Raw genomic sequence first — 72089 nt, forward strand, 5'->3', positions numbered from 1 at the left:
TTTTTCTAATTATTAAAATTTCTAGAATCTAACATCCCAACAACAATTTTCATCCCTAAAAATAAAGGTATCTTCTTTCTTATGTTTTTCTATGATAAGATTTATGAGAAATACTTAAAATTATAGTTAAATAAACACAACAACATATTCATACTTTAACAGACAATGCACAACAATTATTATAAATATTAAAACACACCAAACTTGCTCATAAAACAAATATTAAAAATAATAAACACATATTATACATAGAGCAAGAATCAAACACATGACCACCAAGAGGTATTGTCCACACCCAATTTCGTCCGGGTAATTAAATCAATAAAAATAAAAAATAAGAGAATAATAATTAATGGTGGGTAAAAGGGATAAAATAATAACTTTAATACCAAACACAATATTTTTGAAATGTTAGATTAATATGGTAATAATTTGAATTAATATTATGCTAATAATTATAAACAATAATTAAAATAGTATATTAATATAATTTGTTGCATCAGTTGCTTTTAAAGAGGAAAATATGATTTTCTGACAATAATGATAATCAATGTTTTGAATATTATTTTTTTTTCTGACAACCATGACCATTTATTTCCCTATTTTGTTTTATTGTCAATTAATTCACAATTAAGACAAGATTTCAATAATATTATAACGTGTGTATATAAATACGCACTCTGTCATAGAAAAAGCAGGACGAAAAAAATAGAGAGAAGCATGCAGAAATAATAGAAAGAAAGTATAGAAAAAAAAAATAGGTTCTCACCCATAAGGGTTCTGTCAACGACAATCATCAAAGAAGAAATAGGAGAGTACTAAAAGCTAAAAAGGTATGTCACCTCTACACCATTCTTTTTCTCTTTTTACTGTACTCTGAAGTTTTTTTTTTAAAGGTATGTTTTTTTCCTACGCACAAATAATGTTTTTTTTAAATCATAATTTTTTTATAAGTATGTGTCGGCCTATGGCCGGTTTCATTCTTTTTCCCACCATTCTTAAATAAATAAAAATACAAAATCTTCAAAACCAAAAAAAGATGTCAATCTTGTGAAACCAAATCTTTTTTCGGATTTACTTTTCAAAAATCTAAATCAATAATTTTTTAAACAAACTCACAAACCTTTTTCTAGATAAAGAACTATGTGATCCCTGATTGTCCATAGATGGATGTACGTAGGACCAAGATCAATTCTTGTCGGGTTCATAAAACAAAAAATATTTTTTTGTCTCTTAATAGTTTCTTTATATTATTTTTGTTTAGGGAAAATTAAACATTTAAAAAAAACCATGTCAACCTTTTTACATTTAATTAAAGGTACTGCCTTTGGGCAGGCGCGATAGGGTGCTAACACCTTCCTTACGCGTAACCGATTCTCGAACCTAAAAATCTACTTTTCGCAAACCATGTCTTATTTTATGGTTTTCCATAGTTTTTCCATAATAAATTATGGTGGCGACTGATGAGTCAATATTTTCTTCACTTCATTTAGTTTATTGTGCTAGAATTAATCGGAGAATTGTGCTAGAATGTCCGGTATTATCCCGTTTTGCTAATTGTGCTTAATTTGGCCAGAAATTCTAATTTTGATTAATTTGAGTCATCTGAACTAATTAGTTGCATTAGTGATTGCAGGAAAAATATTGGAAATACAATTTGGGACATTTGAAAATTTATTCATTTACATAGAGTGTTATTTACTTGGAAGATTTATTTTTTGTGGTGATCCGTGAAAACTTGAGATGAAATATTTTGTTTGGATTGGCTAAAAATTAGAAGTGCACGCTCCAAAGGTTTTGTGGCAACATACAAAATTACAATTGCTTTCACGTGAACTTCTTCATTTCTTGGATTTATTGAAGCAAATTTGGCTTGGAATCCATATACATCACACTGCCATTGCAAAAATTGGCTTGGTTTAAGAAGTTAAAGCACATGGAAAAAGGGGGCCACCATTTGTAAACACCTCACGGTTTTGCTTGTTGTAAGAAGCATGGTAGCAAGTTTAAAGCTCATGTCCAAGGGACAACACCATACGGCACTTACCAATAATGAATCAATGTAAATTTTATAATGGAGGCCACCACTTGAAAGAGCTCACGGCAACAATACAAAATGGGAAGTCTTCTTTCTCTTTAGTGGGAGACAATATAATAGAAGTAGGGGACCACTTGCTTTTACACCTTGCACATCCAACCATTAACAATCACATGTGGAATAAAAGAGGAGAAGGGGCCACGTTTTATTTATTTTCTGGGTGCAGCTACGTAAAGAAAGAAGAGGGAAATGTTGGTGGCATAGCAAAATGATGAATTTTATTTTAGTAAGTGGTGTCACGGAAAAGTTTTGGCTTGCATATTTTCTTTTGACTCTCGGTACTCTTCCACTTCAAGCTTACACGGCTTATGCATCCACCACTTAGAAAAGAGAAGCTCACGGCAATCAGGTTCCTGCGAGATCCACAAGCAAGCTCATCCATATCCATCCAGCTATCTCCACCAGTTCAACACATTAAAGCTGCTGCTGCCACAACTGCAGCAACTTCCATGGTAGGAGTCCTTGGTCTTTCAATTATCCAACACAGCAGCTGTTTGGTTCAGAGAGAAACGGCCCAGCAAGAAAACACACACGGAGATGGATGTCCTTTACGGAGGCACATTTGTACTGGAATGGTGTATGTTTGAATGGAGTCAAGGGAGCACACATCACAGTCTTGAGCTGAAAGATGCACTGTCACGGGAGTTGAGCTAGAACAATGGAGATGCTCCACGGACCAGCAAGAGAGTTACGTTTCAGCACTGCCATGAAGCTGACAGAAGTGTTCTTACGATTGGTGGGAAGCCAGCAGTTGGTCCAGTAGTTTGGAGGTGCAAGTCCAGCTTACACACACCAGCAACGCATGTCCATCTTCACGCCGTCCAGATGAGTGAAGCACGCAAGCACCACCTGAGAAGAGAAGCGTCCAACAGCAAACCTCCATTCACATTCCAGCAAGCTTGGTCTCTCCTGGTTTGCATTCCATCAGCGTGCAGACTTCACGCACACAGCAGCCACGACCAAGAACATCATGGATCCAACAGAGAGAGAGGAGCCCACGGCAGTAAACTATTTCCGTGAAGAGATGAAGAAGTTGTGTGGCAACAAGAATAAGACAAGTGAAGGGCCCACCTTTTTGCTCATTTTGGAAAAGTCAGGAAGCTAGACAAAAACAAAACTGGAAGAAACAAAACTGAAAGATCACGGGCTGACAAAACCCAAATTGCTGATTTGAAGGAGGATTTCCATAGAGTGGCTATAAATGGCAGCAGCATCAGAGAAACAAACCATCAGATTTTAGAGTAGATTTTAGGATTGCTAGTTTAGGAAACCCACGTCTGGGAGGAGGCTTCTGCCTCTTCCTTTCCTTTTCTTTTCCAGTAGCAAGCTCTTTCATTTCCATTTCAAACAAGTGCAATGTAATTTTATTTCTGAATGCATGTTACATTATATCGCTTATTTTAATTTCAGTTTTTACGTGTAGTATTCAAGAACTTTATTTTTAATGTTAAAGTTTTTTTTTTATGAATTTCATTTTCAGTGCATTTAATTTTACCGTTTCTGTATATTTACTGTTCCGTTTTTACCATTCCATTTGGTTTTACAATCTTTAAAATTTATTTCAAACGTTTTAAAATTCGGTTTTATTTAATTTCCAGTCCACTTTAATTTTATTTTACTTCTGTCTTATTTAAATTCCAGTTTTAATTAAATTTTACCGCACAAAATCATTTCACAAAACCCCCCCCACTTCGTGTAAAAAAATCTGAAACCTAACCACAAATATTGGTCCCTGAGAGACGACCTAGGAGTCACATCCTAGACTATACTGCATTCCTTTAATGCACATCAAATTTGTATGACCGCGACAGTCGTATCAAATTTTGGCGCCGTTGCCGGGGACCAATGACGGTTTGGTTTTAGATTCTTGTTGTGTAAAGTTTTGTTCTGTTAATATGTTTGTTTTGTGTGTTTTGTCTTGTATATTTTTGTAGGCGACAACGACACCTTCAGCGAATTTTGGCGGCGTTGTCACTTCAGTCCAGGTTCTTGTTTTAGATTTTTACTGTTTTTGTTTTATTACATGGTTGTAATCTATGTTTTGTCTTTTATATTTTTATTGTGCTATGTTGTGTATTTAGTTGTTAGATAAAAAAAATAATAAAAATTGTTATGTCTTGTTTGTGCCTGTAGCATGTTAATTGTGTTGTATTTTATTTTATTTTATTTTATTTTATTTTTTTTTTTGTTTTTTTTGTTGTGATGTGATATTCTATTTTTCTGTATGCATGTCATATGTATTTTATCTGTTAATTAAATTTTTTTTTCTTTCCTGTGTTTTATTTTGAATTTTTCTTTTTAGATGTCTACCTATTTTAATTTTGTGAACAGTGTTTATTCTGCCAATACCTCTAATTATGAATCTCCTTCTGCATGGTACTTTAATTATTCTGCTGATTTTTGTAATGAGAACAATATTGCGCATCCTCTGGTGAGGGGCGTGCATGATGATGTTGCCAAGTCTATATCAGATTTTGAAAGCAAGTTGGACGATAAGATTGACTCTCTTGAGAAGTTGGTGGCACAATTGACTACCAACAGGAGATCTGCATCTCCATCTGCGTCTGTTGCACGACTATGTGCTATTTGTCTTTCCAATAACCACTATACAGATGCATGTCCTTCTTTGCAGCACCCTGTTGCCTCTGATGCGCCTCAAGCTTATTCTACGAACATCTACAACAGGCTACAAAAACAGCAACAACAGCAGATGCAATTTTATGATGCTCCCTTTCAAATAACTCCTCAACCTTCAACTTCTGAACCTACATTGAAGGAGTTATTAGAGCAGATGACCATGCAGAATCTCAAGTTCAAGCAAGAGAGCATGAAGATCCAGCAGGAAACTCAAGCTGCCATGCAGAATCTGAGTAATCAGATCAGGCAGATGGTCACTCTTGCACCTGAGGAGAATGCTGAAGTTTTTGAGGACCAAGCAAGAATAAGCAGTACTATGGAGCCAGGTAGACCATTTTTATCTTCCACCGTGGAGGTAAATGTACCTCAACTTGAATGTGCAGTTGATGAATTGGAAATTCATGAGAAAATTTCTACTGAGCAAAAACATGTTTATTCTGAAACTGATATAGATTTGATTGACAATTCTGAAGTTTTTGATTCAGTATTAGTTTCTGAAACCATTGATATAAATGTTGTGTTGAATGAACATGATTACAGTGATGAAATTTCCATTGATAATAGCTTTGAACTGAATGTGGATTTTGTTAATAATGCATATGTCAATATTGATTTTGAGACAGGAATTTTGCAATCGCATAACATGATAGAGTTAGAACAAAATTTCGATCTGACTCAGTTTTCTGAGAATTGTGAATGTGATTGTGAATCTGGTTCTTGCCCGATTTGTATTGAAATTGATTATGTGTTACAAACAGATTCTGAATTCATAACAGATGTTATTGATTATGAGTTTGATGACCAGGTTACAAAAGTAAATGAGAATACAGGTATTACTCCGGTGTCTCAGACTCAACAACTGCTGGTGGACAGAAGGCTCCTCATTTTATTGATACAACAACTTGCTCGGAGAAGAAGCAAGAAAACTCTTGATTTGAGTAAGAGGGCAGTACTGGGCGAGCTGCTCCTGAAGACATCTTCGCCGGATCCTGAGGTGGAAGATATATCACTGATGGCCCAGAATTGGCAACTGCCACCATGACCAGGGAGCACTCTTTCTCCTTATTATGTACATATTATTTAGCTTTTCTAGTGTGTTTTCATGGTTGCATTTATTTCATTTTAAATTATTATTTTTTTTTTTTAAATTGTGCGCATGAATTAAATTTAAAAAAAAAAAAAAAAGAGTTTTTGTGTTTTGTTTCAAGTTTGTTATTTTGTTAATGTATGTTTTGTAAATATGTTCTTTGTTTGCTGTTTTTGACATATGTGTTTTATCCGCTTTTATATTTTAATTCTGTATTAGGTCTTTTGTTTCGTTAATATGTGTTATGTTTTTATTTATTTAGTTTTTGATAAAAAAAAAATAAAATAAAAAAAAAATAAAATAAAAAATCAACAAAGAGCATAATTAACATGTTAGGGCAGAGAGGTGTAACTTGAGCTGAAACTATCTGAGTACTTTTATTGAAAACCAAATTCACCGAAAACATTCTGTCTTACTTTGTTAATTATTATAATAATAATAAAAAAAAAAACATAATAAAACTTGGGCAGTGATCGATCAGTAATGATCGTTAAGGATTACAGTTCAACAAAAAAAAAATAATAATAAAAATAAAATACATAAAAAGCATAATAAAGATGTTCGGGGGTCGATCTTTAGTGATCGTTAACATTACAGACCAAATAAAATAAAACACATAAAAAAAAAGCATAAAAAACATAAAAACAAACAAGCATAAAAATTTAAAACTGGAAGAATTCACGAGCTGGTTGTGGTGGTCTAAGGGAGAGCACCGTTGAAGGAGCTCTGGTTCGGAATGCAGGGGGCGTAGGTGGCAGGATTTGCCGTTCATCTTTGTTGTCGTCGATTATGATGGGAATGGGGAAGAGGTCCAACAGCCTCGGTGCCCTCATTACCACCCAGCCATTTTCTTTCAACAAAAAAAAAAAAAATCTTGTTAATAATAAAAAAAAAATAAAAAAAAAAGAAAATTCAATAAAAGTGAGATCTGATGAGAGCTCTTACCGTACATATACAGCGGCAGTTGTGAAAACTGAGTGCCAGTGGGGTCTATCTCTGCTTGCCAGCGCCTGACCCGATTGCCGTGGTTGTTGAACCAGCAGTGCACGTTGTATTCACTGGCATCTCCGAAGGTCCTTAGTCGAGACGTGATCTCGACGACTTGCGCTCGGCTTGGATGAGTGACCCCATAGTTGAAGATGTTGGTCATCATCTTGACCTGATCATCTGTTGGACGCCACCGCTGACTGGTGTATCTCTCGATTTCCATCTCGCTCATCATATTCTAGAACATGGTAAAAAAAAAAAAACAATAAAAAAAAAAAAAACAGAAAAATATGAAGCATAAAAAAAATATTAGATTAGTCTGTGTTTTCTTTATTTGTTGTTGTTTCCTTTTAGATTTATTTTGTCCAGTCTGTATTTGATGTTTCAGTGTCTGGTCTTTGATCTGTTTCACGGTCCTTGCAAAGGGGTCCTAAACGGATCTACGTCCAGTTGTCCTTGTCCATATTGTTCTTGTATATTATGTTTCTGTGTTTATTTTGTTTTAAGTGGGGTACGTGGCGTTGTTCTACCCGATTGTCTCTGCCATACCTTCAATCGAAGGGAGATTAACGTCTGGTTTCCAGCCGATATACCCCTTAAGTATTTTTTGACAGTTGTGTTTTATGTGTTTTTCTTTTTTCTTTTTTTTTTTAAAAAAAATAAAGCAGAAAAAAAAAAGAAGAAAGGGAGAGCAGGCAAGGGGAAAGCTGAGAAAGCACAAGAAAATAACAATGAAAAGAAAGCAGGAAATGAAAGATCTAAAAGCTTAAAGAGAATTAGAGCAAGCAAGCAGAGAGAAAAGGAGATCCTTAGTGAAGAAAGACTTACCTGGAGAAGTAGGCTGGCAGAGAAGCTCCTCGCCGATCTCGGACTCTTCAGAAGGCACGGTGGCAGAGGCTCCGCGCAGACTCCAGATGCTCAGAAGAGAGAGGAGGAGAGAGGATTAGAGAGAAGAGAGGAGTAGAGAGAGAGCAGGGAAGTCAGAAATGTTGCTCGACGCTGAGGAGGTACCCTTTTATAGCCAAATGTTCTGCCACTGTAGCAACAGTTCCGGTTGTTGCCACCGAAACTGTTGTCACAGTACCGGTCATCTCCTTTTTCAAAAAAAAAAAAAAAAAAAAAAATCTTTTTAGCATCTACTGATGGGTGCTAGGTGTTTTAGACATCTGCTGATGGATGTCACTGATAACATCTACTGATGGATGTTACTGAAAAATTTCTTCCCATTTTTCCTACTTTTTATTACACTTGTCTATATTATTTGACTGCTCTGAAATTGATAATCTGATGATTGTTACACACTGAGGACATTGTGTGATTTAAGTGTGGTCTACTGGGAAGAAATTCTGATTATTCTGTTATTTCTGTTAGTTTCTGTTAGTATGTATTTTGTGTGTTAAATTTTTTGTTTTTGTGTGCTAAATTTTTTTTCTGTTTTAAGTTGTTTTCAGTGTTCTTGAGTGCAATAAATTTTACATTTTTCTCTTGATTTCTAGAGTTTGTTTAAGTTGTAGATTTATCCTTCACTTCACTTGGTTAATACTTACAGTCTGAAATCCTTGCTTTTCTCTGCTTGGAAAGATGATTATGTGTTTAAGAGGTTGAATTGATTATAACACAGATACCCTGTGTGAGATTTGAGCCACTTAATTTTCTTTCTTGTGTGATATGTATCTTGATTGCTTGCACATATGCCTTGGCTTGATTCTTTTTGATATACTTGATTTATATGCATATTTGGAAGTGATAAAGGCAATTTTATTCTTGAGCCTCTTTAGCCAAATAAGTCTACCCTGCTATTATCCTTTGAAACCCCTTTGAGCCTATACTGTATTTATTTCCTTGTGATTGAAGCTCATACACTGATCCTAAGTAAAAACAATGATTACCTTAACCTTAGGAAAGTCTGGAGCTATAGAAGTATTTCGAGAATAAGTGTGGTCTCCTTGGGAATTCTGATGAATTGGCTAGTTGGTTCCTCATCATGTTTTGAAATGATAATTTATATCCTGTTGTGTGATAAAAAAAAAAAAAAAAAAAGACAGGATGAAAAAAATTGATGAGAAAAAGAGAAAATTGAAAAATAATTTTGTGAATAATGGAGTCGAGAAGAGGATTGAATTAGAGGTTTGGGTGAAATTTCACTGTGTTTACATTTTTTTTCCTAGTGCACCTCTAATTCTTCTGAGATCTAGCTACTTTTCCAAATTTATCCCTCCTTGTCCTTGGCCTCATTACAACCCATAAAAGACCTTTTGATCTGAGCATGCATATATGTTTTTAAGTATTGATAATTAGAAGCTTGCCAAGTCTACTTGTGTTTGCTTTCTTGAGTGCATTGAGTGACATTGATTTACCTTAAACACTTGAGAGAAACACTGTAGTGCATCTGTGAGGTTTCGTTATTTTTGAATCACCTCTTGAACTAATTAATCATTTTGCTATGTATTGAATTGCTCGGATGATTTCTGTAAGTATGTGCTTTTCCATGATTTTGTGTTGGATATTGTCTACATCTTTTCATCGGTCCAGACTTCTTGAGAATTCTGTAAATTTTGTTTATTTTTCTCGTGAGTCTTTATTTTTCTGTCTGCTGAGTTTATGTCACCTTCCTAAAAGTCCTTTGACCCATTCCCTGATTTGAGTCTTAATTTTGCCCAGGAGTGCAAAAGACTAAGTGTGGTCTATTTTGATGAGTCAATATTTTCTTCACTTCATTTAGTTTATTGTGCTAGAATTAATCGGAGAATTGTGCTAGAATGTCCGGTATTATCCCGTTTTGCTAATTGTGCTTAATTTGGCCAGAAATTCTAATTTTGATTAATTTGAGTCATCTGAACTAATTAGTTGCATTAGTGATTGCAGGAAAAATATTGGAAATACAATTTGGGACATTTGAAAATTTATTCATTTACATAGAGTGTTATTTACTTGGAAGATTTATTTTTTGTGGTGATCCGTGAAAACTTGAGATGAAATATTTTGTTTGGATTGGCTAAAAATTAGAAGTGCACGCTCCAAAGGTTTTGTGGCAACATACAAAATTACAATTGCTTTCACGTGAACTTCTTCATTTCTTGGATTTATTGAAGCAAATTTGGCTTGGAATCCATATACATCACACTGCCATTGCAAAAATTGGCTTGGTTTAAGAAGTTAAAGCACATGGAAAAAGGGGGCCACCATTTGTAAACACCTCACGGTTTTGCTTGTTGTAAGAAGCATGGTAGCAAGTTTAAAGCTCATGTCCAAGGGACAACACCATACGGCACTTACCAATAATGAATCAATGTAAATTTTATAATGGAGGCCACCACTTGAAAGAGCTCACGGCAACAATACAAAATGGGAAGTCTTCTTTCTCTTTAGTGGGAGACAATATAATAGAAGTAGGGGACCACTTGCTTTTACACCTTGCACATCCAACCATTAACAATCACATGTGGAATAAAAGAGGAGAAGGGGCCACGTTTTATTTATTTTCTGGGTGCAGCTACGTAAAGAAAGAAGAGGGAAATGTTGGTGGCATAGCAAAATGATGAATTTTATTTTAGTAAGTGGTGTCACGGAAAAGTTTTGGCTTGCATATTTTCTTTTGACTCTCGGTACTCTTCCACTTCAAGCTTACACGGCTTATGCATCCACCACTTAGAAAAGAGAAGCTCACGGCAATCAGGTTCCTGCGAGATCCACAAGCAAGCTCATCCATATCCATCCAGCTATCTCCACCAGTTCAACACATTAAAGCTGCTGCTGCCACAACTGCAGCAACTTCCATGGTAGGAGTCCTTGGTCTTTCAATTATCCAACACAGCAGCTGTTTGGTTCAGAGAGAAACGGCCCAGCAAGAAAACACACACGGAGATGGATGTCCTTTACGGAGGCACATTTGTACTGGAATGGTGTATGTTTGAATGGAGTCAAGGGAGCACACATCACAGTCTTGAGCTGAAAGATGCACTGTCACGGGAGTTGAGCTAGAACAATGGAGATGCTCCACGGACCAGCAAGAGAGTTACGTTTCAGCACTGCCATGAAGCTGACAGAAGTGTTCTTACGATTGGTGGGAAGCCAGCAGTTGGTCCAGTAGTTTGGAGGTGCAAGTCCAGCTTACACACACCAGCAACGCATGTCCATCTTCACGCCGTCCAGATGAGTGAAGCACGCAAGCACCACCTGAGAAGAGAAGCGTCCAACAGCAAACCTCCATTCACATTCCAGCAAGCTTGGTCTCTCCTGGTTTGCATTCCATCAGCGTGCAGACTTCACGCACACAGCAGCCACGACCAAGAACATCATGGATCCAACAGAGAGAGAGGAGCCCACGGCAGTAAACTATTTCCGTGAAGAGATGAAGAAGTTGTGTGGCAACAAGAATAAGACAAGTGAAGGGCCCACCTTTTTGCTCATTTTGGAAAAGTCAGGAAGCTAGACAAAAACAAAACTGGAAGAAACAAAACTGAAAGATCACGGGCTGACAAAACCCAAATTGCTGATTTGAAGGAGGATTTCCATAGAGTGGCTATAAATGGCAGCAGCATCAGAGAAACAAACCATCAGATTTTAGAGTAGATTTTAGGATTGCTAGTTTAGGAAACCCACGTCTGGGAGGAGGCTTCTGCCTCTTCCTTTCCTTTTCTTTTCCAGTAGCAAGCTCTTTCATTTCCATTTCAAACAAGTGCAATGTAATTTTATTTCTGAATGCATGTTACATTATATCGCTTATTTTAATTTCAGTTTTTACGTGTAGTATTCAAGAACTTTATTTTTAATGTTAAAGTTTTTTTTTTTATGAATTTCATTTTCAGTGCATTTAATTTTACCGTTTCTGTATATTTACTGTTCCGTTTTTACCATTCCATTTGGTTTTACAATCTTTAAAATTTATTTCAAACGTTTTAAAATTCGGTTTTATTTAATTTCCAGTCCACTTTAATTTTATTTTACTTCTGTCTTATTTAAATTCCAGTTTTAATTAAATTTTACCGCACAAAATCATTTCACAAAACCCCCCCCACTTCGTGTAAAAAAATCTGAAACCTAACCACAAATATTGGTCCCTGAGAGACGACCTAGGAGTCACATCCTAGACTATACTGCATTCCTTTAATGCACATCAAATTTGTATGACCGCGACAGTCGTATCAGCGACTCCCAAAACCTTTTTCTCAAACCGGTTTGTTTTTTCGGCTCGTCGTCTCGTCGCGATCTCGGTTGCGACAGATGGCGACTCCACTGGGGACATTAGATGTGCAAAATTGATGTGGTTTTTCTTTATTTTATTTTATTTCATTTTTTTCCCTTTATTTATATATGTTTGTCTTTATTTATTTTTGTAATTTATTTATGTTCTTTTCTATTATTATTATTATTATTGTGCAGATCATGAGTGGGACCCTATACCCGGGTCTGAGTGCAACATAGAATTATAGGGGTTCCGTAGCGGTGTCACGTCTGTACTACTTCCAGTTTGGCTATCATGAGAATCTCAGCCAGTGTCTGTTCTCTTCACATGTAATTTCACACCTAGTTGCATCTCAACTGTTGTGGAAAATGCTGTGAAAAGGACCATAGCTCTGGTGGCCTTGATTTTAGGTTTAGGAAGCTTTTCTTGTGAGATTGCATACACAATGCTTAGACCTTAAGACATTGGACCTATATTAAAAGCATAAAAAAAATATGTTGTCTTTTAATTATTTTTTGGCATAGACACCTTTATACATCATATGCGTTAGCAGCATTCTCATCTTTTTTCCTTCATTTTCTTTATACATAATAATAAATGTGTCATGTTTTTATTTAAATAAAAAAACAAGAACAAAAATATCATGCTTTAATGAATAAATTAATAAGGCAAAATAAACACTTTTTAATCAATTGAATTAATTAATTTTTTTTTTGAAGCATGTATGACATGAAATCGCGAAAATAGTTTTCTTCTTCATCATTTTCCATCATTCATTTTATCCATAAAAAAACCAGTTTATAAGGGGCACTATCTCAAAGTGATCGCAAATAATCTTTTTAGCAAAAAATAAAAAAATAAAAAAATTGAAAATGAATAAAAACAAATCAGGGGCAACTTATCTAAGTTAAGATTTTCGAAAATAAAGCGATCATAATTTAATATGTGTAGACATGTTTCTTCATAAAAAAAATAAGTATCATTCTTTGTAACCTATTTTGAGTCTTAAAAATTAAAAAAAAACGTTTTTGAACAAGTCAGGTTGACATCATGTTATTTAAGAAATAGTTCATCAATAATATTTAGAAAGAATTGTTTTTGAAAAAAAAAAAAGAATCAAAATTTCAAAACACAAAGAAAAAAATGAAAATGGCAAACTTAATTTTCATTCACTGTAACAAGAACCTTTTTTTAAGCTCATTGGGCCCAGTTGATAGTTTTCTTCAAATTCAATTTCTTGAAAAAAACAAACGAATGCGATAAAGAGGAAAATATAAAAAAAATATTTCTTAAAAAGTTTTATCATTTTTATTTCGCCAAAAAAACATAGAAAGGGAAATCATTACATTTTGAGTAATTTATTATCATACGTTTTTGCGACCAACTATTTTAAGTAACTGATAGTATTTTCTGTTGTGATAGAAAAAAAAATAGGTTCTCACCCATAAGGGTTTTGTCAACGACAATCATCAAAGAAGAAAGAGGAGAGTACTAAAAGCTAAAAAGGTATGTCACCTCTACACCATTCTTTTTCTCTTTTTATTGTACTCTGATGTTTTTTTTAAAGGTATGTTTTTTTCCTACGCACAAATAATGTTTTTTTTTAAATCATAATTTTTTTATAAGTATGTGTCGGCCTATGGCCGGTTTCTTTCTTTTTCCCACCATTCTTAAATAAATAAAAATACAAAATCTTCAAAACCAAAAAAAGATGTCAATCTTGTGAAACCAAATCTTTTTTCGTATTTACTTTTCAAAAATCTAAATCAATCAATAATAATTTTTTAAACAAACTCACAAACCTTTTTCTAGATAAAGAACTACGTGATCCTTGATTGTCCATTATAAATGGATGTACGTAGGACCAAGATCAATTCTTGTCGGGTTCATAAAACAAAAAATATTTTTTTGTCTCTTAATAGTTTCTTTATATTATTTTTTTTAGGGAAAATTAAACATTTAATAAAAACCATGTCAACCTTTTTACATTTAATTAAAGGTACTGCCTTTGGGCAGGCGCGATAGGGTGCTAACACCTTCCTTACGCGTAACCGATTCCCGAACCTAAAAATCTACTTTTCGCAGACCATGTCTTATTTTATGGTTTTCCATAGCTTTTTCATAATAAATTATGGTGGCGACTCCCAAAACCTTTTTCTCAAACCCGTTTGTTTTTTCGGCTCGTCGTCCCGTCGCGATCCCGGTTGCGACAGGTATAAGCAACTGTGTTACCCTTCACTTCTATAATAATTATTTTTTCTTATTTTAAGTAACAACTTCCTTTACTACCATGTTTTCTAGATATCTAATTTTCATGGGTGTCACAAACAACAATAAAAGGAAAGATTTTATACTGGTTCACTCAACTTTAGCTATGTTCAGTTTTCTCTTAAGAACTCTTAAACACAAGTTTTACCTTTCTAGGTTTACAACGAGTGTTCTCACCACACCTGGTTCACCTAGTCAACACGACTAGTCCGAGTTTATCCATTCTTGGTATACTAGTATTCTAACCACTTTTGGTTTAGAGTATTCTAACCACTGGTTCAAAGTATTCTAACCACTTATTGTTTCAACTCTAGACAACATGTGTAGGCTGTTTAACTCAATAGAGCTAAAAGCCAAGAGCTTTAATTCTCTTCAGAATGTATAACACAATCAGTGTTATGAACAATTACAGATTGATAACTCTCAAATAGAGGATAGAAACAATATAAAGAAATATGAGATATTGCTAAGATTTTTTCTCTCTTAGAAATTATTTGCTTCAGACAATGTATGAGCACAATAAGCTTGTTTTAGCTTTCATGACTTCTGTATTTTATTCTTCTTTTTCTTCTTTTCAAGCTTTTGTCTATTTATATCTTTTCTTGATAGATGACCATTAAATAGAGATGTTGACTTCATGTAGAGTAGATAGCCTTTAGGTGAGAAGTCAAACTCAAGTCTACTTTGTAGAGGTATCGTGTTTTGTCATATCCTTTATCAAAACATAACTTGTACGATGTGATAAAGAAGAAAGCTTCAAAGGTAACATTCCCAGAATGTTCTTCATATCTCTCAACTTATTTTTTCTTGGGTATAGTGATTCTAATCATACCTTTCTGCTTTAGTGATCTACACAAATATCAAGAACAAGAAATACAAGCATTGAAGTACTTTATCGTACAAGCATTAAATATTTTGAACGTTGATAAGCATTGGGCTGTATTGCGTTTTCAAAACATTTTATCAATTGTCATTTCATTAATAAATGCATCGTTTGATAAAGTATACAACAATATGGTCATCAGATGGTATAAAACATTAGATGCATTTTCAAAAACTATTTTGTAAATGATAGTGTTTAGTCGCCATTCTTTAGATGATTTGTTTCATAAGACACTTGCTTGAATTAACATTATTTTCGAATAAAACATGATTAAATTCAGTGTTAATAAAGAGATAGATACTTTTGTTCATAAAACATTTGCTTGTAAGACGTTGTTCGCTTAGGCATTTATATGTTGTTTATAAAACACTATGTGTTGCTCATATCGTCTATTAGATGATTTATTAAGAAACACATTTTCTTTTCTTATACGTTGTTCATAAAATTTTGTTCATCAGACAATAGTCTTTAGAAAACGTTGTTATAAGCTTTTTCGTCTATGAAATATGTTTCAGAGTATTTTTCTCTTAGATGTTATTTCTTTAAAACATATTTTCATACAAAGCGATATTTCATTTAATGCTTTTGTTAAACTTCAAAACCTTTGTTGCTTAGAATGTCTATTATCTAGACAATCTTGTCTTAATAATCCACCCATTTTTTATGTTTAACAAATAATCACGCTAAAAAAAATGATTTTGAAAAAAGCTTCAGAACATAAGTATCAGACCATAAACATATTGTGTAAAAGTATCAGAGCCTTCATAAATTTTTCAAAAAATATCAAATTTTCTTTTTAAGGTTTTCAAAGCATTTGTATATCAAGTGTTGTATTAAAGCGCGATATATATTAGTATTAAAGAAAAAATTTATTAGAGAAAGGGTATAATTATTAGAGCAATTATGTCAAAGCATAAATTTATCAGAGCAAATGAATTTTAAGTAACCAAATATAACATCAATTTTTCTTTTCCAAGTATCAGAGTATCGTTTAACATTATTATATTATATGTTATTTGTAGTGTCAAAGCGTCAGACGATTATTATACTATTCAAGATCAACAATATGACTTCCATAAGTCGTAAATAATTTGTGTAAAAAAATGTGTATCAAAACAAAACATAAATGTATTAGAGTATACATTTTTCAATCAAAAATTTTCATACATGTATTAGAGCATAAATAATTTGTACGATCAAAGAGATAGTTTATGGTTTAACAGATAAACATTTACTCCCACTAAACATAATAACCTATGTTTCTTCTTCCTCTCATTCTAATAATCTATTAGTATTTATATCAGAGCATTCAACCATTAAATCAATAGCATATGAAAGCAATTATCAATGTATCAAAGATAGAGCAATATGACATATTATGCCATCAAAGCATTAATGCTTATCAAACAAGTATGCTATAATCCATAATTCAATATCATTATGTTAGATGAGTGCAAATAAACTCTCAGAGCAAAAATATGAAATAAGTATATATATAGCCATAAAAATGAATCAAAATGAACCAAGAGTAACTATAAGAATTAATTACAAAATTGAAACAAAAAGTGAGTCCCTGATGTGTAGTGTTCATGCAGAGTCCTCATAATGTTATCATTTAACACATATTCTTATCCCCTTATTTGATAAACATCAAAGAGTGTGAGGAGAGACATTTAGAGCCCGGAGGGTGGTGATGGTAGTGGTTGGTCTGGTTTTAGAAAGATTTAGGCGATGACATTGTTGATGATGTTTAGGAGGGTTTAGAAGTTGGCTTGTTGTTCGCTTAGAACATTGCGACAATCCTAGATTCTTGATGCACATTGTTGTCAATAATCAACTGATGAATATGAGTTAGAATCACATGAGATTGTGGGTCAGTAGGTAAGGGAGCTAGGTTTAGGGAGGTGGTTGTTGGAATGATGACTAAAGGTTGTGGTTGAGAGATGATTTGGTGAGGGTTTAGGTCTAATTGGGAGGTTGAGGTTGTGGTCTTGTATGGAGGGCTAGGTGTTTGGATGATGGGGTCAACATCTTCAAGTGTAGGGCTAGGTATACGTTGAGGTAGGGAAGATGAAGCTTCTTCAAAAGTGGTAGGAAGTTTAGGAGGTGGAACACGAGCATCTTGGACAGTTGTTCGTCTAGAGCGGTCATCACAAAAGGGTTAAACAATTACTTAGCCTTCTTGGAAAGCTTTTAAAAGTCCTTATTCTACTTCCCTTTCTTAGCCTTAGCTTAAGTTGATGCTTCTTTGAATGAATATCCATTTAGTTCCCTAAATAGGTTTCCATCATAATGTCCCCTATAACAACCCACAAAAACAAGGGACATGTTTTTGCCCAAAAGCCTTTGTTGTAACGTATGCATGACTCTTCTCACCACAAATAATAGAAAAATTTAAACAGAGAAAGGAATGGTTTCACTAGGTCCCCTAACCCTAAATTGCGTGGCCATGCAAAGAAGAACAAAACAAAAGGAGAGTCTTTCTCCCTTATCTCTGTAAAATAAAGTCATTCAAAAAGGAAACAAAATGTAAACCAACCAAGTATTGTGCCATGCATAAATTAGAAGAATTCCTAAGCTACTCTCTCTCCTCCCATTGGACAAACCAGTTGTTGGGCCCCACTTCCTTATGCATTGCATGAGAGAGAAAGAAAAACTAAAGGGCAAAGGAAACCCCCCTTGCTAGCACTTACGCACGCATCACCTACTCCTCTCTCCACCACTTCCGTGCACACATCTAACCATTTTACCAAGGTTACTTTGTTGATACTATAACACAAACATTAACATATAAACCTTACTTCAACCAATTTTGAATTTCAAAAATAAAAACTAAAATTAATTAATTCTTATTCATGTCCAAGACAATTTCATCACCTAATAACACACCACAAATAAACATTTAAGATTATTAAATATAATAATAAAATAAAAAGATATTTTTATTTTATACGGGTCTTATAACGAGGGTTGAATAGAGTTTTTAAAGCTTTTCGCAAATAAGTGTTCAAGTGATTTTGTAGGGGTTAAACGATCTACAATAAATGTTAAACACTTGAGTATTTCTAAGAGCGTTTAGGAAAAACTTAAATTCGAAAGCAATAAGGCAATCTTCTTTTTATATGGGTTCACTCCAAACTAAGCTATGTTCTGTTCTCCCTTAATCACTTTTCAAGGATCTCACTAATCTTTTAAAAGATTACAACGAGATTAACCAATCCTCTAACTAACCTACTAGTTAGATGAGTTTCACCACTTCTGGTATCTCACTAGTCTAACTGATTACGCCGTTTAACTCCACTAAGTTGAATAACTAAGTATTATAATTCAATCCTAAATATACAAACACAAGAAAGGTGATTTTAGAAAACAAGTATAGATTAAAACTCTCGTAGAGATGATAAGTTTTCAATACAAAGAAATCTGAAGACTTGTAATAAACTTTTCTTTTTCAAAGACAATGTTAGAAAATGAAAGCTTGAGAGAATATAATAGTGTAAGATTTAAATCATATTTTTCTCTTCATGCAACTCTTTATATAGTCTTCTTCGAAAAAGATTCGTTACTCATAATCATTGACTTTCTCGTAGGTAGGTAGCCTTTTGGTATAGAGTTAGATGTTATGGGCTTTTGCAGATATAGCTTTGTACGAATGAGTAGAGCATAAAGCATTAGAAGAAATATTTTCAGAATGTATTCCTATTGTTAGAATTGATGGACTTTGTTTCTCAACACCAAGAGGAGAGGTGAATTGGTGTTTTATAAAAACTTGCATTTTTTAAATCTTTTTCGCAAAGTATAATGTTCTTGAAATCTGTCTTGTGCAATAAGCAAATATGTGTCCAATGAACCATTAAATGCAAATGTACAGAGATAAAGGAGAGAAAATCAAACACAGTTTTTATCCTGGTTCGACCTCAATGGCTACATCCAGTCACCCTTCCAATTAACCACTGATTGAAGGATATTTCACTATAATGATTGGAGAATTACACAAAGGTTTTACTGTGAATAGACCCTCACAAAGTAAACACCTTTCCCACTCACACAATCAAATATAGAAACAACAACACCTGCAAACACAGTACCCCACGGTCATGTTGCAAAAAACCCTTTGAGAATCCCCTCTCAAAGTCAAGAGCATACCACTCTTCTTTCTGACGCGCACGTCCAGGAAACAACAAATCAAAGATTGCAAGTCTTCTCTCCCGATCTATCAAGATGCACCTTCAATTGTGCTAAGTGATCAATCGTTGTAGTACAATCAAAATGTATCTCAAGAATTCCTCAAGATACTTCAAATTCTTCACGTTCTTGATTCTTGGAGATTTTTTGTAATTTGTAAACACCTCTTAGATGAAATCAATCAGATATGAAAATGTAAGAATGATTAATCAAATCGTTGTTTCAGAATTCTAACAATTTGTCAATATATAGTTTATATTAGTCTTGATGCAAAACAATCGATTACTAAACTTATGTAATTAGTTACATAAAACAAATGTAACAAAATTATAACAAACTCAGCTCCTTAATTGAATACACAATTAATGTAATCTTTTTTCATTAAATGTTGGTCAAACGTAATTAAAAATATGACCGTTATAGCAGTTATGACAAACATGAAATTAGTTTTCAAACATAACATACTTAATCGAATACACAGAATATGTAATCGATTTAAGCTTCAACTTAGAATATTTTTGAAAACTTTTCTTTTCAAAAACTCATCACAGCACATTTGAAAATGATGTATGCAAATACACGAGTTTTAATCGATTCACCAACTAATGTAATCGATTCAAACTAGTTGTTTTGCTTCAGTTTGAAACACAAGCTGCCTGATGACCTTAATTGATTACTATAATAGTGTAATCGATTATGTCATGTATATATGTTTTTGTGCATGTGGTTTTCATAACACAGAACCATACAATGAGCATACACAGATATAATCACATCATAAACACAATGGTATGCATAATCACTAGTATGTTCAACATATGTATTTATCACACAATATATGCAATTCCAAATCCACATATGTAAAAACACAACATACAGAAACTCTTTCCTGTTGTGACTTGACAACATTCATGTGTTGTTACTTATCAATGTGTTGTCATCATCAAAAACCAACATAACAGGGATTAAGTTCAGCTAATACATGTGGTCCCTTTATCAACAATCTCCCCATTTATCAACACCTATCTTTTAACATTCTTCGGATTCAATGTAGAATATTTGAAAAAACTTTGTATTTATGTAACATGCATATATAAAGAGAATACATCACAACAAACAAAAGAGTATTATTTATACATGCATTTATTAAGTTAGACATCAAACAAGGCACACTACTTAGCGTTTAAATTGATTCTGTTTTTAGAATATGTTGAGCGTTTATGGTACTGTTAATATGATTATAACGTTTAACAATTTTATTCTAGACAATTCATTTAATTAGATATATCATTAAATTTTAAAACACGAATTGTTAAACAATGTAAAAAATGAAATATTTGGATATTGCTTCTTTATTTTGAAATTAATATTTCTATTCTTTTATTATTTATGGATATATTTTAATAATAAAAATAGCTAAGGATACCCTACTCCTGGAAATTGAACCTCATACTTTTATTTATCCTTTTGTAATTAAGTTACCGTTTTTGTTGGTGTATAAATATATATTAATTGAAATTTTTTAACAAGGATGTTCCATATTTTCATATATATTATAACATTATTGACAATAATTATTGAAAATTTAACAGAAAAAAAAGATTACGAAATTCTATCATTGAGTTGATTTCTGCTGAACTATAGTTGAAAAAACGTTTTTCTATATAGTATATTCATAATGATAAAGACAAGTTAATTCTTAATCAATTAAAAATAATTTATAACTAATTTTTAATATTTAATTAGCATCATTGTTATTATATTTTAAATATTAAATATTTTTCTAACAAAATTTTATATTATTTATAATGATTTGATATAATCAATTCACACCGTACTTATTAGATTTTTTAGGAGTGAGAAAACTTATATTCATTTACTTTACGCGTTCGTTTGCGGTGATCTTACTATTTAATATCATTAGTTCAGATGGATTATGATAAATTTTTAAGTTCGGTTGCATCGATTTAAGAGAAAGAAAAAACGATGAAATGCGAGATGAATGATTTTTTATTCATTGCTAAAGTGGTGTAATTTACAGGGATTTAAGATAAATTCTTTTTATCCTTGGCCCACTTCATATTTACCAATTATATGTACCTCTCCAAATCTCTCCAAAAAATTTAATTACAAAAGTACCTGTTTTACTTTAACTATATTTATTTACCTTTTCTAAAAATCCTAAATCTTTATCTCATTTTCACTCTCTCGTGCAGTCCTACACTCCCAACTTTCACTTTCAGATCCGTTTCTTTCCATCTTCACATTTTCTCCTTTTCCATATTCGTTTTCACTTCTCCATTTTGGTTTTGGTTCGTGGTGCGGTGCTGTTGTTGTTCATGGTGTAACGGTACGATAATGTGACAGTGTGTGCGGTGGTCATTCAACGATGTGACGGTGCCATAGGTGGTGCTTCGTTTCTGCGTCTGCAGTTGGTCCAATTTGAAATGGAGAAAGAAACGAGGGAACACTCATTTGGAAGTGTTTGTTTGATAATATTAAGACATTGGGAGAAAGTAAAAAGGGGAAACGGAAAAGAAAACGTGGTTTGTAAAATAAAAGAAAAGAAAATGAAAGTAGATTAATTAAACTTTACAGAACTTGGAAGTCACTTCCCTGTTGATTTTTAGTTTTTAATTATCAAAAATATTAAAATTGTGTACATGAAAAAAGATGCTCTAGTGTGTGAGAAATTACGGGGTTACGACTCCTTTACTCCTAAAAACCCCACCATCACTCTCACACACCCCTCAGACTCTCGGACACACCAAACAGATCTCATGTCAAAATGGTGCGTTCCCTCTCTTTAAAACAAACACCAACTACTCTGTCAAAATCGGTGAGTCTTTCACCATCGATGACCTCCTCGACTTCTCCCACGCTGACACCATTATGTCCAACGGTTTCTTCGACAATGTAGTCGGGAACTTCACCGACTCCTCCACCATCACTGTTGTTGACAGCTGCAACTCCTCAATTTCGGGAAGCAACAACTACTTCGCCGCAGCCATTGTCCCTCGCGGTTACGCTGGTGATCCTTAATTCTCCGAAGAACTCTGCGTTCCGGTGAGTAATTCTCCGAGCTTGACCACTGGATGATGGAATAAACAGATAATTGTGATGATTCGAGTTAGTTTAAACTAAATTCGTTTGTTGTTTTTGAAATTGAATTTTCTCTTCTCGTGATTTTGTGACAGTACGATGATATGACAGAACTACAATGGCTCTCGAACTTTGTTGAGGACTCGTTCTCCGCCGAGGGGGAGTTGAAAACGCTGCAGCTACGCGTCCACCGCCTTTGGCGCGAAACCGCAGACACTAGAGTCCTCGTCCTCCACCGACACGCTACCATGGTTCGCTTTCGATGAAACCGCTCGAAACGCATCGTTTCTCCACACGGATGTCGACATCCGTTTTACCCTTCAACGGAATGTTCACCTCCATTGACGGATGTTCACGTCCATTAACGGATATTTACATCCGTTTCCTGGAGAACAAAACAGGAATGAGAAAGTGCTGAAAGCAGTTCATGGTGGTACAGAGAGCAACCATCACAAGAAGTTATCGGGTTCCACTTAAATCATATCCGAATCCATAGAAGTTGCATCCGATTACACGTAAAGGTGTATCCAGGTCCAGTACCAAAAGCAATTCCACACAGCTTATATTTAGATCCAATGCTAATGTATTCGGTTCCACCTTCATTTTCTAAAACTGAAGTTTTTTATCTATTCGTTTTATTGTATATAATTTGTATTATGTTTCTTTTCAATTCTCACTTAATATTTTCTACCAAATTTTGAAATACGCATCATTTTATAGTTGCTCTTTCCAATTGAGGTTTCGATTTTGAAAGTCAGCAAATTTAGAAAATTTAAAATTTGAATTAGTTTGTCTTGAAGGTAGTCCTAAAAACTAATTTAACCTTTGTCTTTTTCTTTGCATGTGGTTTGTTTTTCTTCCAAGTAATTAGTTAGATGATGAAAGTAATGTCTCAAACTGTGGCGGGCTCTTCCGCAAATTTGCCAATACTATTTTGTATCACTTTCTCAATCATAGCAAGTAATTGGTTTCTATCTGTTTTTTTCTTATAGCTATGACAATCAAATTGATTAGGCATGATTTAAACCAACAAAAAAAGTTTTACCACTTGCCACTAAATTATATTAAAAAAATATTATATTTTAAACATAATTATTTCACTGTACTTAAATATAGTTTTTGTTTTCATTCTAAAAAATAATTTTTATTTGTTTTTCTCCTTATAATAATTTGTATCACTAAATATATTATTAATAATTACCATTTTATATTATTTTTAATATTAAGAATATTTTAATAATTTTTAATTTCTATTAACTAAACCATTTTTTATCTATTACATCATTTAAATTTTACACTAATTTTTACATATTTTACTTTCAAATTCATTATCATTCACTCTCAAATCCCTTAAAAAAACATCAATCAATAAATCCCTTCAAATTCATTCACTTGCTCACTCTCCCGTCTTCCAATCTCCCCGTTTTCCAATGTGAACACACCCTTAATCCATTCATCTCATTTTGTTTTACATTTCTCTTTAATTAAAATAATTTTGTTTTACATTTCTCTTTAATTAAAATAATTTTATTTCTCACTTATTTTTATTGTGACATTTTATTTCTTTCTCAACTACTTCGTTCCTCTCTACCAGAGTAACATAATTAATGAAAGTCTAAAATATCAACGTGCGTATATATAATAACTGTAATAAAGTTAAATGTGTTATCAATGTATCAAGGGATTAGGCCCACTGATGTATAAAATTTAAAAGCTATGATTCCATCTGTATTTAAACAAATTAAAAAAAAATTGAGTTGAATCCAACTTAAAAAAATTATATATACTAAGCCAGGTTGAGTCCCTGGGAATCAAATCAAATTTGTGAATTTTCTGTCCTGACACTCCCTGTGAATTTTTTTTTTGTTCTTTTGCGTCTGTCGCATTTCATAGCTGGCACTCTTGCAGTGGCAAAGTGAAAGTTGTTTCTCCCAACAACAGGATTCAAAATCAAACCTTTCACAAAAAAAAAAACGTAACAAACTCTTCGAGTTCCACCGCTAAACCCGCGTCGCTTGTTTCGCCAGTCCGAGTTGGAGACTCAGCAACATTCATGGACGAGTCGGGTTCCGCTTCCTCTCCGCTGCGCCCGGTAACAGTCGACGGAGCCGACGCTGACGCCGCGCTGTCGAAGTCGAGGTTCCTGACTCGGGAAGAGGTTCTCAGGCGGCGGCTCCGGCGAGTGAAGCAGCTAGGGCGGTGTTATCGGGCCCACTATTGGGCCCTAATGGAGGAGCTCCGGTCGAAGTACAGAGACTATAGCTGGACCTACGGAAAGAGCCCCTTCAAGGAGGGTCACAATGAGACGGACATCGACCATCAAAACGGCGGCGGCGGCGTCCCTGCTCTCGGTGGCGGCCACGACATCGTGCGGTGTCGTTTCAGCGGCTGCAAGACTAAGGCCATGGCTTTGACGACATACTGTCACTCTCATATATTGTCCGATTCCAAACAGAGGCTTTACCATGGATGCAGAGCCGTCGCCAAAAAGTGAGTTTTTTTTTAGTTTTCAAAACTGTTTTCTGATATTTCCAAATTGAAAATGCATTTATGGATGTTGAAGTGAAATTGGGATTTGTTTGACGTGAAAAGTTAAAAAGATAATGAAAGTTATATTATAGTCGGTGTTGCTAATCTTCTAAGGTTGGCTTTGTAGTGTGCTTTTGGGATTGGGTTCAGGTTTAGGGTTTAAAAAAGCTTGGTTATTTTTAATTTCGTGTACTATGTGTAGAACTTCAGAATTGGGTGTTTGGGTAAGTTGCTCAAAATTCGAGGTTCAAGCATTTTCAACCATTGTACAGTAAAAAAAACAGTCGGTGTTTATGTTTCTTCTGAGTTCTTTCTGTGCTTCAGTTTTGTTGTGGAGAAATTTGTTTTCTAATTGTATTTTAAAGATAAATAGCCACTATATCATTCTTTTTTCAACCACCGTGCACTTTAGAGGCTCACTCTTCCATCACATTATTTCAGTTATGGCTACCTCAAATCAAACAGTTCTTGGGTTTATGAACCAAAATATTTCACTGAGTCCACGTCTAACTAAGGTCATTTTGGTGCTCGAAATCTACTTTATTAGAAAAAATGTGCAACCTAGTGCCTACTGATGTCATATGAAAGTTTCTAATGTTTACAAAGAATGAATGCATTTCAAGACCAGTCAGATTTCGCTGTCTGAAAAAGTATTTTGATTCACATTTTGAGAGTTTTTAGCCCATTGCACTGGACCGATCAACATGTCTTTATGGATTCAAATTCTGTACAGCGTGTTTGAATCATCTAGAATAAGGATCTTGAGAGTTCATAGGTCTCAATAATAGGACAGAATTAGTAGAAAAATATTGACCAACATTATCCATTGTGAGAGACTGATTCCTTAAAACTTGTAGAAATTGCTATGAACAATATAAAGTTTTATCTCTTTCCGTTTTATATCTTTCTTGATGGAAATCAAGATACATACTTAACCAAGCAGAGACAGGCAGTGACTTTGTTGTAATTTGAGATAATATCTTTAGAATCTTTCTAATTAGAGGAACTAGATATATAATCTTTTATTTTATTTTACTTTCCTAGTTTTCCTATTTCCTTTTTTAGGAGAATTAGATTATTATAAATAAAGAGTATCATAATGTATTTTTTATGATTGAGAATAATAAATCAATCTTATTTTCAACTTGGTATCAGAGCTTGTCTGATCTGCATCCACTGTCTTTGTTGTCTGCCGGCGACCACCTAAAAGTCTCTTCTTTAACATGTGTTTTTAATGGGCTCCAATTGCCCTAATCAAGTTACCTTAGAATTCTGGCCTTGTTTTCCAATATTACAAAATACAGAGTTTGTTTGAGTATGATCAGAATGTGATTTGAACCCATTCCCTTTCAGAAACTGGTGCTTTAGATCTGTTGATGCCCAATCAATTTTGGTGCATTCTTATTGACTGCCAGTTGAATCAAAGAGACCAAAAGTCTCTTCTTTGAAGAACCCATGAAAGGCCACTGCCTTCACTGTTTATTTCGTTGTGTACCGCTACTCTCCGCTATCGACCACCATCCTCCTCCGTACGCAGTCGGCCATCGTCCGTCGCCGGCCACCGTCTTACTTTCGTCGAGTGACCAGCGGATCTGGACCGCCTCCTTAAGCGATGGCCAACCACGCTGATTTTGAGGGCTACCTCTCATTCACGCGCCGCCACGAGCGCCAAATCTGTCCGATCGTCGCCGGCCACCGTCACAGTTTCAACCAGTGACGAGCGGATCTGGATCGTCTCTTCAAGCGTGACCTAACCATGGTGGTCGACGTCTCTGTCTCGTCCGCATGCGTCGTCACGCGCCTCCTCTCTCTGGTAGATCTCGGACGCGTGTTCATCACGCGCTGCGGTCCCTGTGTCGGAATCACACCGTGCCGCTTTTGGTCGTGTCGCCGGACCTCCATCTTTCTGTTCTGACCCTCCATAGCAGCCATGGCTGCCATCTTCGTTGTCTTCACAACATCTTCGTGTTCTCTCCGCGATTTCCGCTTTGCGAGCTACTAATCGCCTCACGTTTCATGACCAGGGAGACCTCTTTCGATGCCTAGTCCGCTTTCGACGCCACTGCGTCACTTCTTTCTTCTCCATTGCGCAGCAGAAGCGTGGTGGGCCCATAACCCACAGGTTCCAGGATCGGAACCTGGCTCTGATATCATGTTAGAAGTGGACTTTAAGCCTAACTCAACCCCAAAAAACCGGCTTGTAGGGTGAGGTTTGCACCCACTTATAAACTAAGAATTGACCTTATCTCTAGTCGATGTGGGACTTCCAACACACCCCCTTCACGCCGAGGTATAGACATCTCGTGCGTGATAGTAGAAATTGGGTGGTCCGATAATGGCCCGATAGCGGGTGGAATAGAAGAATAGAATGTCCACTTAGAACTCGCTAGGATAGGCTCTAACCTGGCTCTGATACCATGTTGAATATAGTGAAGAAGATTAGGAGAAATCTCCCTTATGTGTTTAGCATACACATAGGGTAGTTTATTTATAATGTAAGATAAGGGTTAAATCCTAAATACAGAATGGGCTAAGCCCAATTAACAGAAACACACAACTTAACATCTAACAGGTTTCGCCTCGCGTCGTGCTGTGTTGTTCTTGCCTTTTCTTCTCTTTCTTGTGCAACACTGATTGGTGCTTCTTGCTGTCGTCTCCGTTGCTTTGATGTCTCTGATGCCACAGTCGGTGCCGGCGCAGTCAACCGCTGCAGTCAGTTGCTGCCGCCACAGACAGGAGTCTCGCCGCTTTGCGAGCTATTGTCAATCTCTCTACAACCCTTGAACAGTCTTTTGATCTTCGGGTGTTCCACCTCCAATCCAACTTGGAGGAGTTGGAATCCATGTACGCTCCTTCTTGGGACCAAGCGATAGCTCTTCCTTTCCTTGCTGCTCCGTTGATTCAACTTGTGAGCCACTGATGTGTCTCCACCATCTAGTTACAATTCCGTGATTCTCTCTTGCAAGTGTTCTTCTATCACAGGAAAACAAACCCGGCCGTTTCCTGTCTGCACCACTTAATTCACTTTCTTGCCGGCTTGACGTGTTCAAGGTTGGGGGATCTCATTAGACCCTGGACTCTTTGGACGCCATTGCCTCACTTCATTGGTCTTTTGATGCCATAATAAGTTCTAAGTGTTTTGGTTTCTGCCATGTGAAAGGATCTTTGCACCTTTAATGCCTTGTTGTAACAACTCACTGAGAGTTGTTCTATGAGACCACCCGCTGATTTGACTCGTTTGATGTTAGGGGTTTTAGATTTGTCCCCAAGAAGTACGGATCGATTCTCACCAGTTCTTCCACCTTCACGTTCTGTCATTGACGTGCATATGCCGTTCAGTCGTGAGGGGAAGAAAAGTTTCAGCCGCTGTAGGGTGGTTAAGTCCCTACATGATTGTTGTTGTTAGTCGCTGCAGGGCAGTTCAGTTCCTGCAGGTTTGTTGTTGTTCAGGGCAGTTAAGTCCCTAAAGGTTTATTGTTGTTCATGGCAGTTAAGTCTCTAAAGGTTTGTTGCTGTTCAGGACAGTGAAGTCCTTGAAGGTTCGTTGTTGTTAGGACAGTTAAGTCCCTAAAGGTTAGGACAGTGAAGTCCTTGAAGGTTCGTTGTTGTTAGGGCAGTTAAGTCCCTAAAGGTTCGTTGTTGTTAGGGCAATTAAGTCCCTAAAGGTTCATTGTTGTTCAGGGTGATTAAGTCCCTACAAGTTTGTGGCTGTTAGCCTTTGAAGGCCTCCCATATGTTACTCATGGAAATCATGTTCTTGAAGTTTTGTTGCTGTTCGCCACTGGAGGCCCTTCATCTGTTCTTGTAGTTTGTTGCTGTTTGTTGCTGCAAGTCATCATCCATTTTTGATGGAAATCTCTCGTCCATTGCTGTCCAAGTTGAAGTTTCATGGTGTTAGTTCGCCCTCGTCCATTGCTGTCCAAGTTGAAGTTTCATGGTGCTAGTTCGCCCTCGTCCATTGTTGTCCATTGTTGTCCAAGTTGAAGTTTCATTGTGCTAGTTCGCTTTTGTCCATTGCTGTCCAATTTGGTTTATTGACGTTCTCTACAATTGAGTTTGACTATTCCAAGCTTGGTTCATACAATCTTATATATTCCAGCTTGAGGGGGAGTGTTGTAATTTGAGATAATATCTTTAGAATCTTCCTAATTAGAGGAAATAGATATATAATCTTTTATTTTATTTTACTTTCCTAGTTTCCCCATTTCCCTTTTTAGGAGAATTAGATTATTACAAATAGAGAGTATCATAATGTATTTTTTATGATTGAGAATAATAAATTAGTCTTATTTTCAATTGACTTCCTGGTTTTTTTTTTATATATATTATTGCCTTTGACAATCAATTAAACTGGTCAGGTTCCTTCTCAAAACCCATCCCTTTGTCATTATTAGGGCAATGTTCCTTCATTTTATTATTAAATTATATATATTATTTGCCACACGCTTGAAACATTTCTGAGATTTTTTTCTTTGAAATACTTACCAATGTCTGGAGCAGACAACTTTACTGACACAAATATTTTCTTTATTTAGTTTGCCAACAGGTCCTTCATTTTGTAATAAGCCAGTACTGAAAACCATGGTTCCTCCTGCATGCCCCACTCATCATCAATTCGGTGAAAGGTGTCTAGCTCGTGCGTTAAGAAGGGCAGGGTTAGGGAATGCTATCCCTTCTAATCGTAAGCCTACTGTGAAGTTACATGTATTAGTTTCTGAATTTGTCCACCAAATTCAAAATAAACGAAAGCTTGCATTGAAGGAAACTGCTCCTAAAGTTGAGACTGAATAAAACTAATCTGCATATTATAGAATATAATATTGAATTCCTGCTGATTTTGCAATGCATAGGATGGAGGTGGCAAGATAAAATAAGTACCTCTACACATGTATGCTTGTAATTTTTTCTGCAAATTTGCCTTTCTTAGTCATATTCAATGAGCAGCAGCATTGTCTATTCAATAGTTGTTTGTTCTTTAAGTAAAAAATTGTATATACTTCTAAAGCCTTCTGCATGGATTAGAAATCTCAAACCTCAAGTTTTTATGTTGGAGATCATATCATGTCAAACTCAATTCTGCTTAGAATTATTGTTTGTATAAAGGAATATGATAAGAACCTTCTGAGAATCACACCACAAAAGCTAGCTATTGTAGTTAGAGCTCAAGAACTTATTAACCCCACATTAGAATCTTACATATCCATTGTGGGACTCAAATGCAATACGAGTTGGCTATGCAGGAGTCCTTTGACTAGCATCAGGCGAACACTGCAATGACTGGTCACCACTGTATTGCTTGTAAAGTTGAGAGACGTGGTGGAAGGCTCTAATACTGAATAATAAGAACCATAGAGAATCACCCTGCAAAATCTATTGTAGGTGGAGAGAAAACAAGGCTTTATAAACCCCAAATTGGAATCTCATACTTATGGACGTGGGACTCAAGTCTTGATGCCCTCACAGGCTGATTATGCACTAGTCCTTTGACTAGTCTTGGCCAACACTACAGTGTTGCTCTCACCACCACAATGTTCGCCAAGGCTTTGATACCAAGTGATTTAAATCTTGGCAGAACCACACAACAAATGTTATCCATTGTAGGTGAAGAGAGCTCTAGGCCTTTCGGAATCCCATAGGTCCAACGTAAGACTCCAATCTGATACCTTGTAATCGAATCCTAACATCCTATCATGTTCTATGCACACACACACACACACACAACCTTGGTTCCCTCAGGTCTTTTGCGCACCTGTCCTTTGACTAGAATTGGGTTAACACTGAATGTCAAAGTCACCCGTGTCACCTAAAACCTGGTGAAAATATTACCACAAAAGCTAACTATTGTAGTTGCAGAGCTCCATGCCTTGTAAACCCCACATTGGAATCTCATACTTCAACTTGGGACTACTCCATGCCTTTCAATTGAATCCGAACAGAGTAAATGCACAAGTTCTACACAATCTATTTTATTTCTTTTATAATTTCTTTTGTGGGTCATAGATGAATCAAGAGCTGGTAGCAGACATTTAATTTTTTTATTATTGTGAAAAGCGCAATAGCTTAGGGAAGTAAACTAACAAAGATGTACTTGTTGCATCGTGTAGGTATTATTGTTGTTATTTTCTTGCATTGTCAATGGACTTAATTCCTAAATCCTAAGAGTACTATGAAGCTCCCTGAGTGGCACCTAAATGCTTCTGTTGTATTTTATAGTTTCATTTCTGAACAATAGAATGCTTTACATTCATGTCTTTAGTTGTTTATAACTACCTCGATCAGTGATGTGTTTCAGATGCTGGTTTTAAACCGGTGTTGTTTGAATTTAAAAATAAAATGTATTTATATATTGATAAAGAAGAACTGTCTCGTTCTAGCACTACCATGTAGCATTTTATTCAACAACGTAAAAGGATCCAAATCTGCTGGTTGTCATATAATTTCTTTTGTTATATTACTTATAAAGTTTTTAAATGGTATGTTGTTTTAGTGGTGTCTAGCAGCTGTTTATGAAACTAGGAGATTACGCTAGGGGTTTCTTTCAAAAGAAGTTAAATATTGTTTTAGGCTGGGTCCATCCAGAAGATTGCACTGCAAATTTCTCTACACCTATGACTCTGTATTCATCCACCTCCATAATTTCATAATATGTTTCCTAGTTTTTTGAAAAATATCTAACTGTTCTTTCTCTCCTTTATACACTTGAGTTTTTTTTCTGAATTTATTATTTGAAATTCATATTGAATATATTTTAAAGGCTTTATGTTCTAAATTATATATTATATGCTAGACAGTGTAATTCATTATTATAAATATGGAAGTTAATTCTGATTAGGTAATTATAAATTATGTTTAAATATTCTAATCCGAAAGTTATTCTGTGGATTGATCCGAAAGGTGCATGGGGATTGAATTATGACCAATAAGGCCGTAGAATAAAAATATTGAATTCCAAGGATATATTAATTCATCCCCAGATGATATAGATAATTGTGCATATAATAATTATATAAAAAGAAAGTTGAACAATCAGCAGCTGGGGTAGACATCTCTAGTTTCTAACCACTTCAACCCATTCCTCTTATCATACTTAAAACAAATAAAAAGAATTTGCAATACAGCAGGAGAAAGAGAAAGTGCAATCACTTAAATGCCTATCTTGTTTGAAAACATACATGCATACTGACAGTATATAATTTTGGTATTTATTGATACACATAAATGTGTTTTGCTTTGACAAGCATAAACCAAAGGAAACATAGAACAACCGTCAGATACAGAAAGGGCTAGTAATTTTATATCATTTCACGTAACTAACAGTCTTCTGAAACTGCTTAATGGAATTTCCATTTTGTTATTTTGTGTTGTATTCATTTTTATTATTTTAAGATGTGGCAAAACTTTGGTCGATATAGACTCGTGATAACTCATGCTTTAGTCTTATAATGGACATTCAATTGAGTTCATTCGGTTGACCTTTGGTAATCTATTTTCTATTGGGTTGATTTTGTCAACTTTCAACTAGGACTAACAAAGTAAAATTTCGATTGGAAATGACTTGAGTCGATTATGGTAAACTAAAGTTGACCTTCAATCAAGTTGACATGACCAACTTTTGATGAAGTAGATTTTGTTGTCTATCAGTTAGATCGAATCAGTTGATCTTTGATTAGGTTTATTTGGTTGATCTTTGTCTAGGCTAATTTGACTGATTCTTTGTTAGGCCAACTCTGTCGAAGTTTGATCAAGTCAACTTGATCGAACTTTGATTAGGTTAATTTGATTGATCTTTTGTTAGATAGTTTCAGTCAAACTTAAACTTTGATCCACCTTCAGTCTGGTCCAACTTGGCCAAACTTTGGCTAGGAATGACTTGTCTGGACTTCGATTGGGGTCGACTTCACCAACTTTTGTCCAAGGTTGACTTGATCGACCTTTGGTTAAGGATAAATTAAGTTGACCTTCGACTAGGATTGACTTCATTGATTGATGCTGACTTAGTCGACCTTCAACTAGGTTCGACTTGTGCTCTCCTTTAAACAGGGTTTATGTGGATCAACTTTCGATCAATACTAACTCGAATCGACTTTTGGTTTCGGTTGCTCAAACTGACATTTGACCGAGACTGACATTTCAACAGTCTCGGTCAAATGTCAGTCTGAGCGATCGAAACTGTTGACAGTTGATCCTCAGTTGTGACAAACTTAGGCCAATGACTGAGGCCACCTGTCTTAGCTTTACTTAGACGCACCTTAACTTTAAATTTTCCAAATCTAAAAAGTGATTTAATATAAACCCAAATCCAATATAAATCTAATTCAAATTTAATTAAGTAGATCGAGATTTGAATTTTCAAAATTCAAAAAGTGATTCAATTTAAATCTAATCAAGTTAACTGAATTTAAAGTCCAAAAGTTATAAATTTACATTTTGATAAATTGAGTTAAATAGCCTTCAGACAATATAAATTTAGATTATTATAAATTAGATAATCGCCAACTTAGTACAGAAATTAGAGATCTGGTAAATGATAGGATATAGCTAACAAATTTCGTAATCCGGAATTGGTAAAAGATTATTTCGGAGTTTACAATTCAAAGTTCCAAAAAGTAGCACTTCCTGAATTTTTAATACTTGTATTATATCTATTGATTGTATTATTTAGAATATAACATTTTTTTTAAAACTATAATCTGCAACGACACAATCTCTAAAACTAAATTTCGACTTATTCTCTTCAAATGATTTATGGATAACGAAATCTAAACATAAAAGCTTATCCATACAAAAAAAAAAACAAGTATAATATGATTTTTTCAAAAAAATTAGAAAGAGCGTGGGACTATTATCGGGTGAAGAAAGAAGAGCTTACGCCTATTTGTAAGAAAGGATGTAAAATTTTCTAGTCAAGTTAGGATTTGACGATTTCTTATGTTTAATAACATCTCCAATGTCAATGTCTTCAAACCTCTTAGGAGTTTGGAATAGAACTTCAATTGTGTTTTCTTTTATTATTGTTTCAATTGTCAAAGTACTATTTCAATTTTTAAGAAGCACTTAAAAGAGGAGTTATATAGTTTACTCAAGTAGTTAAACTTTATATGACTAACTCATAAGAAGTTGACTAATGCAAACCTATGTTTTTAAATTTTTGGGAAGTTATGTTTTTTTTCTTAAGTTTTAACATTGTAATTGTATTGTTAAAGAATATAGTTGCAGTTCTTTTCTTTTGAAAATTTGTTTCAATTGCAATAATATTGCTTAGTTCAAGGACTATTACTAGTATTATAGAGCTTTATTTATGATGAATATGAAAAAATAAAATCTAGAAAGGACTGTATTTAAAAAGTTTGAATGGAAGTCTAGAGGTTTAGATCCATGGGAAGCACTAGAAGAATATTATGAAGTTTTTACACTTGATAATACTGAAACAAGAAATCAAAAGACAGAAAAACCAAAACAGCTAAGAGAAATGTAACTCTTTTTGTAGTAGTATCATCAACCATTTTCACTCGAATTATGATTTTAAAATAAACCAAAATCATGTGGGAATATAATCAAATTAAAGGCATGTAGGTGCTAAATCTTATTAAAGATTTTGAATTGGTGGAGATATAAAAAGAACTCCTTCTTCTTTAATAAATGAAGAAAGTGAAGAAAGTTCTTTAATAAATGAAAACAAAGTTGGAATTTTGAAGGAAAGGTATTCTCTTTGCAAGCATTATAACAAGATACGTCATCCTCCATTTAAGTGTAATAAGTGCAATGGACTTGGACATGAAGTTGTGATTTCCAAGAACAAAATCCAACAACAAGATAATAAAATTGCAAATGAAAAAGAGGAAGATCGACTTTTTGTTATGACTTGCTTCTCAAGTAATGTCTGAGGTGAATCTTGTCTAGTTGATAGTGGATGCACAAATCACATCACTCATGACAACGAACTCTCCAAGGAACTTAAGCCTTCAAATTTCAAAAGTAAAGATAGATCATGGTAGTTCTATTATAGTAATTATATTATAGTAAAAGGAATATGAACCATTTCCATGGTAACACATGTAGGAAATAAAACGATTTCCAAGTATTGTATGTACTTGACCTTGACCAAAACTTGTTGCGTTATGTTAACTTTTAGAGAAAGGCTTTTGAAATACCTAGAAAACACTAGAAAGGGAAGGAGGTTGAATAATGTTATAGGAAAACTTTTTGCAAAGGAGATAGTTTAAAAGACTTGTCAAGAATTAAAAGATTTTATATAAGTTGTTAAACACTTGACTTGAAAGTTTTGTTCAAAATATAAGTTCTCAAACAAATATTTTTCAATTGTTCAAACAAATTAGCTATAGCGTTTTGATAAGACCAGCTCTTAATAAAAACAGTGTTTGATGACAAGAGTTGTTATGATAGTTAAGAAAGCATGTGATTGTAGGGTTTGTAAAAGGAGAGTTTAGCAAGATTAAAGCAATAACCACACAATTGTCTTTATACTAGAGAGAAAGAGAGTTAAGGTAAACTTTTGTTTTAATTTGTATTTTTGGGCCCAAGGGCAAAAGAGTATTTTTCCTTTATTAATTGGTGTAGAAATTAATATAAGGGGGTGTAGAAAGTAAAAGAATAAAATTAAATATGAAATTAAAAGATTACATGGATTTTAGAAAGATTTAGTGGTTTGTTGATATTTTAAAAAGTAGTTAAGAGAGAATAAAAAAGAAAATCTTAGTGGTTTTAGAGATAAAACTTAGAGATTTTATTCGAACTAAAAAGATAGAGATAGAATAGAAGAAGATAAAAAGAAGAAGAGTAAAAAGGGGTATGCATATTGCTACCCTAAAATCATAAATGAAAATTAGAAAGATAAAGGAGAGAAAAGACGTTTTCTAGGAGAAAAGAGGAAGAGTTGCAAAAAACCTTAGTGCAAGGGAGGATTTATGGTGTTTTTGAAGTTAGATAAAGCCTTAATATTGACCAATGTATGAAAAAGCTTACCTTTGTTTGTTTGTGGTTGAATGTTATATGTGTTCTTGATTATCTTGATTGATAATCCTTATTTCGATACATGTGTATATGGTTATGATTATCTGTGGTTATTATTGGGTAAGAGTTTTTGTATGCATGGGCATAGGGTTTATGTAATATTTGTGATGGGTTTTCCCTTTGAATGTAATATGTACGATTTGTTGGGTTATCCCAACAGAGGGTTTGATGCTAAGGGAGAACAAAATTATGATAATTGGGGGTTTCCATGCAAATATATGTTGTAAGGGTGTGATAATCATATGCAGTATATTTGGGGTATAACATGTCAATGATTGAATTTGGATGATTCAAATGATATATTATATGTGTTTGAGTATGTTTACATGGGTATGATGTGTTAAGTATGTTTCCACGTGATCTATGATTGATGTATGTATGTTTGAATGCTTGAATCATGTCCAAGATGTGTTTCGATTCAGCAATAATCTAGTATCATTAGTGATAATCGATTATTTGCACAATTGTTTTGAGTTTGGTTTCGGGAATAATCGATTATCTGGGATGATAATCGATTATCCCTTTCTACGTGATGTTTCTAGGTAATTTTCACTAAGATAATCAATTATCTTAAGTGATAATTGATTATCACAGTGCATTTTTGTGAAAATTGGCAAATTTGATGAAGAATGGACGTGGACCAAGCCTGAAGAGTTGTGGAATGTGATGATAATCAGAGATTGAGGTTGGTGATTATGTTTAGGGTCAGGTTTAACTTGTGGTTGAATAATGGATCATGAGTGAGTGTTGATGTGTACCTGAGTATGTGAGCATGAGAGTGGAGGATAAGTCTATTTGTTATACCTCGTAAATCTTGGTGCTATCTACGGATAGATGTTTCCTTTTGTCTTGTGTGCATTGGAAGGGTTGTTCGGATATTGAGCCTTCCTTATGTGGGGATGAAGGTGTGGTTCTTGTCCTTGTTTCTTTTCTTATCCGGAAGAGATATCTATATCGCATTAATCAAAATATCAAAAATATAAAACATCTTGTTTTTGGTATTATTCATTTTGACACTAAAAAACCTGCTTGTTTATATCTTAATGAATCTAACAATACTATGCGATTTTCTATGCTTGTTTTAGTGCTCTTTACTTTATTCGTTGGTGTCATAGGAATCTCTTTCAGCCAAGAAGGAATACTGATAACTCTCTATTTTTGCACTTTTATTTGTGTTCTAGGTTAGCTTGTTTTTCTTCTTAATTGTTTAGAAATAGTCTAGTTTTAGGATTTTTCTGTAGATTAGTAGAATTTTAGTTAAAAATAGATTTTTAAGTGCATATTTTAGTATTTTTGTAAATAAGTAGGAAAATAATTTTTTTTCTTTTGAAAATATTCTAATAAAAATTTTGTTTTTTTTTTTTCTTAATTAGGTTTAATGTTTCTTTAATTGTAAAATTTATGTTTCTTTTGTTTCAATTGCTGATTTTTTTTATAATTGGATTTTAAATTTCAGATTGGACCATGTTTTGGGTTTTTGCTGCCACCATGGGATTAATTGAAAAGCACATTCTGGGCTGCTGCATTTGAGACTAAGCGACTGATTTGCTGAAATTAAAACTGGCCTGCACTGAAATGAATTGGGCCGCTGCATGGGCTGACTCCAACTAAGTGGAACATAACGTTTTAGCATTGCTGATGCCTCAAGGGGTCATAGCTCGAGAAATTTAATTGGAGCAGAAATTGCTTTTGGGGTTAGGGCTTGACGCACCACAGAGAGTGAGAGAAAGAGAGCTCAAGTGTATTACCTGCCCAGAGAAGATGATGCCAAGCTCGCGATCCTAACCGGTGAAGACGGTGAATGATCGGAGGGCCGAAGTTAGAGAAGTAGGGAGAGCTGTCCGATTTGAAGGAAGCGTCGAAAAGAAGATTCGAAGCGCCAAGTATCAAGGTTTCCCTTTTCTTTGTTCTAGTCTTCTGACCCTATATAAAGGGGCCTTTTCCATGTACATACAGACTTTCAACACTTCTAGATGCTACAGTTTCACACTCTCTAGAGTTAGGTTTTTTTTACGCTTTCTATAGTGTAGGTTTTCGTTTTTCTTACTTTTGGAGCGCACACTCACGGTAGTGACAACCCGTGGTGGCTTCGATTGTGTCTCGTTCGATACCTTTTTCTTGTACTATTAATTTCTCATTAATAAATGTCTTTTTCATTGATGTGTTTCTGTTGTGTTTGTTTTGTGATTCTGAGTTTGATTTTGTTTAGTTTTTATGTAGTGTTTCTTGTTTTACATTGAGAAAAATGATTTGGATTCTGTATCTCTACAACTTTATGGTTCCTTTGGGAATTATATGACTCTGTATTGAGCATTCTTTATCGAGATGTCTTCTCGAGTCAGAGATGAGTCCAATGCATAAAAATTGATTCAAATTTGTGTTTTTTTTATCAGATTTAAATTTGCATTGATTGAGAATGAGTAGAAATTATCACTGTAAGTTCTGAAATATGAACTATAAAAGACCCTGTGATGGGCTTACTTTAGTCAGAATTTCTTTCTGAGTGTAATTGAATTTTTATCCTGAATCATTTGCACATTTAAATTCTGTTTGTGAATTTTAGATTGATAAATAGGCAAATGAACATTGGTTGGACAAATTAGTGGAAATAGTCAAATGAGGTTCTAAAAAATGACCTAGAATACCCTTTATTGGGATTCACATTATCAGGATGTCTTTCTGAGAACTCTAAGCACTCTTTTATTCACTCCAATGTGCATTTCACCTATGACTTCAATTATGCTTTTGAGATTGTTATATTTCTTTTGAGGATTTAAATATTGTTTCTTCATAGTTTAGTTTTCTATTATTTGGAAATGTTATAGATTTAGGATTTATTTTCTTTTAGTTTCTGTTTGAGAAGGTTCAATTTGTGAATGATAATAAAGATGTTGATAGTGTAGGTTATTGTTTTTTACAAGTTCTTAGACTAGAATTGGTTCTGATTCATGAGTTTCTTCCCTGATTCTTTGCTTTTGATCATTAGTTCTAGGTGTTTCTTGTTGACTTTTCTTTACTTTAGATTGTACATATGTGTCCGCAACATTTAAGTTCAGTTACTTCATACATGAGCATATTCATTTGGCTTTTAGGATTTGTTTAGCTTTTAATTTCCAATTTGAGTTTCTTGTTTATAGTTTTAGTTTTAGGTCATTTTAGTTGCATGTAATTCTCATATTATTTTAATTTCTGTTTCTGTTTTAGGTAGTTTAGAGTTCTATTCTCATTTCTTTTCTTTTATTTCAAATTACATTTTATTTCTTTATTTTTCTCTTAAACAAATTTGATTTCTTTACTATTTTCTTTTTAAATTTCTTCATTTAATTTCTTTCCCCACCTTGCAGTAGTTAATAGTTAGTAAATAAATACAAGACTTTAACACTACACTTTAATCTTAATTAGCTGAGTCCTAGGATTGATATTCTGGTTGCCCTATACTACAATAGTGGAGACCAGACTTTGTTCTGCCTTAGGCGACTAAAAGGCAGTTTAACAAATGGCGCCGTTGCAGGGGACTCGGCGAGTTAAGTCTTAGAGTGTTAGGTTAGTCTTGTCTAGGTTTGTTTTCTTACTTGCATTTCTGTCTGTGTTCATATAGCTTAGATTTAGGAGTGTAGAGTTAGTCCTTGCATCCATATAGCTTGTATAGATTTTCTTTTCTTTCATAGATTTCTTTTGTTGAATTCTGTACTAGATATTTTAGAGGTCTGATTGGTGTTTCTTCCAATGAGCCTTGGGTAAGCATGAATTACTATTCTGAATATTATAATTGCTCATTTCCTTATAATGCCCAACCACCAAGATTTGACCTGTTTTATGAGCCTATTCCTGAGGATTTTATGCAGCCAACCAATCAAGCTTTCTAACAACAACCACCACATTGTTTTCAACCATCTCATGAGCAACCACCCTGACATGTGCAGTGATAACAGTTGAAAATATCGTTCTCTGTGATGTGATTTTGATACTAAATGCACCCTTTTCAACTTAGAAACTTGCTTGAAATCATGTTTTTCTGTTAAGTTGTGTGAATGAGAGAGTTAAGGTTGAACTTGATGATTTTATGACTAAATTCCCTTGTTTTGGCCGAAAATGAGATAATATGGAAGCAAATCTGAAGTGCCAAGGAGATGGAGCTTAGAAAGATCTGAAAAAGCACCAGAAAGTAGGAACGCCCGAAGCTTGAGCGCCCTTTTTGGGTCGCTGAGCGCCACTTTTCCTGAAGAACCACGCCTGCTTGCTCTCCGAGTGAAGCTGAGTGCCAGTTTTAGTATCGCAGCACGCCCGGGCGCCCTAAGTAGGGCGCTGAGTGCCAGCGAGATTGGCCTGTGCTTTGTTTTTGTTTTGATTCTGCTCTATTTAAAGGACCCAGACGCCCCAGGTTTTGTATCTTTGGAAGAGGAGCCGCAACAACACACTCTTCCACTCTCTGAAGGAGGATTTGGATGCGGGAGCCTCCATCTTCAACTTTTAGGGTTTTTCTATTTTATTCTTCTCCATTGTACATCTAGTTTCACTATGACAATGGTGAACTAACTTCTATTTGTTGTTGGGGGATGATGTAACCTTGTGAACTCTCATGTATTTGAATTGATTCTTAATAATATATGCTTCTTTCATTAATTATTAGGGTAATTCTTCTGTGATCAATGCTTGCTTTGTTTAACTCATTCATAGCGTGATGTATGAATTGCATGAGCACCGGGAGGTTCCTTAGAATTCAAGTTCTTGTAGAATTATTCCCAAGAGTAGTATTTCTCAGGGATGGGGGTATGAGTCTTGGTCGTCTTAAGCTCCTGATCTTAAGAATTAATTATTACGGATGCTAGGAATCGTATGAACTAGTAATTAAGGATAGACTTTCTTCACCGAGGGATCGAGTTTTAAGTAATTCAGTGAGTGTCGTTGACTTTAATGAAAGAAGAAGAATTCTTATATACATGAGAGTAAACTTGGTGAAATCTAACGCCAACAACATATTCATCTCATAACATAAACATCATCCGTTCATCGCTGTGCTACTCTTCAATTGATCAAAACTGCATTCATATTTAATTTTCTGTATTTGCATTCTAAACCAATGACTTCGTTCCTTTTAAGTCTTAATTAATCGAGTTATCACACGACTGTCTAGTGTCGAGAGTCTCTTGGGACACGATAATTGTTCTTACCATTTTATATTACTTGTACGATCTGATACATTTGCCGGTGACTCAACAAGTTTTTGACGCCGATGCTGGGGATAAAAAATTCTTTTAACAAGTTTTTGGCGCCGTTGCCGGGGACTCACAGTTTAAACTATTCTATTTGTGTGATTCTTGATTAACTTTGACTTTATTTTTTTTATCTTTATTTTTTTATTATTTTAGTCTTGTGTTTTGTTTTTATTTTTTATGCTAACAGTGTTTTCTAGGGTTTTGCGTCTAGTGTATACAGGATGCAATTCAGACAAGAAGATAACTATATGGGCACTCAATTCCACCAAGGTAATTTCAACCACGGGTGGGTACCTCACTCAAGCATGGGTCAAAGTCAATTTCGGCAAGCTGCTGGAGAATTTAATAGACTACCACAACAACAATGGTAGCAACAACTCTCTGTATCAGAAAGAATGGCAACGCTAGATGACACACTTCAACAGTTAATGCAGATGTCTGTATCTCATCATAAAAGCACTGTGGCAGCAATCAGAAGGATGAAGATGTAGATTGATCACCTAGTTGAGAAGATGGAAGTGTTTGAGGTTAATACGAAAGTTAACCCTAGGGAGGATTGTAACGTCGTTATCATTGGAAGTGGCAAGGTTTTAGATGAGAGAAAAATAGAGAGAAAAGAGAAAGAAATTTTGAGTGAAAAGGAGAAAAAAGATGTAGAGAAAGAAAAAGAAGAGAGCGAGAGAAAAGAAAAGAAAAAAAAGAGGGAAGAAAAGAAAAAGGGAGAGGAAGAGGATGAGAGAGAAAAAGAAAGAATTATATGAAAATCCCCTTCCTTACCAAAAGACTTATTCTAGAAAGAAGAAGGAAAAACAATTTGAGCGTTTCATGGAAATCTTCAACAAATTGGAGATTAAAATTCCTGTGATTGAGACATTGCAACAAGTTCTTGGTTATGTTAAATTCCTGAAGAAATTCAACAAAAAAAATATCCAGAAAAGGAAACAACTGAGGTACAGGGCAATTGCAGTGTGATCTTGCAGAAGAACTTCCTCCAAAGGTTAAAGATCTAGGAAGTTTCACTATTCCCTGCACTATTGGGAGTCATGAAATAGGGAAAGCCCTAATTGATTTAGGGTCAAGTATCAATTTGATGCCCTTATCTGTACTTGAAATGATTGGTTGTCTTGAAGTCACGCCTACAAAGATGACCTTGCAAATGACGGATAGATCCACTAAGAAGCCCTATGGTGTGGTGGAGGATGTTGTGATTCGAATAGACAACCTTAGATTCCTGGTGGATTTTGTGGTGATGGAGATGGGGAAAATTTGGAGATCCCTATTATTCTTGGAAGGCCATTCATGAAAACGGCCAAGGTTATCATCGATGTTGATGATGGAACTATAGCACTCAAAGACCATGAAGAGGAGGTGATGTTCAATGTCTTCAATGCTGAGCAGCAGATCCAGGTGGAGAAGACTAGGCTCAAAGCTGCATATGAAGATGCACTAGGGACTAGTACAAAAGCTGCTAAGCCAGGGAAGAAAGGTAAAAAATTGTTTTCTGTCACAGGTGAAGGAAGAAGAAAAAGACAACAAAGGAAGAAATGTTTATCAAGACTCCCTGGAAAAATATGAAGAACTTAGACCAGGCATACTAGTGAGATTCAACAACAAATTATGGGTTATAAAAGAACTCAGAATTGATGGAATGATAGAGATTGAATATCCAATTTCAAGAAGAGTCAAGAAGGTGAACAGGAAGCTGCTGAAGATAAGTTGGTGTGGAGAAAGAAAGGAGAACACCAAGATCAAAGATGTGACATGAGTTTAATGGTGTCAAGCTAGTGACGTTAAAGAAGCGCTTTTTGGGAGGCAACCCAGCTTTCTAAACCTTTCTTTTTTATCATTTGTTTGCTATCGTACTTGGCTTGAATTAACTACACTGATGTGGTTCAATTATGTTGTGTTTTGTGATAAGTATTGCTTTGTGATGCTCTAGTATATTGATTGATGTTGAGATGATGCATGATGTGCTTATATATAGGTGATGGCTCACAGTTTGTATGAAACAAATGCTTGAGGTAAAAAGTTGATTGAGATACTGAGCATGATGTTTATCTGAATTTTGAACTTGAAAGTAACCTGTGTGAGGTTTGGGCTTCAGAGTTTTTTGTGAATAATTCCTATTACTTTGAAAGCATGAATGATTTTGCCCAAATTTTTTGTGATTGAACTACTTGCTTGCAGGTTTCATATAATCAACACCATCTTTTGTTATCCTTTTTTAGCCTACACATGATTTTAGCCCAATAAAAAGAGAACAATTTGTTCTAACCTTTGAACTTTGAGCCTTAAGCATGTTTTGAAAACCCTGTTTGAAAATCTTTGCCTTCAGTTAAGTTGAGAACATTTGTGGGGTATTGATGAAGGTTCAAGTTTGGGGTTCTGGGAAATTTGAGAAAAGAGATCAAAAGAAAAAGCATTGAGCTAAGCAGTGAGCAAATGAAAAGCAAAAGCAAAAGAAAGGAAAAATGAAAAGAAGGAAAAGAAAAGCTCAATGCAAGGAAAAGTTGGGAATAAGTGAAGATGGTTCTAGGAAAGAGAGGTTGTGTTTGAATGATGAAATCATAAATGTCTCTCTTAACTCAAGGATTTTGTTGTCCAGAAAAACCAATTTTCTTCTTAGCCTAGCCAAGCTACAAGCCGAGAAAAGACCTTGTGATGAAAACTTGCTTGTGAGTATGATTGATTGTGGTTAAATGAAAGGAAAGGTTAATTTGTGTGACATTGTGATAGCAGAGTGAAAGAGACACCAACATCTTACTATACACCTTTGAGTTTGAGTGATACACTTTTGAGTGCTTGAGTGATACATTTTTAAGTGCTTGAGTGAAACACTTTCCTTGGTGAGGAGTAGTTCTTTGAATTCATGATTTCATCTTTGCTTGGTTATTTGATCATTCTTAAGGATAACATCTGTTGAAGTACATGAGCATCACATTGAGTTTGATTGAATTAAGGTATTTGTACATCTTGACGGACATCTTTATGATGAGCTGATAAAAGTGATTAGTTGTCCTGGAAGAAAAAGTTTTGAAATATGCTGAGCCATTGTAGTAATTGTTGAAAAAAGCTGAGTTACATTTTGTTTTGCTTGAGGACAAACAAAGTTCTAAGTTTGGGGTTGTGATAACGGTTGAAAATACCGTTATCTGTATGCGATTTTGATACTAAATGCACCCTTTTCTACTTAGAAATTTGCTTGAAATCATGTTTTTCTGTTAAGTTGTGTGAATAAGAGAGTTAAGGTTGAACTTGATGATTTTATGACTAAATTCCCTTGTTTTGGCAGGACATGAGATAATATGGAAGCAGAGCTGAAGTGCCAAAGAGATAGAGCTCAGAAATATCTGAAAAAGCACCCGAAAGTAGGAATGCCCGAAGCCCGAGCGCCCTTTTTGGAGCCCTCAGTGCCAAAGCCTACCGCACACCGCCTGAGCACCCTTTTTGGGGCGCTGAGGGCCACTTTTCCCGAAGAACCACGCCTACTTGCCCTCCGAGTGAAGCTGAACACCAATTTTAGTATCGCAGCACGCCCGGGCGCCCTAAGTGGGGCGTTAAGCGCTAGCGAGATGGGCCTGAGCTTTGTTTCTGTTTTTATTCCGCTCTATTTAAAGGACCTAGACACCCTAGGTTTTGTATCTTTTGCAAAGGAGGCGCAGCAACAAACTCTTCCACTCTCTGAAGGCGGATTTGGATGCGGGAGCCTCTATCTTCAACTTTTAGGGTTTTTCTATCTCATTCTTCTCCATTGTACATCTAGTTTCACCATGACAATGGTGAACTAACTTCTATTTGTTGTTGGGGGATGATGTATCCTTGTGAACTCTCATGTATTTGAATTGATTCTTAATAATATATGCTTCTTTCATCAACTGTTAGGGTAATTCTTCTGTGATCAATGCTTGTTTTGTTTAACTCATTCATAGCGTGATGTATGAATTGCACGAGTGTCGGGAGGTTCCTTACAATTCAGGTTCTTGTAGAATTATTCCCAAGAGTAGTATTTCTTAGGGATGGGGTATGAGTCTTGGTTGTCTTAAGCTCCTGATCTTAAGAATTAATTATTAGGGATGCTAGGAATCGTATGAACTAGTAATTAAGGATAGGCTTTCTTCACAGGGGGATCAGGTTTTAAGTAATTTAGTGAGTGACGTTGACTTTAATGAAAGAAGAAGAATTCTTATATACATGAGAGTAAACTTGGTGAAATCTAACCCCATCAAGATATTCATCTCATAACATAAACATCATCCGTTCATCGTTGTGCTACTCTTCAATTGATCAAAACTGCATTCATATTTAATTTTTTGTATTTGCATTATAAACCAATGATTTCGTTCCTTTTAAGTCTTAATTAATCGAGTTATCACATGACTGTCTAGTGTCGAGAGTCTCTTGGGACACGATACTTGGTCTTACGATTTTATATTACTTGTACGATCCGGTACACTTGCCGGTGACTCAACAAGTTTTTGACGCCGTTGCCGGGGATCAAAACTTCTGTTAACATGCAGCAACAACTGCTACACGTATACTGTGAGCAATATGTTGAGCCAGAGCAGGAGAAATAGATTGCTCTAATGAAAAAGCTTTTAATGCTTTCAAATATCCCTTCTTTTTCCATAAAGTGTTCCGAATAATTATTTTTGATCTAAACGTACACTTTTTTGGAACTGCCATAGAATTAGTATAGTTTTTTATTGTTATAGAATTTTATGTGAAAGCATTTTTTGGTAAATTCCAATTAAGTTTCTCTCTAATTAGACATATATTTTATATATTTCATATTTCCATTTTTTTATTGAATATTATAATAATAATAATATAATACTTTTTAGAAAGTTTTCCAAATATCGCTATATCTTATTGTAAGAAAAACTGAATTAGTTAAGTTAAATTTAATGAACTAAACGGCAGGATTACATGTTCCTTAGCTAGATTGCGGGACTACTCGAGCAGATCTGTAGGGGAGGCTACAAATGTCCCGTATGGGATGCTACAGGTGGACTGTAGGAGCGATTACAGTGTGCGAGGTAGCGTACAAGAGTAAGACACACTCTTTCCATTATGGTGTTTATGGTACAGTGATACTCATGGTGTTGTTCATGACTGGGATAGTCATGATGGTGGTGTATCTATGATGGTAATCATGGTATTTTAGATGCTCTTGGTGCTGCTATGTGATAGCGGTGCTATTATAATAGTTATAGTAGGTAGTTAGAATAGGTGCTAATGAATGGATACACCAAGGGTCTATGTGTGAGATGTTAGTGATGACATCAATGGTTAAAGATCGAGGATTGATGATCGATGAATTCATTATGTTTGAATTGTTTATGATAAAAGATTAGGAATTCTATTGTTATTATTACTATGTATGAAGTGTTTATTTATGGTTGATATAATCAATATGTTTATATCTTGTTATTATGCTTATTTTATCGGTAGCTTACCTCATACGTGTTTATGTTTGTGAGTGATATTATCGACGATGATCATATAATGTGTTATATGTGAGCAGATGATATTGTAGATGTTCTATAGGAATGTTAGATTCGTGAGATGATGAGGAAAAGATTTGGGTTTCTTTAAAAGTTTTTTTGGTATAGTCCTTTGAAACAATGTAGTGTAGTTGGTTTATTTCCTTAGTCATTTTAATTACTTTTAGAATAATGTAATTGGACAAGGCTTTTGGAACTATTATGTTTTAAATAAGTTATGCATGTTTAAAGGTTAAGGTTTTGAAAAATACGTTTTTGCGCTATAAGAAAGTTTGAAATTTATCGATTTTTGTAAACCCGTGGCATCCCAAAAATTCGGGTGTTACATGTTACTTTGACTAAAACCGAGTTTCACCTACTCCTGGTTGTGCAAAATTCTCATCACTCTTGGTATCCCTAGAAAATCCATATATCTTTCTGATATTTTGTCTAGTTGAGTTTCACCCACTCCTGATTTTCACTAGACAAACCGGTCTAGCTATCATATTACCCTAATGAGTTAAGCGTAAAATATTTGAATTCTCTTCAGAATTTACAATCAACAGATCGAATACAAGTCCTTAGAGCGTTACTCTTGTAGAGATCATGTGCATATAATATAATTCTATCTAATAGACTCTCATATTTTTCTCTCCTTTTACAACAGTAAGCTTATGATTCTATGAAGCTTTAAAGTATTTTCTTTTTCTTTTGAGTTTTTCATTTCTTCACAGATTTTTCTTTCGTATTCATGTGTTTATTCTCTTGCTCTTTTCTTTGACATTCTTCAATATATAGGCTTCAAGGAAATGTCTATTAGATAGTACTTTTCTTTGATCTTTGGATATTCTTATATCATTGAACACTAGCTCTACTATACCTCAAACTTCAACATAAGAGAAATAACTTCATAAGTTCACATATCTTATTGTATTGTGTTGATCCTCTCCTTGAGAGTTACTCAAATATGTATTTGTAATCAAACCCTGATTGTATTTGTATTGAAACACTTGTATTGAGATAAATGTATGAATTAAGATTGACTAAAGGAACCAAGAGTGGTTGACAATACTTTGTGTGAACCAGAAGTGGGTATAATACTTGGATACCAGGAATAGTTAAACTCGGACTAGTCAGGATTGACTAGGGGAAACAAAGAGTTGTTTAGAATACTCGGTGTATACCAGGAGTAATTATAATACTCGGATACCATGAGTTGTTAGAATACTTGGTGTATACTAGAAATAGTTTATACTCAGTTGTAATCGTGGATAAAATTAATGTAACATCTTAAGAGTTCTTTAGGAACCAGTATAAAAACAAATTTTTTTCTTCCCTATTTGATTTGTGAAACATTGATTTGTGAAAGCATTGGAAAACACTATTCAAACACCAGATCCCCTTTCTAGTGTTCCCTGTATTTCAGTGTTCATAAAGAAATAAAAACATCGACATTCATGAATATATTATGAAATAAGTGAAGTATGCCAATATTTTAGAATGCGCGACAATACATTATAATTTTTTTAAAGGTAAGACTAATTAAAAAATTAATTTAAAATAACATATAAATTACGTTTAAAGTTATTAAAATAATATTAAAATTTGTGGCGGTAAAAAATATTATCGCAAATGGTAAACACTTTTAGTAATGTAACTTCTCTGATTCTCTATACTAATACTGATATATATTTACTTAAATTATTTATTTAATATTAGTTATTTGATTCATATTAATTGTCTAGATGAAGTAATTACTCATCTTATGTCATCAACTTAGATTGAGTTAGGAAACTAGTCTATGTTAAGATCCAATCATATCATCTACTCCTACTAGATGTAAGGAATAAATCTATCTACTTTAGCTAAGTATAAAGCATTGATCTTAATTTAGGGATCAATCAAGAAATGAGGAATCACATTGAGTTTGAACTTCTTAGGTTCTAAAGTCAGGGAATTTATTTAGAATTAACTATATACTTTCAAGAACATTGAGTAATGATTTAATCTATACTAAACTAATAAAAATGCAATATGAAAGGATCATTGAAATTCAATCCCGACATGCTCATTCTCATTAGAATATTTAACTTTGATTAGCATTTTTATTTTATTATCTTAAACAACCCAAACCTATTTCATTCCAAATCTAAATAGATTTAAAATTATTGAAAAGTTTGAACAAGATTCATGTAAATACAACACTTGTTTACTATAATTAAACCAATGCATTTGGTGAAAATTGACAAAGAGGTCAAACACACACACAAATGCACGCACACCCATACCCACACACACATATACACACCCACACATACACACACACACCCACCCCACACATACACATGTAACAATGTGCAATAACTCACCCACCCTCCCCTCGCCTCTCCCCCTCAATTTCTCATCACTTGAAGTCTTAGTTTATATGACTTAAACTATTAGCAAAGCATGAGGATCTTTGTTATTAAATAGGTGTTTTTGCATAATGCACAACTTAAACATTGACTCATATCATTCCAAACTTTGCCGCAAATTCATACAATTTTAATCATTCTCAACAACCATATCATACAACATAACTAATTTAAACAAAACCACAAATTCATTAAATATACAAATTAATATTCATTTTACATTTATATTAAACATTCATATTCAATCTATTAAAGAGAAAAAAAATATTATAGGAAAAATTGTTTTATTTTAGCCAATATTTCTTTGTTTGAGCGAAAATCTAGTTGAAAGTAAGGGTTGAGTTGCAACTCTATTTGTGAAAATAGAGCCAAAAGAAAAGCTTGAGTTTCAACTCTATTTTTGCTTGTGAAAAAAAAAAAGAGTCTTTCTTTTAAGCAAAAATATCATAAAATTAACTTTATGTAGTCAAACAATTTAATAATACAACTTTTAAACAAATAATTAGAAATGACCAGTACAATCCATAATTTACTCAAAAATTATTCTTCACTAATTACACATATTTTGTGGATACATTTACAACTTTATTACACTTTGAAAATACTTCTAATATGTTTTATTTTTGGTTTTTAAATAATTTTCTTTTAAAATGTTAAAATAGGTTAAATAAATATAATTTATTTAATTTTGTATTTATAGTTTATCTGACCTTTACTCACTATCTTGGCCATAATTATTTTTGGTTGATTCCAATTGCATTGAATTCTACCTTTATAGGAATTTAAAATAGACATATGCTTTTCTAGGATGGATTCTTCTACCATTTTTAATGATTTTTAAAAAAAAAATTGATGAAAATTTGCAGAAATATTGTATACAAATTCATGCAAATTAAGTCAACATTTAGGTCCATTTTTACTTCACATACACATTTTATATATAGAGAGAGAAGAGGAGAGTAAAATATTAGTTTAGTTTTTCAATTTTAGTAGTTGCTTCTTTTCTCTCTTTTGTCTTTTCATTTTATTTTCTTATTTTTGTTTTTTTATCTTCACGGATAACTAATTTTTGAGGACCAATTCACGGATTAAGGTAAAATAAGTGGAATTGATTTTTACACAGATTATTTAACGCTTCAAGTTTATTCTTCTCTCTAGTTTCGAATTTGCACTAAGTCTTTATCTCATTCTTTGTCTAATATTCCTAGATTTGATCATCTTGGTAATATGATTTTCACAGTGTTTCTTAGCATTCTTAACTAGGCTTTTCATAATTATGATATTTTTAGTTAGAAGGTGGCTAAGGATTAATTTGTGAAATTTATTCTTCTGACAAAAACTCTTATTTTATTTTACCTAATAAAATTCCTTTAAATTAGAATGTTCAAAATACATGTATTTTTATGTGCTCTATGTTCTTTTTATGTAGGTAGTAAGATGAGTGCTCTTTACACATTTTTCTTAATGTAATTGCTCTTAAAATATAGTTTTAACTTTAACAAGTTGTTGGTATTCCTTTGGTGAAGGATGTTCACCTTGTTGTTATTTATACTCTTTGGATTGGATGTAGTGGAGAATGAGAAACTATCTTAGTTTCAACAAAACATAAATCTAGACTTAACCATACACACTATTAAATGATACATCAAACTATTAGGTAATTCTTCCAACAAAAATAATGAATAATTGTATGAATGACTTATTTATTTTTAAGTTCTTTGATATTCAAACTAAGCCTAGAAGAAACTAGATCTATTCAAGTCATTTAAAAGATGCTTGATGTAGGATGGGTTAAAATTGATATTGATGAGGTTGCTAGAGGTCAATCAAGTCATATTGAATGATGTGGTCTTCTTAGAGATAGTTGTAGTTATAGTCATGTGTGGTTAGAGATTGATTCCTTTGTAGGACTACAAAACACCTTATAAGTGAAATTTATGGGTGTCACATTTTAGGTATTATGATCTCGTAGGTAGGTAATATACGCATGTCACTACAAAAAAGCTAGATTTACCAACAAACATAATTTATTGGTGTTTACAAAAATCCATGAGAAAGCAAAGTTATTGGCGACTAATCAATAACAAAAAATTCATATAAAATGTTCATCGATAAATTTTATTGACTGATAGATAAATTCTTTAGTAATTATCGATGACAAAAAATCTGTTAGCAATATAGATTAGTAATTTGATGACTTAAATCCGTCCGTAACTATCCATGAGTAATTACTAATGTATTTTTTCTATCGGTAAAAATTTCCAGTAAATATTACAATTTGGTATTCTTCTTCTTCTTCTTCTCCTCCCCCTTCTCCTACTTTTCTTTTCCTCTTCCTCCTCCTCCTTCTCTTTGTTATCTCACACAACTCAATTTAATTTATTATAAACATTTTGTCATATTTGGTGGAAAAATTGATGCTCATTTTACTGACAAAATTACTAACATATTCTAAAAATAATATTATTGATAAATTTATAAAAAAATTCAATTACTTGCGAATTTATCGAAAAAATTCACTTACTAATGAATTTATTGATGAATTTTAAAAATGTTTATGATCAATTTATCGACGAATTTTATCATGACATGATCAAAGTGTAAAGCAGAAACTTTGGAGCTCATTTTACAAACATAGTTTACTCAATAAAAATTCATCGATAATAAAAATTTTGAATTATTGACATATTTTACCAATGGATTTTATCCATAGATCCATTGGTAATTAAAATCCTAGAATTCTTTAATAAAATTTTTCTGGTAAATTTTGTTTTACGAACAAATTTTATTTTGTCAGACAAATTTTATTTTTTTGGTAAAATTTTATCAATAATATGGTAGTTTCTTGTAGTGTGTGGTTATAATGTGATTTCTTCTTTAGTTTACCAAATATTTTCATACCCTCGTAATGTTTTGTGGATCCTTAGAGGTAGATAAAGAAAATGCATGAAGATTTGTGAAGATAAAGAGTTTAAGATATCTCACATTTATCTTAAAAGTAAAGAATAAGTTTGTTAATTCTAGGATTGATAATAGGTTGAAATTTAAATGGTTCAATTATCTTATTTTATAGTTTTTTCACATATCAAATCTCTTTCGTTTAGTTTATATAATTTGTTATTATAACTGTCATTTGAGCCCCCCTAGTCCATGGATTGACCTTGACCCTCTAAAACCAAACCTTATTTTTTTGGTCTACTTAACAAGGTGCTTTTTAAAAGCCCCAACCCCCAAAGCCCCACATAAAGTAGGTTGAGAGTAGGGTTAGGGTGGGACTGACCACCCCAAACTAAATTAGTTTATTTTTAATTTATTTTCAATTATTTCTTTCATTTACTTTGCAATATTTGTTCAAACATTTATGGAAATTGGTATCGCGCAGTAGAACGTTTAAAGAGCGTGATAACATATACAAACCAAGAGGGGAAGGGTGAATTGGTTCTTTTAAAAATTTTAAGTTTCTTTTAAGAATTTCTTAAAATACATTATAGCAAGGAAATGTAGAGATAAAGAAAATCACACACATGATTTTTATACTGGTTCAAATTGAGAGATTTTATGTCCAATTGTTAATCACTATAAAAGAGTGATTAACTTTTCACTAAAAATCACTTTGAGATTACAATATAAGCAATGAAATAACAAGAACAAAAAACTCCTTCCTTCGACACACGAGGGAATGAACATCAGCTTAATCAACTTGCAGAGAACCGTTTGCACCTTTAGACACACTAAAACCAAGCTTCTCCTTCCTCAAGACTTGATCAAACTTAGACTTAAACTCAAGAACTTCCTCAGAACCAATTTTATGCTGTCAATAGTTTAGGTAACCTTACAAAGGTTTATAAGGCTTCTATTTATAGGCCAGGGGTCAGAAAATGAAAATAGAACTCCTAATTGCCAGAGATAATCGATTATGAAAATTGATAATCGATTATTTCAGGCAGTTATGGATTTTGAAACACGTAATAATCGATTATCCTTAGTGATAATTGATTATTGCCGAACCCTGAACAATTTAAAACTTGCGGAGATAATCGATTATCCTTAATTAGTGATAATCGATTATTGCCGAGACGAAGCCTTTTCTACTGTTGCTTGTGATAATCGATTATCCCCTATGATAATTGATTATTGATTCAAGAAATCAATTAAAGAAAAGTAAGTTATAAGACTTATAAGTTCTTACAATTGAAATATAACTCTAATATAAATGATTTCTACAAAGAATGCTTTTAACAATTAATGTATTTATTTCTTCAAGTCTTCAAGTGCATCAACATCAAAATCTCTTGAAAGCATCAATGCTTCTCATTGGTAACACAATTTCCACATGATATTTTACTAATATCATATTTTTTCTTCTTCATGCTAGACATCTTTCTACAATGTTGAACATCCAAGAAAAATTATAATTTAAGAATTTTATTGGGTAGTCTTTTTATTATTTAATAAACAAGAGGTAGTTTTAATAGAAATTAGTATAATGATTATTTTTTAAATATTTTGAAAAATGAAAGTTAATATCTATTTGATTCTAGTTTATTATTCCTAAAGAATATATAAATATTGGTTTTATAAAAAGATATTCAAAATAATTTTTTAAATGTAATCATATTTTGTTAGCAAAAAGAAGAAGGTAGACATCTTGCTTCAATAAATGATTTTGATGATGATGTTTTGTGGAGTAGTGTTGAAGATTGAAAGAGTGCTTGGATTCAAAAGATTTATTGAAGACTTAATAATTTAGTTGTTAAAGTCTTGTAATATGTGTATTGTATTTAATTTAGTAAGTTCAAGAGTTAATAGGTAGAACCTAAGTATCAGAGCACTTGGAAAAATTTTATTTTTCATAAAAGCCTCTCTGATAATCGATTATCATTAATAATAATTAGTTATTCAATTAAAATCAAGAATTTCACAAATGTCTCTATGATAATCGATTATTACTAAGGATAATCAATTATAACGATAAGAAATTGTTATTTGAAAGTGTTTATGGAATAATCGATTATCACTTATGATAATAGATTATCAGTGGCAGTTGCGAACCTGACTATTAATTAGTTTTTTGACCTAATTTTGAAATGTAAGAGTCTATAAATACTTAACTTAACCCTAACTTAAAATAACTTTTCACTAAGAGTAGTAGAGTTGTGTGCCTAAGGAAAACTCTCTCTATTTGTTAAAAGGGAGTTTGTGTTACTTGGTGCTTGTAGAAGAAGTGCTCTTTCTTAGCGTGTCTAAGTGGTGGAGTATACATACAAAGCAGAGTCAAGTTGTTCATCTTTTTATGTGTTAATATGATGTGCCTTTCATCTCTTATATGTTAAGAGAGGTAGTTTCTAATCTCAATCTTTATTTCTCTATTGTAAATTGTTAATTATTTTAGTGGAAAGGTTAATCACTCTTTTGGAGAGATTAACAACTAGGCGTATGGTCTTTTGCTTTGAACCAATATTAAAAATCACTTATGTAATTTTTCTCTTCCTTTCTCTTTTTTGTTTATTAGCTTTTATTCAAATTAATTTTTCAAATTTATTAAAGAATTTCTTAAAATCACAAATATGTTAAAGAGACGTGATTTCTAACACAAATCAATTCACTCCCATCTTGCTTTTTGTCTGCCCATAAAACATTTCGCTGCGTATTTTTCTACATTTAGTATCAAAGCTTGCGTTGATATTCTTTCAATTTTTTTAAAAATGGTCTGACAAAACCAAATTTATGTTGAGGGTGCCTCCACCAACAGAATGCAAATATTTTTAGGGTCTGTTGATAGGGGTGTTTTGGAAGCTATTGTGAATGTACCTATTATTCCCACCATTACTGTAAATGATGTGCAAGAAGAAAAACCTTATTTATAATGAACTACTGAAGAAAATAGGTGAGCTTAGTTTGATGTGAGAGATCGTAATATAATCTCTTCTGCTTTGGTCTTAGATGAATTTTACAGGATCTCTGTATGCAAGAAAAATCAAGAGATGTGGAAGGTTGTTGGTGTAACTCATGAAGGGATTGACGAAGTGAAGCGTGCTAGGAAGAACAATTTGATACAGGAGTATGCAATGTTTAGGATGTAACAAGCGAAAACCATCATTGATGTGTAGAAGTGTATGACTCACATCGTCAACCATCTTTTCAGTTTAGGTAAAATATTTGACACTAACGAATTAAATGTTAAAATTCTAAAATCTTTGAATAGGACGTAGCAGTCAAAGGTTACAATAACTATGTCTTAGGACTTTATGTCAATGTCCATGGTTGTGCTATTTGGAAAGTTGAGAGAGTACGAGCTCGAAGTGAGCATATTAAGTACTGAGGAAGACCAAGGAAAGAAGAAAACATTAGCCTTCAAAACTGAAATTTCAAAATGCAAGAGTTCAAAGAAGAATGAGGAATTTGGAGATGAAGACTCAGATGACGAAAATATGAGTCACATGATCAGAAAATTCAACAAGTTCATGAAATCTAAAGATAAGAAACAATTTAAAAATGAGAGGAAGAAGAAACAAGGATCTTCTTCAAATTACAGGTGTTATGGCTACGAAGGAAAAGGGCACGAAGCTCTTTAAGAAAAAAAAAGGGAAAGAAGTTCTTTAATAAGAAGAAAGCTTACTTTGCTTGAGAGAATAATGCACGAAGCTCCTCAAGCTCAAGTGATTCTAATGAGCAAGGCCACTAATGAATCATTTGGAAGCCAAGTAAGTATATCTAGCAATAATTATGATTATGATGAACTCCATGATGTTTTTCAACAATTATTGCATGAAGTAGAAAAATTGGATATTGCTTGTCAAAAAGTATTTTAAATAATTACAATTGAAATTTGAAAAAGCTCTTGAAGAACAAAAAGTTTAAAAAAATAAATTTTGGATCTAGAAAAGAAAGATGTCTCAAATGCTCAATGTGAGTCATGTAAGAGTTACATGTTTGATATTGATATTCTTGAAAATTTGCTTAAAGAGACAACTAAAAAAAATCTTGAAAATTCAAATTTTTTGAAAAAAGGACTTTCATAAAAATAAGTAAACTCTTAAGAATAGGAATGAAAGACCACGTAGGATATAGGTAGAAAAAGGTAAGTCTTATTCTAGAAATATAAATTGTATAACATGTTTTTATTGTATGAAAAAGGGGCACACCTAAAATAAATGTACAATAAAACAATATGGTGTTCCAAATCGAAGATATGCTTAGATTCTTGTTATAAAGTAATCTGTCTCTAATATCGAAGGAACCAAATAAGAGTTTAAGACCAAAATTCTTTGGTTTTGTTATGCAGGTTAAAATTCATAAAGAAAAGAAGGCTATAAAGTATCCTGGTAAAAATTTTATGAGTTTTGAAAAGATTTAGGAATCTTAATATGTCTTAAGTGTCCAAAAATACTTAAAATAACGTTCATTCTTTTGTGTGTCAAAAACAAATGTCTTTCATCTCTTATATGTTAAGAGAGATGATTTCTAATCTCAATTTTTATTTCTCTATTGTAAATTATTTCTCTATTGTAAATTGTTACTTATTTTAGTAGAAATGTTAATCCCTCTTTTGGAGAGATTAACAACTGGACGTATGGTCTTTTAATCTGAACCAATATAAAAATGACCTATAGTTTTTCTCTTTCCTTCTCTCCTTTGTTTATTTGCTTTTATTCAAATTAATTTTTCAGATTTGTTAAAGAAATTTATAGAAGCACAAATATTTTAAAGAGAAGCGATTTTTAAGATAAACTAATTCACCTCTTTCTTGATTTTTGTCCACCCACAAAACATTCCGCTACATGGATTTCATTATTTTGAAAAGTTGAAAATATAATATATTTTGAGTTTGCTTAAGCTTAAAAATATGATAATTTTGAAAGAAAAGAAGTTCAAAGTAAGTATTTTTTATAAGTTCATAAATTACTTATATTTAGATACAATTGTAAAAACACATTTTCTTTTAATTTTTTTCACGTTTTTTAAGTTTTTATGAATTTATTTTGAGAAACTATTTAAAAAAGATTATATATAAATAATCTTTTAATTTATCTTTAGTTTTGATATCTAAAATATAATAAGCTTTTTTTAGTTTAAAAAGAAATGATTTTTTTGCTGAAAAAAGAATCTCCATAAAAAGATTTATTGCTTTTATAAAATAGTGCTAATATAAAATAAATATTTTTATATCAAAATTGAATAAAAATACACAAAATTTTATAAAATTAAAAAAAATAAGAAATTAGATACTAATATAATTATATAATTTGATGTAGGAGCGTACGACTAGTAAATATGATTAAGTACAACATATTAACTTAATTAAAAAACTTTTAAATATTATTAAAAATAAAATATTTAACATGTTAAAAATAAGACTCGAACTTAGCACATATTAGCTCATATAATTTTATGGATATTGGATCTTTGAACTTTTTTATTATTTTTTAATAAAAAAATTTGTTGGTCTTGTGAGTTTTTTTTATATTAATCCATGTAAATTAGGACAAAGTCGAGATTAGGACCAAATTCTATGAGCTAATATGATAAATTTATTTGTTTGAGAGAAATTTGTTTTCTATGTTTCTATACGTAAATTTGATTTGGTTGTCATGTTTTTATTTTTATTTTTATTTTTATCATTTTTTTAATGGATTGTTAAATGTGATATCATTAAATTACTGGTTGAATCTTGGAATGTTAGTCTACTTGTGTGTAAATAATTTATAACTAATATGCATTAATAAAACTAATAACATTAATTTCAATAAACAATTATATTATTGCAAACCTTTTTAGTAACTTGACTCAACTTGGAAACGGTTATATTGTCGCCATTAGCCAATTAAACAAAAATAATATATAATAGAAATACAAAACAATTAATAAAATAATAATTAATGTTCGAAGATTTTTTTTATCAGAAAGTTAATGCCTAAACAGGGGGCATAACTATGGTGGAAACGAAAAAAAATAAAGATTAAAAAATGTGAGACGGAGGCATCAGCGTTTCAGCAACATGCCGGTGGTGGGTCCACGCCACTATTATTCAAATCCAAGTGAAAAAAACAACAATAATAATAGTGAACAAATATAGGGTGAAGAAGCAAGCCCCACTGTTAATACCCTAATTGGGGGAGTTTCAGTTTCACTTCCTTTTCTCATCTCCAGCATCTTCGTCACAGAGGTAAAGACCCTTCCCCAATCTGTGTTTTCTCGTGCATCTGAAGCCTCACATGTTGGATTCAAATCCTTAGATTGAACAATTTGTTTTCGATTTGCAATATGTTTAGTGTTTTTTGTTAACTGGAGTCCAAAAGGTTTCATTTTGGGTTGATTTGATTTATTTATGGATGATGTTAGTGAACTCGTTGTGGTTTGATTTGATTTATTTGGTAATCTCACTTTTGTGTTAATATGCAATTTTGAGCTGCTGTCTTTCATTTTTTGACTAGAAAGTTGAATCTGTTTTGACTGTTACAGCTATGTTACATTTTCTTTTATGCATTTTCTTATTCGGGTCGAACAAGTTTTCTGCTTTCTAGTAAAATGAAAATAAAAGGATTTCTTTGAGCAAAAAAATCTTGTGGTAAGTGGTTACTTATCGAATTCATTTCTATCTTTTGGAATTGATGGATGTTTTTCTAACTCAACTTTGGGATTGTTTAATTAAGAGTGCTTAATATGTTTATGTATTTATTTTTGGGAAAGACATGTTTTTGGCCCTTGTACTCTTTTTGTCAAACTTGGATTTGGTTATTGTTCTTTCAAATTGATGAATTAGTCTTCGAACTTAAAAGAAAATGAGTTTTTTCTGCCCTCGATATTTTGACTGTAAACAAAATTTTATTAAATGTGAGGTTTAAATATAAACAAGGAGTAAAATCAAATATTTTCAGAAGTTGGAGGACTTTAATTTGAAAATACACGGACTAAACTCAAGTTTTACAAAAAAGTACAAAGTTCAGAAACATACTTTTCCTTTTTTTTTCACTTAAATCTCTTTTTTTGCTGTGATATTTTCACATGTTAGGCTGATTGTAGGTAGATTATATTTTCCCTTTCTTCGTTACCATGTTTTCAGGTACTTTAGAAGTCTAAATCAGGACGCTTTGAGTCCGGATCTTGTTTTAAAATTTAATTAGAATGCTCTTACAACGTTATATAACCATTTACGATAAATTTGTAGACTTTTATAGTAGTTAAGCCGTACCAAAGATTATCTTTACACTGACCCTGCTAGAAAATTAAAATTCTTTTCTTTTTTTTTTATCTTGAACAAAATGTTTGAAAAGATATTAAAATATTTCATATTCTTTGTATTAACTGAAAATATTAACAAAGTGCAGTATTTTTCGCTAATATTATGATATTGGGGCGGGGGACAATCTTGATTATAACGATTTGGAAAGTGCTTTTGAAGTTGCTGTTGAACATTTGTGTTTCTGCGATACCCTCTATTGTTACAATTTTGTGAAGTTTTCCCTGCAACACATATTACAAACTCTATCTCTATCTCATCGAGTGTGTGTATTTATAGGAAAGCTTGCTTGTTATACGCATGAATGAAACAATGCATAATATAAAATTTTATTGATGCAGGAAAACAAAAGTCTAACCACTGTCATTCCGTTTTTTCTTTTTTATCCTTGTTCAAAAATTCAACTCATTGAACCATTGTGTGAAAGTAAGACCTTATAATGTTTTCCATCTGTGTCACTTTTGCATGTCTGACTCATTTTTTCGCTTACCAGTTCCTTGTTATCTTATTTTTCATTACCAAATATGATGCTACATTAGATTGTCTATTAACTCTGGGAAGAAAGAATATTATCACATATACAAGGGTGCCAGCTACCAAGATTTTATGTATAATGCACAATTATACTATATATTGTTTGAGATGTGTCATTTATTTATAGATAATATACAAATTTAAAGTAGTTTCACTATCAAGTATGGCACACCACCATTATCCATCCATCTGTGTATTGATTTTTACTTGGCTAAACTTACGGTTATGATTCCGTCATTGGGTGGCTGAAGAATCACCAGACTTGTCTATCTACTCCTCAGCTACTTACTGTGCCTCCTTCATAGCTAAAACCCTGCAACCATTGTCTAAGTTCTGAATATTTCCCTCTCTTCACCCTTTTATTGTTGCATCATCAGTTCATTATTTTTTTTCATTGCTGTCATCATTCACCACCGATGTCTTCACTCGTTGCTGCTGCCCTTTCTCAACTTTTCTGCTGCACTCCACCATCAATCCTCTTCTTGGCAGATTTTCTTTTCTTTCCTGTAACTTGTTTTTGGATTTTGAGACTTTTTATTGTTGATTGAGTCCTGAAAACCTGGGGATTTGAGTCAGTGTTATTTTCTTGTTTGATGAATCCTCCATGGCAAAATTCACCTGTGTTTTGAACTTTGCTGTTTTTTACCCAAGCTATCAACATTGGGGAAAATATAGGCTTTTTTGTTTTGTAATCAGGTGCTATTGTTGCACTACTGAATAGAGTGAAAAGAGAGGAAGGAGAGTGTGAGTTTGAAAAATAAAAGATAATAAAATTACTAATGGATGTATTGGATATCATTCATAAAACATTATTATTGGATTAATTGACTTTTATCCAATTGACAGATCGTGGGTGGATTCTGTGTTTAATATTCTACTTAATGGATCTTAAATTGATTTTTTCTGCAGCTTTGTAATGCAATCCATAATACATTCGTGCATCTATCTGTTGCCCAGAAACAACACCAATGGACTTTGTTTTAACCTATGCATCATTTCATTAATGTGTTTTAAAAAAAATAGTTCAGTAATGATTCAATAGCATTGGAGGCTAAACTAAATTTAGATCTATTATGGTGGTTAACTGATTAACTTACTGTTTGCTGAACTTGCTACCTTGTATCCCTGCTGTTATGCTTGTAGGCTAGTCTTCCTGTCATCACAAACAATGGCTGATGGTCAAGAATCAGACAAGAACATTGAGATATGGAAGATCAAGAAATTGATCAAGGCATTGGAAGCTGCTAGAGGTAACGGTACCAGCATGATTTCCCTGATCATGCCTCCACGTGATCAAATATCCCGGGTCACTAAGATGTTGGGAGATGAATTTGGAACTGCTTCAAACATCAAAAGTAGGGTGAACCGACAGTCAGTGCTGGGAGCCATTACCTCTGCTCAGCAGAGGTTGAAACTATATAACAAGGTCCCTCCAAATGGGTTGGTTCTTTACACAGGAACCATCGTCACTGAAGATGGCAAGGAAAAGAAGGTGACAATTGATTTTGAACCTTTCAAGCCTATCAATGCATCATTGTACCTCTGTGACAACAAGTTTCACACAGAAGCTCTAAATGAACTTTTAGAATCTGATGACAAGTTCGGTTTCATTGTTATGGATGGAAATGGTACCCTTTTTGGGACCTTAAGTGGAAACACGCGTGAGGTGCTTCACAAATTTACTGTTGATCTGCCAAAGAAGCACGGTAGAGGAGGTCAATCCGCTTTGCGTTTTGCTCGTCTTAGGATGGAAAAACGGCACAACTATGTAAGAAAAACTGCAGAACTTGCTACTCAGTTTTTCATCAATCCTGCAACCAGTCAACCTAATGTTTCTGGACTTATACTGGCTGGTTCTGCTGATTTCAAGACTGAGCTAAGTCAGTCCGACATGTTTGACCCTCGGTTGCAAGCAAAAATATTGAATGTGGTGGATGTTTCTTATGGTGGGGAAAATGGATTCAATCAAGCTATTGAGTTATCTGCCGAAATTTTGTCAAATGTGAAGTTCATTCAAGAGAAACGCTTGATAGGGAAATATTTTGAGGAGATCAGTCAGGACACTGGGAGATATGTCTTTGGGGTTGATGACACTCTGAAGGCACTGGAGATGGGTGCTGTGGAAACACTCATTGTGTGGGAAAATTTGGATATTAATAGGTATGTACTGAAAAATAGTGCCACTGGTGAGATTGTCATAAAGCACTTGGGCAAGGACCAAGAGACTAATCAAAGCAACTTCCGTGATGCAGCAACCTCTGCAGAGTTGGAAGTTCAGGAGAAGATGCCCTTGCTTGAGTGGTTTGCCAATGAGTACAAACGATTTGGATGCTCCCTGGAATTTGTTACCAACAAATCTCAGGAAGGGTCACAGTTCTGCAGAGGGTTTGGTGGCATTGGTGGAATTCTTCGGTACCAGCTTGACATAAGATCATTTGATGAGTTATCTGATGAGGGAGAAGTGTCTGATTCTGATTACTGATCTGTTACAGCGGGATCATTACTTTGTTTTGGATTATTAGGGCCTCTCCAAGCACCACTTGGATAATGATTATGGTTTCAAGACTTTGACTTTACCTTTTTTATTGTTTTTGATCGTATGATGTGTATCACTTTTTTCCTTTTAAGCCTCATACAATTTCCCTTTTTGTTAGTCAATGTATGGTTATGGCAACTCTGCCAGATTGTTCGTTGATTCGACCAGAAAGAGCCCTCTGGAAACTCATAATTTTGCAACATTTCTTGGTTACATGATTCGAATAACTCATGATTGAAATGTTGGAGTTTTTAGAAAGTAGTTATTGTAATTTGAAGCATATAGAGAAGCAAATGTTAACATAATGAAGCTTAAATAAGTTTGTGTGTCACAGGTGAAATTAATCTGCATAAATGTTTTGAATCAATTATCTTTCAAAGATTGAAAATAATTAACTTTTAGATTTTTGAACGATTTATTTATTTATAATGTACTTTTAAAATTGTCTCTTCTCTTTCATTCTTAACAAACACGCACATAGATATTAAACTATGGTTTTAAGACACTTAAAAAACATATATCAAAAAACCTTTTACTTTACTATTCGCATTTTATCTTCTATCATTTAATTTATATATATATATATATATATATATATATATATATATATATATATATATATATATATATATATATATATATATATATTATATTTTGAAGTGACCATGACATGGAAGAATCTCAGTTAGATTTCATATTCGGGCAAATCTCCGATAATTGTCACATAATTTTAAAATTTAATTTACTTATATATTTTAAAACAATAATTTTATATTTAAATCTATTTAATTCAATTGATATGTTTTGGTTTCCAACTAAAATGTTCAAATTCTGTCATTACCATTCGCAAACATAATTTGATCTTAGATAAACCATAGATGTTACAATGAACAGAAAATTAATTTAATATATAGGTTTATAAATGTAACACATTAATAAAACTATCAACCAACATGGTATATTTTATAATAATATGAAACATTTTAATTTAAAAAACATAAAATAAAACAATACTCAATCTAATAATAAAATCATAAAAAGCATAACTGAAGTTTTGTATGGTGGTAATGGATGAGGAGAAAAGGGCAGGGAAAAATTAAATAGATAAGGTGAATGTTGTAAAGAAGAATGAAGAAAAATGAAATGAGCTAGTGAATCTAATCAATTATATTGGTTAAAATTCATAATTAGTTATGGGACTATTTTTTTGTTATAATAATAATGATAAGTAAAAAATAATATTCATAATAATAAATAAAATTATGAGTAAGAAACAAAGCTATTTTAAAACTTAATGCTCCATATTTTTTTATTTTTAATTAAAGAATTCCCTTTTTTTCATGTGTTAAATTTTTTTAAGTATGTTAAATTCAGGCTTTTATTCATTTGGCTAAAATTGTGAAGTCTGAAGTCATTTATAAAGGCTTTTGTCATACCTAACAAGTTAGCCTAGGCCTACTTAAGATAATATACTTTTGTTATTATTATTGTATTAGAATTGTTATAATTTATAAAAGTAATATATTTATATGATTTTCTTAATTATTATGTTGATTTGCATAAAAAAAAATAAACTTGAAGACCATTGAAAGAAAAACTTATATTATGTTTAATGATCATGTTATAAAATAGTCTTTTAAATAAGTATTAAACTTTATTTTATATTATATCATATTATACACATATATAAATATATATTTATACATTGCTATTATATATAATACATCTATTCCACAATATTATAAAATTTTGGTTGGTTGTACGTTTTATCTTATTTATTACAATCCAATTCTTTATGTATTACAATCCAATTATGTTAAAGTGATTTTGTATTTTATTTTATTTTGACTTAATTAGTATTTTTCTTAATATTCAAATGTATGAGGTTGATCTATTATGATTCTTTAGTTTTTTTTTTCTCAATTTTGTCTTTATTTTATTTAAAAAGATTCAATGTGTTTTCTTATTATAAATTGATGTTAACAACATTTAAAATGTGATCACATATTAGTTTTTTTCTTGTTTTCTTTTAGATGTGTAGACTTGATTTTATCAATATATTACGACCTGTAAAGAATAATTTCATTAGTATTGTTCAAGATGTGCAGATGTGTTTGATCAATTTCTTTTCAATTTACATTTTTAATCTTTATTGTTCAAGTATCATTACCTTCACGTCTTCTTTCATGTCAACTCTAAGGAACTCTTATTAGTTTACATCTTGGTATAAAATTTGAGTAGAATTCAATGACTTCTTGTGTTGTTCTACGATTGAAGTTTTGAGACGATTCTTCACATATCTTTTTAAGATTTTTATGTAACTCTCAATTGAGTATATCCATTTCAAATAAACTGACCCCATAATCGAATTTCTCTCATCACATGAACTATCAAATACATCATGATATGAAACAATAACAATAGAAAATACATTTTCAATAATTGTTTTTATTGTATCATTTTTCAAATCTTTTAACACATGTGAGTCAATAACTTTCTTGCATATGACATTGAAAAACAAAATCAAGTAAGATGGTGAAAAAAGCTATTAGCAAAAATTGTTGTATCAGCACATACAATATGGGACTTCAAACCAATTAACTCCAAATCTTGCTTATATACAAGTCTCTTAACATTTAAAGAGTAACCCTATGACACTTTCAAATTACTTAAACATTGACAAAAACTTAAGTGTCTTACACTATCACAAATATTTTTTTCAACATGCATCACATCTATATAGTGTGTCTTATATACAGTTTTCACTAATATGGAAGATTAAACAATATTGATTGTTTCTTCCAAATGTTCTTCTCAATTGTCTCCTTTTGATTATTTTCAAACATAATGTTAATATTTTTCACTCAATCATATACTTTTTCACCACTGTGGAGTCTCAATGCAACTTTGCCTCGTGCCTTTCATTAAATGCTTTCCTCATTCTACGTTAAGGATGACTATGAGGAAAGAGCTTTTGATGCATAGTGTACATGGTTTTTTCCATGCTTCAATTGGATATATCTCGTGTTTTCTTCACATTTGTGACAAGAAACATGAGCTCTCACATTATAACCACCAAGTTACCATATTTGGGAAATTATTTATTGTGCAAAAAATTTTAGAAAAGAAAAAGTTTTCTTGACAATATAAATCGAACAACGTTAAAAACATCTATTTCTCGCAAAAATTTCAAATCACCAATCAAGGGCTCCATGTACACATCAATGTCATTTCTTGGTTGTCTAGGTCTCGAAATCATCATATATAACAATATATTTTCTCTTCATGTACAATGAATGTGGCAAATTATAAATCATCAACAAAATTGACCATGAAATATGTTTATTACTTAAGTTCCCATAAGGATTCATACCATTAGTAGCAAGTCCAACTTTTAAGTTTTTGACTTTGCATCAAACTCTAGAAATGCTTCACTAATCTTTTTTCACACTAGAGAATTAGTTGTTGGTGGAAAATTGCTCTAGAAGGGGTGGGGTTGGGAGGAAGGGGGTGTTGAATAGATCTTGTTGACAATTTAAATATTTTTGTACATACATAGAATAATTAAATAAAAATGTATAGGACAAAAAACACACACAAAATTTATACCGATTCACCCTCAATGCAAGGGCTGCGTTCAATCTTTTATGCACCAAGCTTAAGAAGTTTCACTAATCAAATGTCTTAATTTGATTAAAGCATTAGTGTCAACCTCTTGAGATATCATGAGTATCAACCTCTTCAAGTACCATGAGTATCAGATTCTCCAAGTATCATAAGTATGAACCTCTCTAGGCACCACAAGTAGAAACCTCTCTAGGTACAACCTTCTTAATCTTCCCTCATATTAAGATCTCTCAATCAAATAAGGAAACCCACTCTCAAAGCAAGAGAGTACACTATAAACTCTCAAGATATACTTCACAAAGTGCATAATATTACAATGTTGAAGTCCACAACCCAATGCGTTTTCAAACAAGAATATTTATGGATTTGAATTTATGCACTAAGTGTCTTTATTTCTTTTTCATTTTATATTTTGATATCATTTGTTGTGTAGATGCCACTGATGTATCTTATATATTTCTTGTTTTTGTTGATAATATTCTATTGTATCATATCTTTGTATGTCTTTCTTCATAATCTTGTACCTTTATTTATCGGCATTCTAAGGATATGATCATTGAGGCTTTTCTCTTCTAAATTTTCTTCAATATATTCTCATATAAATCTTGATTTTGTTTTTCTGACTTAGAAAAATTGTGATATAATATCCAAGGTAGTAAAAGACTAATCTGAGAACCATAGGTAATCAATTTCTTAAATATGTGGATATGGTAAAACCTAAATATAAGAATAAATAAGAACCTAGAAAATGACTCAAGAGTAGTGGTGATTTTTATAAAAAAAAGAACTATATTAATTTAATAATAAAAGGTTTAAACTATAAATATATATGTATATATATAATAATTGGATTTCATTTTATATAAAACCACCATCTTTCCAGAAACCACTTTTCCAGAGTTTTTTTGCCTTCTCTAAGTTTCTAATATTCTAACTCATTTGTTTGACAATAAGAGTCTGCCTATGTGATCAAAGCATCGAGTAGTTGTATAAGGATAATCAATCAATTTCTCCATTTGAGTAAGTTGATTTTCTGTTCTCTTTCCCTTGGTCAAATATGTTTTTCACCTTGCATGTCACTATTCTTTGTTTGCATCTGACCTTAGAGTCATCATTGTGACTATTTGCTGATATGTGATCATAATGGTATGACCTAGTCATTATTGTGATCTTTCTATGTGTAGATAGAGCATCATATGAAGTTGAATGTGCTTTGCGGTTTATAGCCATTAGAATTTTCAAATAAGGTGAGGGAAATTAATTTTAGCTTTTATATGTTGTGTTTCTTTCTAATTACTAGTTCTAACTAGATGTTCTGATATTTGAACTGTGAATTATATCATGTTTTGGTTTGAACTATTTTTTAAATGTTGAATATGTTGGATGCTAGTTAATTCTACATCGAGTTGTAATATGCATGAAAATTATGATATGGTCTTGTTTGGGAATGCTTGTGTGTTAGCCTTGAATTGAGTAATATGAAATTGATTAAGCTAAAAACATTAAGGTTTTAAGTGTTGGGACGTTTATGATGTGGGAATTAACTTAAGAGGTGTCAAATTACTCATTTTAAGCTCAAAGAGGGATATCTGGAGTTCTGGAATAGCATAGAGCGACACTAATATTGTTGGAGGCCACCCGGATAATGGTTCTCTTTGTTAAATGTCATTGGGTGCCACCTAGTGTCGTGGGCACCACTTTATGGAATTCGTTGGGCGGGCACTGACCTCGCTAGGCGAAGAAAGTGGCATTGTGCACCATTTGTTTGGTGTTGGGCAAGAATTTTCCATAGGTACCTCTGATTAAGTGGCGCTAGGTAGGGATTTATGGCATCAAGCGATATTAGATAGTTTTCTTTTCTTGTTTGGAATTGCATAATAGGTTACTTGATATGTATGATGTAAGTATGCTGAATATAGTTAATGGTATGTACGATATTGATTTAAAAAGGGTGAAGTGAAGTTATTCTAATGTTGATCAAGGGGTTTCCAAGGAGGAAATCCCTTTTATGTACATTTCTTATGGAGTGCATTGAAATATGGATACAAAAAATGGAAATTATCCTAACACTCTACTAATTATTTAAATTCAAATAAAAGAAAATGAGTTAGGTACTTGTCTAAGTACAATTTGGAGTTCTCATGACAGGAAAATGACTCACCTTGTGTATGATAGATAGGCTATGACAAGTGTAAAATTTTCAAGAAGTCTAATATTTCATTTTATCTGGATAATTAAGTTTAGAAGAATCTTTAATTGATAGTTTATATCTATATGACTTTTTGGAGTGCATTGTATAGTGATACAACATGTTGAATTTTTATATGATGCTTTTTTTTTTTATAAATTAGCTTACTCTTGTGTGCTTGTTGGTGTTATTGTGTGACTTATTATATTTTTTTTCTTGCAATAATCAACTTATTGGTGCGAGCATATGAAAATGTAGATGTAAAGGCACCTCTTGTGAATGAAGTGTTAGTTTTTTGAGCCGTTGATATTAAATCATGTTAGATATAATTTTGGAATAGAACCATAATATAATATTGATGCTTTGGATGTATTATAGTCCTATCTTTTGGATCATTGTACTAATATACAATATTCCTTAGAATATTATATGTTTTCTAAAATGTTTTATTTTAATAATATTTTGTTATTAAAATGAGATTTTATAAACTCAAAAGTTAGTTTTTAAAATAATTTTAATATATGAAGAGATTAATAGTTGACTCTTAACTATTAGACTGAACAAAAATAGATAAACAAATAAACAAAAATAATGAAAATATTATTAGAAAAAATATATAAATTGTGACTTGTTCAAAAAGTGTTGTTATATAAGATTTTGCAGCAAATTAAGTGAAGTAGTGCTAATTTATAGTATTGAGTATTGAATTCAGTATTAAATTATTTATCAAGAATTACTTGAATTATAATTTTCCGATATGTTTTCAAAATATTTTTGAGAATTTTATCATGTCTGTCATAGCGATAAATGTAGGGAAAAAGTTTTTGAGAATGTTAATATTTTTGGATGTTTTCTTTTAAAAAAAATTATGTAAACATGAGAAATTAATATTCCATACACAAAGTTCTCGAAAAGCTTAAAACAATACCTACCAATCACTTCTATTAGATATTCGATTAGAGGGGTTCTTTGAACCGATGAAAACTACATACATAAAAACTTATAAAAAATCATGCTATCACTTTTGATAGTTATCTCTATTTTCTTATTGGAACTGATTGTGATAAGCAAATTCGACTTTATGCTGGCGAGTGACACTCTTATCTCTTCTACAACCTTTTCAAAAGATTAAGATTAGTGTTGAACATATCTTAATTATTACTTAAAAGTAAAAATATTACATGTTAATAAGAAATAGGATTTAAAAAAATTGTAATTTTTCCATAAATTTAAATATATTTTATTTTCTAAGAATTTAGGGTTTTTGTTTCTTAAACTTTGAATAAGATTAATTAATCTCTTAAAATTGATTTTTAGTGTATATAGTTTGAAAAAATGCCTTTGTTTTGTCTGAAAGAGTTAAAGATTACACTTACATAATTAATGAATTACAAATAGTTTAGATGACAATTTATTTTAATTTCATATATGTTTATGTTTAAACGTTTCATTTTATTTCTCTTTGAAACCTTTTATTCTCTTAGTAGTTTTGAAAGAAAATTTAACATAAAAATTGTGTTTTTTTGACACCCAAAATATTAGTCAAGATGTACAGCTTATTAAAACAGTTTTCTTTCAAATTATAGGGTTAAAAAGATAATTAATTTTAAATTTAAATAACTAAGATAACATTTATCCCAAATTTAACTGAGAAACATACTTTAAAGTGTTTCAACACATTTCAGCTGACAACAAAGAATGTAATAAATAAACAGTATTATCAAAAGAAGGGTAATATTATCCTCATTCCATAAATATTAATCCAGTTCCTTACAAGAACAATGGCACAAAACTAGAAACTGGCAACAAGTAGGATTTTTGGTACTTATCATGTAAAGCCGCATGGTGTATATATAATGTGGATTGATTATTTAATCCATGTTTGTTTAGTCATTAATTATTTTTAATAATATTTCATATGATTAGAAATGATTATTAAAATTTGAAATAGTGATATTTAACATGAGTATTATATAAAGCTCACATCACATGACATCCCATGGTGTTTTCATCACTGAAATAGTCACCCACTTGCACTGTTGGTCTCAAGAATGGTGTCTGAAACCTGGGCATCTCAAAGTGGCAGTGTTGAGCACAGGCTTGAGGCAGAGGAGGAGCTGAATGTGAAGGAATTGCATAATAGGGCACAGCAACTGCATAAGGCTGAGCAATGTAACAGCACTGAGGATGTGTTCTAATGCTACTATAATGAGTGTTCATCATGCTTGAATGAGCCATGAAATTCACTTCATGGTGAGGCACATGGTGATTCTCTTCTTTTTTCATTTCTTGCGGATGGTAATAAGCATTATAGTTCATGTTGTTGTTGTTGTTGCTATCTTTTGAACTCTTTTTTTTGTCTGTTCTGACATCCTTAGTTTTCTCAATTTTGATGTCACATGGATGAGGTTGTTTCTCTTGTTCCCACCACACAGTATTCTGTTTCTCATCCTTTTTTGACACTTTCTCTTCAGCTTCAACTTCCTCGTAGCTACAGAGTTCAGCACGCTTTCCAACTTTCTGAAGCTTTTCGATCAAAATGTGTGGATTCACGTTTCCAAACACTGTTATTTTGGGCTCCGAAGGGTCTATTTCTATGCTCAAAACACCTAACATGGTGAACAAACCATGGTCATTAGTTGTAGTAAAACCAGAGAAAAACAAAGAAGTGAAGATTCTTCAAGAGGGTTGTGCTATGTTTATACCTTCAAGGTTTTTTAAAGCTTTGTTGACTTTCCTTTTGCACCCTTCACAGCAATTAGACGAGACTTTCACTTCAATTTTCTGAAAAGTATATTCAAAGGAACTTCATTTCGGTTCAACCATTTATGGTGTCAAAATGAAAGAATGGAAAATCACAAAGAAAATAAAGTAATGAGTTAGGACCTTGTAGTCCTCTTCATTTGCCATATTTCTGGTATCGGTTAGAAGAACTCAAAAGTTCGAAATGTGGAATGTATGAAACAATTATTTGGTGCAGCTTGAATGTTGAACTGCTGGTCAGTATATATAGGGAAAAGAAAGTGGATAACAATAATTTCAATAATTCTACTGCTAATTTATATCATTCAATTTATTTTTTTTAAAATACTGTATATTTTAATTTTAAAAACATTTTATTTTTACATAGTTTTAAGTTATACATATATAAATAAATAAATAAATAAAATATATATATATATATATATATATATATATATATATATATATATATATATATATATATATATATATATATGTGTGTGTGTGTGTGGCTGAGTAGAGTATTGAATGATCAAAATCTAAAGAAATATTGAATAATGATGTATATGATGTATATTCAAGGAGAAAATGTTATGTTATGTTATTTAGAAAGTGTATTATGTAGGAATTTTTTGACGCAATTATTCAGATTCATCTAGATATTGAAAGTTTCATAGAAAAATATTTAGGGAGTATTCGATGAAGGTTTCATTTATAACAAGAACTAGTGTGAAAAAGAACTATTTCAATAGGTTATACGAAATTAATCATGTCATGTAAAAAGACTTATGTCATAATATATTAGCGTTCATCAAAGGGTCTTGGTAAAACTTTGTTTCAACTTCATTCGCTTATGGTCATCACTTAAAGCCAAGCCTAGTTGTCACATGAGATGGATTCTAACCTAGTGACGATTCTTTAGAATCAAATGCAGATGTTAATCCATCAAAATGAGCAACAACGTAAGCACTACGACAAGTAGCTCGAAGCCTTGTGCACCTAGTACCAAGTGGACCTCGAGGTACTGAACCAGAAGCTGACCAACCTATAGAACGAAAAGTCTTCTCCATATTCTCGTCCTCGAAGGAAGGATTCCTAACAAGTGATCCAAATGTGA

General features: G+C 32.8%; 2 protein-coding genes across 4 annotated transcripts; both read left to right on the top strand.

Annotated features, from left to right (window-relative positions):
* Positions 1–24241: 24241 nt before the first annotated feature.
* Positions 24242–31206, top strand: LOC108344863 (uncharacterized). 3 transcript variants are annotated; one of them, XM_052867604.1, is made up of 3 exons: positions 24262–24922; positions 29497–29642; positions 31066–31206. In XM_052867604.1, the coding sequence occupies exons 1-3, from the start codon at positions 24486–24488 to the stop codon at positions 31104–31106; spliced, it is 624 nt and encodes a 207-aa protein (XP_052723564.1). In that variant the 5' UTR covers positions 24262–24485; the 3' UTR covers positions 31107–31206. The 3 variants fall into 3 exon arrangements, with proteins under 3 accessions (XP_017438871.1, XP_052723564.1, XP_052723565.1); XM_052867605.1 differs by lacking the exon at positions 31066–31206 and adding an exon at positions 30815–30846 and having other exon boundaries at positions 24263–24922; XM_017583382.2 differs by lacking the exon at positions 31066–31206 and having other exon boundaries at positions 24242–24922; positions 29497–29922.
* A 26907-nt stretch (positions 31207–58113) lies between these two features.
* On the top strand, positions 58114–62673 carry LOC108345824 (eukaryotic peptide chain release factor subunit 1-3). Its single transcript, XM_017584608.2, has 2 exons — positions 58114–58271; positions 61023–62673. Exon 2 carries the CDS (start codon positions 61048–61050, stop codon positions 62359–62361), a length of 1314 nt encoding a protein of 437 aa, XP_017440097.1. The 5' UTR covers positions 58114–58271; positions 61023–61047; the 3' UTR covers positions 62362–62673.
* The last annotated feature ends 9416 nt before the right edge of the window (positions 62674–72089 follow it).

Source organism: Vigna angularis, chromosome 8 (assembly GCF_016808095.1).
Source record: "Vigna angularis cultivar LongXiaoDou No.4 chromosome 8, ASM1680809v1, whole genome shotgun sequence".
Classification (NCBI taxonomy): domain Eukaryota; kingdom Viridiplantae; phylum Streptophyta; class Magnoliopsida; order Fabales; family Fabaceae; genus Vigna; species Vigna angularis.

Bases quoted from the DNA above. Each gene is read 5' to 3' on its own strand.
- LOC108344863 (XM_017583382.2), top strand. From the start codon at position 24,486: ATGGACGAGTCGGGTTCCGCTTCCTCTCCGCTGCGCCCGGTAACAGTC. The intron at 24,923-29,496 runs GTGAGTTTTTTT...TTCTTTATTTAG, and splicing joins TGCAGAGCCGTCGCCAAAAA to TTTGCCAACAGGTCCTTCAT.
- LOC108345824 (XM_017584608.2), top strand. From the start codon at position 61,048: ATGGCTGATGGTCAAGAATCAGACAAGAACATTGAGATATGGAAGATC.